The 55753-nt window shown below is 36.8% G+C and overlaps 1 long non-coding RNA gene across 2 annotated transcripts; it reads right to left on the bottom strand.

The window, feature by feature from the left end:
• Nucleotides 1-25839: 25839 nt before the first annotated feature.
• On the bottom strand, nt 25840-40972 carry LOC106017514 (uncharacterized). 2 transcript variants are annotated; one of them, XR_011806614.1, is made up of 4 exons: nt 40891-40972; nt 39148-39209; nt 28151-28233; nt 25840-27966 (listed from the first exon to the last, which is right to left on the bottom strand). It is a non-coding gene; the product is annotated as an uncharacterized lncRNA (long non-coding RNA). The 2 variants fall into 2 exon arrangements; XR_003497608.3 differs by having other exon boundaries at nt 40921-40959.
• Nucleotides 40973-55753: the final 14781 nt, after the last annotated feature.

A 55753-nucleotide genomic window follows, 5' to 3' on the forward strand; every position in this document is an offset into this window, starting at 1 on the left:
CAATGAGTTAAGCAGAGAGTGTAACCTTGAGGAAGAGAAGAAATTTTCAGGCTCCTCTAGGGAAGCCAGGTAGATGGCTCTCTGACACTGTCAGGTCACAGAGTGATTGTAGTGCAACAGGAAAGGTTTCACAGAAGGAATAAAGCATCTTTCAGTGCTGGGTACAAGAACTGAGGTGTTCAGGCTTGAATTGGACAAAGGTTAGATTTGGGAGATTGAAGAAAATTTCAGGGAAGGAATATCTGTTTTATTGGTACATCTGATGGTTCAAAGATAGCACAGGTAACTCATAACTGAGGGCCAAGAGTAATCGTGGTGGAATGATTGCTAGTTGGAAGACAAGAAGGGCAGATGGAATATATATATTAAAAAAAAAAAAAAAAAGTATGTTCATAAGGAACTTAGAATACAATTAATTAGGAACCTTTTTACCAAACATGAAAAAAAAAAAAAAATAAATAAATAAATAAATAAATAAAACAGGAAGTAACTGGAATACTATTTTAAAATCTTTCCAACCAGCAATAAGAAAGAATGACAGCAACAAGACTTGAGAAAAGAAAGATATGATGTTGTCAAAGCAAAATAGAGGTCACAATTTAAATGTGGAACTCCTAGGTTATGGACCAAAAAGCAGAAAAGATAGTTCACCAAACTAATCTCATTTCATGAGTCACACTAGAGCACTTTGAGCACTAGAGCACCCACTTCTCTTACCCAAACTGAAAAACAGAAAGCATTAGCTTACAGCCACAGGTATGATCTACATATTAAATAGGATGCAAAATATATGCTCATTTATCTATATATGGAATATATGCAAGACCACTCTATGCAATTAAATGTGGATTTGATTTTTCAGATGTGCATTTTCAGAGCCCTGTAATTGACTCACTGTGTGAAAATTCACTGCATTTTGCTAACAGAAAGTTAATTAAGTCACTATGAAAATATAATGAATTTTGCCCATCTAAAGAAGCATTTACAAACAGCTTTGATCTAGCGCTTTTTTGTCCCATCTTCCATTTCCACCCTTTTCTCTTCCCATTTACATTAGCAAAAGAGCTCTGGTTTTGTAATGTTTTTCATAAATATCAACTCTCCTATAATTCTATCAATATTGTCATAGCGAAGGTCAGTGTCAGAAATTTTATTTTATCTATGCCCCAGTGCATTCTAAAAGGTCTGTCATGATGTGTGCATTTCTGTTCCTTTACAGTCTACTAAAATACACAAGACTATCTTAATCTTCTTGTCATTCTTGTTAAGAGACATGCATCAGAACAAAGCAGACAAACCATCTCACCACAGGCTGGCACTTAATAAATGTGTATGCTTAGAGGGTTCCAAAAGAGAATCTGGAAGAAACTGATACACAAGCATGTTGACTTCATGAAAATAACCATATTTTCACACCAGGACAAGCAAAGGATGTAGTACTCCACTTCTTCAGGCAGAATGGCAGATACCAGAGGGAATAGGAGAGCAAGAAGGTAGCCAATGAGACTGTTGGGTCAGACACAATATTCCTAGGGCGTGTAGCATCAAAAGGGTTGCACAGAGCTTAGCAGCATAGGGGAGGATCTAATGGTCTGCCAAAAAAAAAAAAAAAAAAAAAAGGGTAATGAGAACTTTTTCTGACCTGATGGGAGGATCTTCCAGCATGGGGGGAAAAGATGTATGGGAAGGAGTGAAGAGACAAACAGTGAGCATGCTCTTCCAATCACAGGCACTGCTCAAGGCTGTAATGTGGCAGCATGGAGGCTGCAAGCCTGCTCTGTTCAAAGATGTTTCCCTCTTCCCCTGACTGGCAGGACAGACCTGTCAGAAGAAGCCTTCTCTGAAGCAGGCAACATCTGTGCACAAACATGTACGCCTGGCACTTAAATGGAGTGCTCCTTTGTCTTGTTAAATAGTCTTTTCTCAATCTCCCCATCTTGTTCTGGAAAATTATAGTTCTTTTCTCTGATTATACCTTTCTTGCATCTTTCACTGTGCTCAAAGGTGTCTTGATGGTAGTAGCTCAGCTACATGTGTCATTCTTTTCTGCAGGCAAAATAACCTTTCTTTCTTGTCAGATACATTTCCTGCCTATGCTGTGCATGGTTTCCATCATTGAATTTTAAAGCTCTAGCTATTTTTCAGCTAGGTTTTAAACTATGTTTTGCAAGAACACAAATGCTTATCACACACTGATCACAGAATCTGGTAACACCCTACACTGTTCCAGTGAAAGAAACACCAGAGTGGTAGGGAGAATATATTTGAGAGATTTGACTGGTAATCATGCAATTTCATTACTGTCAATTGCCTTTTTTTTTTTTTTTTGGCAAATTTTCAACATTTATTTGACACTTGCATAATCATAAATTGAGCATTGTTGAATCAGAATACTTTGTAGCTCTTAACTGATATTAAAAAGTGCTCCCAGTCTGTGTTATTAAGTACACTGCATTTTTAATTGTATGTAATAAGACTTTTTGTATTCCAGAGCACTAAACAGGAAATAGACATTTCTTTCTCCTAAACATGTAAACTTCAGGCACGGGCAAGCTATTTGACAAATTCTGTCTTCTGCCTTTTCCTTTTCACACTTTCATACTCCATTGCTTTTGAACACAATAACCTATTTTGAAAGATTATTCACAGTACAAGAATTCATTATATTAGTAGAGAAGTGGTCTCTTTAGTAGGAGCTCCTTAGCATCAAGAATGAAGCAAGCAGTATAGACATTCAATTGATACAAAGAGTGGCATCTGCACAGCCTAAATTCCTTCACAGGTCTTCAGCCCAGAGAAAACTAGATGCTTGTGGAGATTCTTGAGTAAACTAGTGCTTAGGCTGAGTAATAAACTGCCCAGAGATGGCCAATAAGGAACAGCAGACTACAGTAGATATGGCTCTCTGTGAATGACACAGAGCATCAGCTTCAATGTGAGGATCTCACACAATATCCTGATTTGGAAGTTCAGCTGTTACATTACCAGTCTTCTGGGGCTTTCCTAATGTTTGCATATTCCATATTCATTTCTTGACAAAGAATTATTGTCTACACACTACCAAGCAACTGCAGCAGTTGAAAGGATTTTGCCTGTTCAATTTAGAAAAAATAAAACTACCAAAGGAATAGTTTATTTGAAAGAATTTGGAACATTCTGGTTCTTACCAGACTAAGGGCATAAAGATCACTGAATCTGTTAGAAATGCTGTAAGTGGTTTGGCAGTCTGTGGAGCAGCTCTACCACTTTGCAGATTTGGGGTTCCCCAGATCTCCCTGTAACTGAGACCATGTGCTGGGCATGTGCTCATGCAAAGCACTCCTCTTTCCCTGTCAAACAGGATGGATTTTAACAAGTCAAAGTCCAGGGATCATGAGCAACATATCACTGTGAGAGACAACTATTGGAAGAGAAAGTGCTTTTTGTTAGCATAACAGCCAAGAAATTATGATTCAAGTATGGACTGAACTGAAGCAAACACTAGCCTTGCTGAACCAAAACTGCAATCTATTAGCAGAGTAATTTCTTCACTGGGTAGTCATTTCAGAGGGTTCTCAAGTCTTGTGAAGTACTTCATAACCAGAAGGCAACAGCAGGGATTTACCACTCCTGACAAAGGGAAAAAAAAAAAAAAAATGTAAAGCCAATGGACTGAACACTGATTTAAGAGGCATAGTAGTATGTTTTCCAGCCATAACTGGAAGCTGACTCTACATGCTTTGGAGCAAATCATTTAAATTCTCTGCATTTTATTTTCCCTCTTGCAAAAGAAATAATGTTTACTAAATATTAAGGTTCTGTTTCTCTCCAGTTCAAACACTACTTCATTTATGGGTAGATGATATTTCAGATCATTTAGCATAAATTAGAGCACAGGACTCTGTCGTTTTTTCTTTGTAAAGTGTTTGAAAATACAGCACTTAAAAGTGGAAATTTTATTGTAGTTATTAAGACAGAGTATGGAGTACTTCAGTTGCAAGGAAGTGTACTCAGATCATTACAAAAGTTTCTGTGATGATCTTTGAAGCAAAGACATTAATACATTTTGAATGAAATGAGACATTGCATTTTTACAGATTTTATAAAGTTGCAAAAAAGGTTTTAGAATTCAAAGTAAACACATACTTCCACATAGACTGAACGAAGAACTGTAAGATAATATTTCACAGTTCAGAGCACTGTATCCAATAAATGCTTCCAAATATATGCTTAGATGAAAATATAAAAACAAGAGAATTGAAAGAGGAAAATATCAATAAACAAAGACACAAATTGATCATGATAGGTGTGAATTTTGATGGTGGTGATCAGAATGAAAGAAGCCACTGAAGGAAAACACAGTGTAAGGAGATACTGTTCTGCTGCACTTCCTGAAATTCAAAAGCTATTAAACATTTTATTGCAGTTTTTACCCTCAAACATAGCCTTATCCAAAATTTGGTGTACACTAAATTACAGTAAATAACTTCGGGCTCTTGTTAATGAGAACGCATTTCAGAAGCTTTTAAATTACATTCCCTTGCTGTCAGAATCATTAATGTTAGGAATGTCTTTTGTATTTTAATTCTGTATTTCATAGTTAGGAATACTGTGTGTAGGAAAAAGAGTCTGCTTGCTTTGGGGTTTTTCCTCTGGTAAGTCTCATGCTTCAGATTTCAATTCAAAAATATAGCTGTCCAAGACTGAAGGAAGTCTGTAGCTGTGTTTATAGCTACACTAATAGTTTTATACATGTAAAATTACATTTGGATTTTTACATAAGGCCATCAGCATTTAAAACTAATGCCTTGATTTTGGACTGTGGCTTATAAGGTCACTAATTCAAATCAAAATTACCATACTGCCACAGTATGATTTTTCTTGATAAATCTGCTTCATGGTATGAATATACCATTGCAGCAGCATTTTGTGCTGTTGATAATCTAGATTTCTCTGAAATATTACAACTGAATCTTTGCCAGAAATCCAGTTTATACAGCATGGTATGCATTTCTGAGATCCTAGAAACCTATTTTCTATTTAACTATTGCCATTAGCAATGTTTAATATATTACAAAATTCAGGAAGGTAAGGGTAGAAGATACTTACTGATCATCCTGATTCAAATGTTATAGCAGTCACATTCCAAAAATGAAAATATCTGAGTGTGAAAACTTGTCTAAAATGTTCATAATGGAGCTGAGTTATGTTTGCCTTGAGAACAAAAATATACTTCAATTACTGCTTGACTAAACTAGAGTTTAAAGTTAAAAGCTGAACCCTGAAAGACTTGGTTGCTTACAATTCAGGTGCAAAAGTGCCTGATTTTTAGGTACTGGGACCTCTGCACAGATTCCAGAACCCAGAGTTCTGTGTCCATATTACAATGTATGCTCAGTGTATTGAGAAAGGTAGGAATGGCTATTTGAAGCAGCTACAGGCTATTTAAATGGCTAATTGAAGTAGCTAGTGCAAGAAGCATGAAAGCACTTAGAGCAAGCTGGGAAGAAACAATGAGCACACATGCACACAAAACACTGTTACACTGCAGATGCTAGGTCAGAGCTTCACAAAAGCATCTTTTTTCCCCAATACACTCCACCCACAATGCTCTTCTGGAAGGGATGTTCCACTTTCTTTTTTTCAAAAGGATGTAACAAAGATCATTCTTTTCATTTTATAGACAGCTGGAGAGGGAATTGCTACATATCTTTCTACAATAGCTTGATTGTTAGTAAATTTGTGCATACATTGGAGTGTTAAGTTCAGTTTTCTTCTCAACCTAAGGGCATTCAAACTAACATGCTATTTCCCCAAAGAATTACCAAAAGAACTGAAGGCTGTAATAATCTTGTTAGTGAGTAATATATAGAGTGGCTCAAAATCTTACAGAATAAAGCTTATGAAATCTTATGAAATCTTATGAAGCAGAAGTAACATTGTGTAACATTGATCTGAATATACTTAGTTTCAACATCAAGACAGAAACAACAAAGAGCTAAAAATGTGCTACCATTGTGTTCTACTTCTGAGAAGAAAGCTATATAAAAAAGATGAAGCTTCTTAAAATGACACCAAAAGAGATAGCTAAGACAATTAAACCCTTCCTAGCAGCATGCAGATTTCTGAAAGATATCATAGCAAACACAACAACAGTACATGTCACCTGCTGAACAAGATTTGAAAAAGGAAAATATATTAAGCCAGCATGGCTACTCAGCCTAGAAAAAAAAAAAAAATAGAAAACAGAAAGTAATTATCAAAATATTGTACAAAAATAGATAAAAGCCTCATAAATTTTGATGGCTTAGATATAAAAGTACAACTATGCAGGCCAAGAAAGGGTTTGAAGAGAAAATAGTGAAATGAATGAAAACTTTGTTAAAGCCTTCATCTAATGTGACAGCAGCAAAAATCCCTCCAGTGAGTCGCAGAATCCATCAGAAGGGTTGTGTGAAGGCTTGGAAAGGGTTGGCAGCTCCCTGGGGCCAGGCATACAGAGATGCAAGGGATATGTCAGGCTAGGAGCTTCACCAGGGGTGTCCATCCTACTGTCCCCAGGCAGGGAGCAGGATCAGGTCAGGTTGGAGGGTGTCCAAGAGGGTGACGGGTCAGTTATGGCACTGTGATAATCAAAACCATCATGTACATGCTGCAAATCTCTAAACCACAGATCAACCAAGAAAATTCATGGACTAGTAGATGTGGATTTAAAACTGGCTGAACATCTGGGCCCAGAGGGTGATGATCAGTGATACAGTCTAGTCGGAGGACAATAACTCGTGTTGTTCACTAGAGGTCAATATTGGGTCCAGTTCTATTTAGCTGCAGCAAGGAGGGACCCATGGGCTTCAGGGGAACAGCCTGCTCCACCAGGGGCCTCTTCACAGGCTGCAGGGGAGCTTCTGCTGTGTGCCTGGAGCACCTCCTGCCCTCTTCCACCTTGGTGTCAGCTGGGCTGGTTCTCACTCCTCACTTTCTTAGGTGCTGTGACACAGCAGGTTTTTTCCCCTTCTTAAATTTGCCCTCCTAGAGGCCCAACCAGCATTTCTCACTGGCTTGGCTCTGGGCAGCAGTTGATCCCTTTGGAACTAGTTGGAACTGGCTCTTATATGGAATGGGGCAGCTTCTGGGCACTTCTCATACCTGCAGGTCACCCCTGCAGCTACCTGCTATCAAGTGCTAAACTCCACCATTAAACAGTGTCACTAAGCTCTACATCTACATGTTTCTTGAAGCCCTTGGGGGATGTTGACTCAACAGCTTCCCTGGGCAGCCTATTCCAACGCTGCACAATTCTTTCAGTAAAGAAATTTCTCTTAACATCCAACCTAAACCTCCCCTGGTGTAACTTGAGGCCATTTCCCCTCATCTTGTCACTTCCTGGTTGGGAGAAAAGACCAATCCCCACCTCACTATAGACTCCTTTAAGGTAATTGGAGAGCACAATAAGGTCTTCTCTGGGCCTTCTTTTCTCTAGGCTAAACAGCCCCAGTTCCCTCAGCTGCTCCTCCTAAGACTTGTTTTCTAGCCCCTCCACCAACTTCATTGCCCTTCTTCAAACCTGAAGATTTGCTGAATTCTTCTGAGCAACCACAGTTTCATTGCTGTCACCTGCTTCCTCAGATAAATCAGGGTTGATTAACCAAGGTTGAAGGATGGAAAAAACATGTAATGAAAACATTAATACAGCATAGTATTGAAGAATTGGCCATAGAACACTGAAATGATGGATAGATAAGTGACGAAAAGAGGGATGTTATTTTAGAACAGGAAAAGATTCAGAGACAGGCAGAAAGGCTTTCCAGAGACATGGCACAACTTCCATATGACCACACCATTCCATATGAAAAATGGCTTAGTCTGTGACCCTTCAACCTAAGCAAGAGGAGGCTTACAGAGCTGTAATAGAGGTCTACAAAACAGGAGTACCATAAAGAAGGTGGATAGGGATCAAGAATTCATTGCCTCTTACAGCAAAAGAATTATGAGCCATCATGTGAAGCTAACAGGAATCAAATTCAAAACAAAAAAGTGTTCTCTGAATGGGTATCAGACCAGTGGAGCAGTGTGCCAAAATCCCTGAGTACAAAAAATGTACATACATTCAAGGAGAGACTGAAAAAGAACTTGAAAGATAGATCAGCTGAGAAGTTAGCAAACAGAAATCACATCAGGCTCACAAATTACTCTGACATGAACATAGTCAGATACTGGAAGGCATCTTTCAGGGAAAGAGCATATGTGCTTATCCCATTATTTTTCCTTGGCCGTTCTCTCTGATGGTCATCACTACCTAGATGATCTTGGTTTGAATAACTGTAGCCTCTTCCTGTATTAGTCTGGAGTTTTGTCGTAAGTATAGTGATCTGTCTTCTCAAAGCATTCATAGATTATACAGAGGGAAACAGAAGCATTGTTGGTGTAGAGAGAGAAAGGGTGAAAACAGTTGTGAAAGTGGAAGGGATAAACATACTGTAGTTCAAGCTAATATTGTCCACTGAGAAATGTATGTTCAAGGTCACCTGATACAAGACCTCTGCCACTGATCATAGTACCACTGCTAGGAATTAATTACTTGGTTTTACAGGTAATCTGAAAACAATGGAACTACAGAAGAGTGTTGAGTAGGAATTCAGTCTTTCTACTTAAGGTCTTAAAGAAAAGTGCCACCTGGTAAGTAATTTGATTTCTGTTTTATTTTTTATTTTAAAGTCTTTTTTGAAAATCTATTTGAACCATATAATATATATATATGTGTGTATATATATATATATATACATATACATACAGGCCATCATTCATGACAGGGAAAAAGCTGCCTAGAGAGAAGAAAAGATAGATAAGTAAATAACATATAAGTAACCAAAATGCTAATGCTTTGTAAAATATAATTTTGTTATTAGAGTTACAAATATTTTAATTCAAAACAATGGTTAAAGCCAGAGTCATCTGAATATAGATGGTAGCAAACATGAAGAGATTTTAGGAACTGGAGGTAATTTCACAAAGTATCATGTTTCATGTATCATGTTTCAATGGGCCACAGACTGCAGACTGTAGAGGCAGAAGGTAAATATTTCAGGCTTATAAAATCTGATGAAGGGAACAAAAAGGAAGAGGGGGAAAGCAAATAAAATAAAAATTCCAGACTATAAACACTGTATTATATCACATTATGTATTTTTGCTTGTCTCCTCTGAAACGTTTTATACCTACTAACATGTACTTTCTAGTATTTAGTTATAGTATTTAGCTCTTTCAGGAGGAAGTGGCATCATTCAGCCATATGTGTGTTTGCTTTACAAAGAAATGCAAATACACTGCTAGCTAGAACTATTAAAAAAAAAAAAATCTGTTCCCCATTGCCCAGTCATTTAAATTCAGATTATGTTTTTCTGCAGTATGTCCTCTCAGACTGAATCTTTCTAAACTGCTGTGCTCAGTAAGACACTCTTGATTTAGTCAGTGACACCTTGTATGCAATGGCTTTTGGAAACTTCTTACCAACAGCAAAATGTATCAGATCACTAATAATCACTTTAAGCAATCTGAAACAGCCTGCAGTTACTTGTGAAAGACATGCAATCTTTTTTTTTTTTTTTTTTTTTTTTATGTACAACATCTCCACAAACTATCACAGATGAACTCTACTGGTGAATAAACAAATTAAAGTATATTACATTTTTCATTACACACACTGGACACATTATCTGAAAGATATCTGAAGTTACTTTAGTTACTTTAGTAACTGTAAGTTACTTTATTTAATAGCATAATCTAATGGCCTCACTACAGTTTAGAGGAATTATAACAGAAAAACAGCCACTAAAGTCAACTGTTAACAGAAAGTACTAATTGTTTGTCTAACTTCAAGACAGTGGACATATAAACCCAGTACCCAATTACATTACTATACCTTCCTTCAAAGCTTCTAGTATTATCAACAAACAATACACAGAGAGAGGCATCACATCATTCAGATTTTCTTGATGATCTATACAGAGACACAGCAATTCACTGCACCCTAAAATGTGGAGAATAGCTTACTGCATTCCTAATTTCCAATTAGATGTGTACTTTGAGGAGAGATCAGCTGGGCCCACTAGTTTCTCAGAAGACAGAAGACAAGCCCAAGGGGCCACATCTCTGAGCACAGAGCCCCCTCCCCAGGAGTTGGATGGAAGGGTTGTGAAAAGGGCATTGAAATAAATGTGAATTCTATAGTTATTTGTTGTTTCAAGCTGTGCAGGAATAACAGTGCCACCAAAGGTACCTGCCTATAGAAACTACCACAGAGTTTTAATTACATGGTCACTTTATGGTCTGAAGGAAGAATTTCTCCTTTACTAGGTTTCATTTCAGTATCAGAAAAACAGGTGCCCATCTTTTCCTGACATCCTTGTATTTCTGACAACAGCAAACTTATTCCTCACTAAATTTAACTATTTTTCTACCAAACTTCGAAGTGCAACTATACTCATACATTATTTATTACTAGACTGTTAACATATTAAAGACACCTCCTAATTTCAAAATGCCAAGCAGAAGTCCAAACATTAAAATCCATGTTAATATTTCTAGAAGTATTAGAAATGAACTTTAAATTTTTAGAAGTGTTGTCAGGGATAGTATACGTCTGATGAGAAATTTCCTGACTGAAGGTAAATTGCTCAAGTTTATTAGTTGCTCTGTAAAAATTTAATGAAATAACTATCAATAGGTCAAGTGTTGTGAGAACAAAGTATGACTTGGATGCAAAATAATGAATACATACCAGCTGTAAAATATAAAATTACATTTTAACTTGTATTTATGCATGCATTTAGCATTTAGGGAGCTCAATAACCTCTTCAACAAATTTCAGTGATGGTAAATTTCAGTATGAAACCCTCAATTACTGTTTTGCAAAATCTTATTATAATATCATTCCTAAGGAAATATTTTTTGTGTAACCAATGTAGAGGTAAACTCAGAAATAACATAATGATAATATAAATGTTATCTGTTTCAGCATGAACAGCACATCCCCACTCTCTGGGTAAATTTACATACTTTCCATATGGAAGGTGACAGACAACATTTTAATGATGAATAATCAAGTTAATCAAGTTAAATCTAAAGGTCATTTGTTACATTTATTCATTATGAAAGGGAAAATATCACATTAACCAAACTGAGAAACAGTGAAAAGGTTACATTTTTTGAATTACGGTAAAAATATCTCAGATCCTTCAAACCTTTTACCGTTCAGTTTCCAGAAATGGTTACACTCACAAACTCAGGTCATGCTCCCATGAAGTGGCACCCTCCACATACACACACACACTTCTCTCTTCTTCTATTATTTTTGAAGAAATTTAAATTTTAGCAATATTTGGATACAGAAAAATATCTCTCTGGACTCTAGATCAGATGTTACAATAGATGAATCTCCCCAGGAGATTTTTAAATTTTAAATTTTAATTCTGAAAAGGAAATAGTAGAAAGGAGGCAGGGGAGAAAAAAAAAGAGAGAGAGAAAGAGAGAAAGAGAGAGAGAGAGAGAGAAAGAGAGAGAGAGAGAGAGAGAGAGAGAGAAAGAGAAAGAGAGAGAGAAAGAGAGAAAGAGAGAAAGAGAAAGAGAGAGAGAGAGAGAGAGAGAGAGAGAGAGAACGAAAGAAAGAACGAAAGAAAGAAAGAACGAAAGAAAGAACGAAAGAACGAAAGAACGAAAGAACGAAAGAACGAAAGAACGAAAGAACAAGCTATTCCAATAGGCCTCCTGCTATAACTGCCTATTTGCAAAGCCTTTCAGGGCATCACATATATAGCACTGGGAGTAATGTAGCAATGAAAATAGCTTCTCACATCCTCAGGAGTGAAAATGTCAGACTTACTGTAAGTGTGCCATGAGGGCTGGCATCTCTCTGAGGTCAGGGTGCTCCTGAGCAGCAGGACCTCACTCTGGGGGCATCCAGAAAGGATCTGGAAGCCAGGGCCTTGCCCCTGGCCCCAGTCAGAAGCAGGGAAGCCAAGGGCAGCCCCAGCCCCATCCATCGGGCATGTCTCCGAGGACAGGACAGGATGTTGTTCCATGGGTGGGCCTAGCTTGGTGGCACACTGTTGGTGCATACAGGAGCTCAGACTGAGAGCTGGTCCAGGGTTTGGCCCTGGCCATGGCTGCCCCACAGCATTTGAGAGCCTGTCCCCCTGGCCAACACAGGAAAGAGGCCACCCTCAAATCTGCTGGCTCTGAGCTGGCCCCAAGCCACATCAGCCAAACCTTTGGGAGCAGGGACGCTCTCAGGTACCTTACACTTATTACTGAGTAAAATTCCCTGATTTTTCAAAAGCTAAAAATACATCTTATGAATAATAATAATAATAATAATAATGTATATTTCAGTATGCTCTGTAATTTTAATAGCCACATGTACAAAGTGGGAACAGATTTAGCTGAGTGCTAGTGATTTTCAGTACCACCTGCCTTTGTGAGTCAAGAAAAGAGTTGGAGTAAAACTGCTAAGAAATGAAACATTGGTCTAGATTCTCTGAGGCATCAAAAAGTGTCTTCCCAGGTGCTCAAAGCACTTTCTCTTGGATTGACTGCTCCCTCTTGTCTGGTCAGATCCTTTCCTTACTGTGTTTCAGTTGCATTGTGCTCCCCTAGGGCTCAACATCAACTTCTTCCCAGATGAAATACCTGACAATGTCTATCTTCACTGAAAAGCCTTGCAGCTGCAATTCAGGGTAAAATAAAGCCAAATGTATTCGAAAACAAAGAAAAAATATCACAATGTAGGCAACATCTAAACAAGCAGTATATTAATATTGCTGCCAGATTTGCTAGACAGGTTTCTGAGTCTGATGCACCATGGTAGCACCGTGACACAATAACCATTGTTCCTGCTCTTGCTTGGAATGAACTTGGGATCAGAGGCCTGCCAAAGCAAATGAAACAGTGCCAGAGTATGGGCATGGTCCTATAATTATCTTAACTGTTTAGGCAGTATCTGCATTGCTGAAGCCAACTAGCACTCTCCAAGTGTTACTGGCACAAAAGCATTTCCAGCAGGCGATTTAGATTTAACCACCCATCTGGAAAAGTCAGCCATAAAATAAGCATAGCCCTTGTGGTTAGGTTCAGTGCCAAAATTCAGGTTTTGGCCATTTTATTTCTCATTGGAGATACTGCTTGGTACTCTGACTTATGAAAGGATTTGACATATAACACCACCATTCATGCTGTCCTACTGGATGGTTATCTTAAACTTTGAGCAGCTTAAACATGCTGAAAAAATTATTTTATTGAATAGCTATTTAATAACTTCAGTGTTCACATGTGACCACGTCATTGACCAAAGCATGAAATTCACCACGAGATCTATGTTTCATGTTCTTCTGCCATGGTGCTCTTGTCTCAAACACTTCCATGGTAGAGCTGCAGCCACCTTATTGATCTGGATTCCATAATCTGGTGTTACAAGGAAGAGAGAAGCTTCTGCACTGCATCCAAGATGTTCTCTATCTCTTTAAAGCAATGCAGAGGTGTACCAGCGAGAAAACTGTGTCAATGAGCCATCCGCTAAAATATATCTGGACTCTTGTGCTCCTTCTTTTTTCTTTTTTCTTTTTTCTTTCTTCTTTTTTCTTTTTTCTTTTTTCTTTTTTTCTTTTTTCCTTTCTTCCTTTCCTTTCCTTTCCTTTCCTTTCCTTTCCTTTCCTTTCCTTTCCTTTCCTTTCCTTTCCTTTCCTTTCCTTTCCTTTCCTTTCCTTTCCTTTCCTTTCCTTTCCTTTCCTTTCCTTTCCTTTCCTTTCCTTTCCTTTCCTTTCCTTTCCTTTCCTTTCCTTTCCTTTCCTTTCCTTTCCTTTCCTTTCCTTTCCTTTCCTTTCCTTTCCTCTTAGATGGCATTTTTTCCCATTCTGTCATGGTTTTTCACCTGTTTTCTGCTGTCTCTTCACTTGGTCCCTTTATTATTTATATATCTTTAATCTTTCATAGCTATACCTTCTCTTCCTTTTCTTTTCTCTTCTCATTCTTTTCCCATTCTACTTTCCTACTTGTGACATCACTCCCAGAACAACCCTTAATTCCTCAGACACTGCACTTTCATTTATTCCTGTAAGTCTGTCATTGAATAATACTCTGTCTTTCCAAATATGTACGCAAAACCATTCCTACCAAAAAGCTTAGCAGACCTCAGACACGCTCCTCACTCCATCCTAAGACATCTCCTATCAAATTACTGCAAATATCTCTTCCCAGCTTGTACTTATATGGTACTGCAAAAGCCTTTGCTGTTTGACTTAAACAATCTTTCAACTGCAAAATAATAATAATAATAAACAGTAAACCTCTAAGACCAATTATTCTGAGTAGCTAAGGTCTCACCCTTCTCCCAGTGAGATCAGCTGGAATTCAGTGATAGCAAGACTGACCTCAGTAAAAAAAATAGTCTAGTATAATATGAAAGAATAATGCAGCAGTTTGTTGTTTTTTTTTTTTCTTTGCTACTGTTATCTTTTTCATTATCACTTCTGATGTTAGCACATCTTTTTGGTGTTCATTTAATTTCATTCAGCATACCTGACAAATGAACTTATCATCTGACTAATCAGAGAATATAAAATAAACGTGCTTGGTATCTACAACTGTTTCAAATCAGTAGAAGAAGATAAAATAGACATTAAAGTACTCTGCAGATAGTGTATTTCTTCACGCTTATTTGCTTTGACATTAACTGTACAAATAATGTCTTCTAAGCAAACAAGCCTCTGTAAACAGCCCAACAGATAATGCTGGAAAAGTCTAAGGAACATCTGAGAGGACCTACTTTGCTGTCCATGTTGCTATATTATTTTTTAACATGTTTGGCAAAGAAAATTAATATACATGTATTTCAATCCAAAAATATGTCAATGAATTTGCTAATGGACTTGTTCATATAATTTATTTCAGACATTTTTCATAAGCGGATGAACACATTTCAAGTTTTCAGTCTGAGGAATTTTAAACTCCACTATGTTCCTCTCACTGCACCAAAAATCACACACTAGTAGCTAGAAATGTAAGTCACATCCTTCAGTGAAACAATGTTATAGAACCATTCTAAGGTATTTTCTATAGCAAGGGATGAACAAAGGCAAACAGCCACCTGTTTAAATCTCATGGCAGACAAGAGTCAATTTTTTGCTACCTTTTGAAGCATATAGGACTACCAACTTGCCTAAGGGGACCACATTTACCATGGAACAGGGAGGAGAATTAGCAGAACATATGACAGCTTCTCTTGATACTAAATGTTGATAAATATCTTTGTTATGAAATCAAGCAAGCACTAGATCTCTCTACTACTAATATGTAGAACCTGGGGAAAATACATTTTCAAGATATTTCATTTAAAAGTGAAAATTGGATTGTCTGTTTTTGTCCATCTTGAAAACTTTTCCTTATGCTGTTAACTGTAATTTTCTACTGATGAGTTTCCCAGGAGAAGGCCATATGGTCTTTAAAGTAACTCCAGCTAACTCCAACATAAAGCTAGTTAGCAATACAACTTCATTGCTGTTCTATGCTCTGAAGAAAAGAGCTAGCTATTAACTAGAAACAAATAAATAGAAATAAGAAATAAAATGTCCACTGTGGGCACTATGCTCTGTCACAACTGTGTCCTGGGTCTGGAAAAGTGGTTATTTAAAAATATTATCGCATAAGGTATTTAATCAATAACTTCATCTCTCAAAGTGGAACCCTCCCAGGCTCATAATTTTACAAAATGACCATGAGTAACCAGCTAAATTATAACATAATGTATTAACTGATAAATTACAGAAAGCTGCTTGAAAAAATAAATAAATAAATAAATAAAAAGCACACGTCAAGCTAAAACTGAAAAACATTTGTTTTCAGAAAATAATCTTTAATCTCAGAAAAGAGAAATTTCCACAGCCTAAAACTCGGGCTTTCTATTTCTTTTCACAACCCTTATAACTGTCCCATCCCAGGGTCATAGAAAGTTAAATTTAGACTCTGAAAATCCCATCATTTCATCAAACTAGTCAGCTATGACAACACTAATACCTGCAGCGGATTAAGTGCAACATGCAAGGACCTGTCTTTCAGTGTGTTCTTAGGATATAAACAAAAACAAAGAAACAAAAAAGATTCCTTGTCATGTACATACAAATGTTCCAAACTTCCCAACATAATTGTTATTACCAGAAGGGCATAACGGTTTTCAGATAAAGAAGCTGGTCTACCGTCAACTACTCAATGCTTTATACAACCAAAAGCATTATTAACCCCAAGCAAATGTTAAATGGTGAAAGTAAACTGGACCTGAAAATTTGACTTTTTTATGTATAAATTATGTATCTGTATACATAATTTGTATACATATATGTGTACACATGTGTGTGTATTTATATATTTAAATTATATATATATATATATATCTTGTAACAAGATAAAATGTAGAATGATTGGTACTCTTACCTGAGTTAGAGGAGTTATATTTAAACTCTCTCTTTTCTTTTTAAGTATCTGGAATAAATTGTCTAAGTGTTAGAGGAGAACTAAAACACAGCTCTCTAATACATGTTAATATGAATTAATATTCTAGCACACAGCTAAAATACACACTCCAGAATCATATCTACCTGGCAAATAACTTATCAGATGTTTGTATTATACCAGTTATTTTGGATCTATGGCTAATTCTGGCCATATGTATTAACAATTCCACCTCTGACTGGCAGATTTTCAGAAATTAACTTTATTTATGTACATGGCTATGTTTTAAATAATGGAAAGAACTTAAGAAAGACACTTGGGTATCATTGCTGACTGCTCCGACAATGCCCCTTGTCCATGTAAACTAGTGGTTAGTAGGTTATGAGATATACATCCAATATCCACTCACAAAAAGGAGCAGGTGAGGGAACCCAAATAATGTAGTGCTTGCTTACTTAAGTGTAGTACTTACTATGGATTGGAGGGATGAACATTTTGGGATTGCACAAGGCATGTTATGGGCTGTTGAGGGAAGTAACCACAAGTGGGGAAAGAGAGGGATCTATGTGGTTGAAGGATGAACAAACACAGGAAAATAGAGGGTTAAAGAGATAAAAGGGGTCAGTTACATGTACTGGTCAGTGTGTTCATCTAGTCATGCCCTGTACCTGCCCTGCACCTGATGGTCTGCCCTGTCTTCTCATTAAATTCCATTTCTAACTGTTTCTGTTTGATTGTTTGTTTGTTTTGCTTTGTTTTGTTTTCTGGTTGAAGGGGCTCTTTATGAATGTGCTTGTGTGAATGGAGGTCTAGGAGATGTAGTGAGACCATGCATCACAGGGCTTGTGTGTCTGTGGTGCCAGCAAGTGGAGAAAGTTAATGATGTGTGCACCAGTGTGTGATCACTAGCAAATATCAAGCTAAACTAGCCAGTAAATAGGTAAAGTGACCTAGAATCCAGGGGTGTGTTTGTCTCAGTTGGAGTGAGACAGCAGGAATTCAGTACTGGTGGGACCAGGTAGTCCAGGGCAACTGCTGGGGACATTGGGGTTTGAGAAATTGGCTAGAACACCTATTTGTGCATGTGTGTTTTTCTCTGGGTGTGAGGCAACTGTGGAGAGCAAGGATCCAGGGACCAGCTACTAGGTAGACTGAATGTCTAAAGCCAGTCATTGTACATATTGTACATTATACACATAAATTTTTACATTTCCCACCAACATAACCTAAAGTTAACCATCCAGAGAGGGGACCAGGATGAAACTCTTGTTGTCATTTATTATTTGTATGAATGCCGAGTGGTTTCTGTCTAGACAGATCTGCATGGCCATCCATGTATGTATGTATACATGTAGTATATAGTGTGTGTGCCTGTTTAGAAATGTGCTTGGCCTTGATACTGGTTGGACCTAAGAGAAGGGAGCTCCTTGCCTTTTTCAGGCCTACAGGATTCATCAGTCCATGTCAGGGACTAAAACAAAATGTTTTGAAATACAGAACTGAGATGTCACCTCAACGTTTTAATTTTCAAAGCATAAACTAAATCAGAGAATATTCACCTCTAGGGTATTCTGGTTTAATGTTAGGATTTCAGGAAATAAAAGAAAAAAAAAGTGAGAGATATGGAAAAGGTAGGACATAAATAGTGAAAATAGCCACCTGATGGAAAGGCTTAAATAGGAGAAATGTTAAAATCCAAGACAAACTGAAAAATCTACTTCACTCAGGCATGGGTGCAAATGAACTAGAAGGAGCTTCTTAAAGGTATGAAGGAAGGTTGGTGTTGTCCTTTCCTAATTAAGAAAAATGGATATTTAATTAAACTAAAATCATATATAAAAGCAATAAATTAAAATGTTTTGTTATAGTGTACATTATCCAGCAATGATACTCATTGTCAAAAATTAATAGTCAACACAAGACAGATGGCTAAAGAGGTATTTTAGCTTCAATTATGATATGAAGATTGAGAAATATTGACAACTGTGAATATTAAGTAGGATACAATAATAAGAATTCAAGCCTTCATACCTCAGGGCATAAACTGATGACTAATTAAATATGGTAGGAAGAGAATATCATTCTAAACATTCTTCTGTAATTGTCCAGTTATAGAATTTTTTGCATCCAGTAGTCTGTGCTGATGAAGGCTGAATACTATGAATACTATAACTGAGTAATCCAGAAAGTTTATTCAATATGACATTCTTAGGATCTATTTTAGTTTATCTAAATTTTATTTAAATTACCTTAGCAGTGGACAGTTGCCACAGCTTTCTCACATATAAAGAAAACAGGTCACCAAAGGCTTTGAAAAGTTTATCATCATTCTAATATTTATTGTCAGTCTTGTTAATGCTGGTGCTTCAAGCAGTGGGATGCTTTTAAGGTAAATATTTTTTTCTACAAATATATATGTTTTATCATTGAAGAAAACATTACAAAAGCAGATAGCTGTTACCAATTATGCAGCATCTTTGCCTAATTATATTTTTCGTCAGCAGAATAAAACAGCTAAATAATGAACATGAGTTCTTTAAAATGTATGATGAATTGCATATCAAAGGCAGATCCTTGGTAATGTTGTTTGTCTCTTAAAGATAGTACTAATCTTAACATAAAAGGCCATATTTTCTCTACACTGAGAGGATTTGTTTTTTCTTAGCTGGAAGCCTTTGTACTGAATGCTTTATCATGATGAAATGTACAGGAATAAATACAGCATTTTAACATTGTTATTACACAGTAGATTACCCATTGTCTTCAAGTTGCTGAAAGTCTAGGAATAATATTGTTATTGTTGAAAGCATTTAAAATGGCATCTGCATGCTTTCTAATAAGCTATGTTGTCTTTTAATTTGTTGTACATTTATTACTATGATATGAATGTACAGTGGTGTTTTTTGTTTTTTTGACTTAGTAAATTGTCAGAGGTGAAAGCCACATCTTTCAGAGGTTTCCTCATCTATTGTTTTAGACAGTTGAATAAAAGCTCTTATCTCACTGATATGTTGTGTTCATTCTAACAACTTTTATATTAATTTAAGCTGTAATACGGAGTGAGAAGTCCTAGGATATTTACAAGGGAAAGATTAACATTTCAGCTCCAGGCTGTTAATTCTAGTTTGATACTTTTTGATAGAGACCAACCATTGGCCTGTATGGTTATAAATAAGCTTTGGTTATAAATGCAAATGCTTTGGTTATTGGCAAATGGTTTCTAACTACCATGCTGCATATCCTCCCAAATGCCAATTATGTCTGACAAAAGTGAAAGGTATACAGAACCTGAAGTTTTTTCACAGCATTTTAGCACAGAGGTCTCCCCACTAGGGTCAGGAAATTAGACCAAAATCCCAAGGTTTGTCTTTTTCTCTTTGTAGCTTTTTGTTCTGTATGCCATCTTTGTGTGCACAGATTTAGTGCCTGTGAAAGTCGCTATAATTATATCTCTGGAGACTGAAGTCCTTTTATGCAGTCACAAAGAAAACAAAGTGCAAGCAGCAGTCAAATGCATTTTCCCTCTGGCATGCTTCAACCTTGACCTGATGATACACAACTGTGGAGGTGATAACATGCCATTCCCTATTCTCCTCTGAGGTGATGCTGCTTGAATGCAATTTTTAGTGAGGATGCAAATCAGGTCACCTTAGCAAAAGACACATCTCTGTAAGCTTACAAAATAACCAGAAACAGTGAGTGGTTCTGAAAAAGAATAGACTTTCTCAGTTTATGTCTAGAAAGAAATTGCAGAGAGGTCAGTACACAAAAGTCATAACAAATTCCCTTTATGCAAATATATGGTCTAAATAGTCTTTGATCTAACCTTCTATGAGGTGTTTATACAGCTCACAACATATTGGACCTTTCTACCTTTGGAATATTTAGAAAGTCTCACAGCAGAAATAAAGAACAGATTTTTCCTTAGCACTCACTTGGCCTCAGCATGAAAATATCTAATACCCTCAAAATCCCTACTAGATTCAGCTACAGAAGCATAACTGCAAGTAGAAAACTGTGGTTATCATCATGTTATAGCCAGAGACTTCAGAAAAGGGTCCAAGCAACAGAAATGACCCTAGGCATCATAACATGGTAATGTGCTTACAAAACTTGTTATTCCTGGGGTAGCTCATTTGAATAAAATAAGGTATTTTCAAAGAGCTCTAGTGTGTTTTGTATAAACATTCACTATTTTTGGATGTGCATGAGAATGTAGGAAAACCTATAGCTGAGAGTCTTCAGCCTTTCATTTTTCTCGTTAAAACAATTTTAAGAAGAATGAAGAACCATCTAGAATCATGAGAATTAACCGTGGGTTGGGCCTGAGCAAGAAGGTACTTTTCAGAACATTAATGAGATGAGGATTAATGTGAGATGTATGTAAACACAACTTAGTGGACTTCTTCCTTTTGCAAGTAATTTTACACAGAGCATGAGTCATCAGAGAAAGAGTGATCTGGCCTGAATATAATAGGGAGAAAAAAGCAATTTAAATCTCTTTTTATCTCCATCTTACCCTGCCTTTCCACCACATTGACATCATTTGTATTTCCAAAGCAGCTTTGTAGCTCTTTTCTGACTCCCTGACTCCCTGCAACAAATCTGGAACAAAAAGGACCAGAATACTTCCGAATACCAGAATACTTAAGGAATGTAAATTGTGTTAGCTCTAGAGTAGAATATCAAGGCTAGAGGTCTGAATCAATCCTTTCACAACATCCATACCTAGATAACATAAAGAAGCAGTTGAGTATGAGAGATAAAGAAGAAACCTGTTTTCCCTTCCTTTACAAAAATTCATTCATTCCTATTTATAGTGTTGTAAGAAATCATGCATTCAGTAATATCACTTTTTGGAGATAGAAACATTTTGAACTCAAATCTCAGAAGGCTGTAGTCAGAAAATAAATAAATAAAATAAATAAATAAATAAATAAATAAAATATTACCTGATTATGAGTATTTTTTTCATTTCCAACTAAATTCTTTCTATCCATCATCACCTCTCCTACTTGGGAACATCTCATTTATATTGGGGAGCTAAGTAGGAGTTCTTATTTTGAATCCATTGTCAAAATGGTATTATAAGAAAAAAATGCAGATCTTTATCTTTCTTTTGCAGTTTCTGAGGATCTTTCATGATTTTTCAGAGTTCGCAGAAGGCAGGAGTTTATACAGAAGAATTGAGTGTATGGTTGATGCACATGTTTAAGAATATACAATTATTTATCCTGACATATTTATTTTAATATGTTCATATATAGTTATATTGCTTTGGAATAGTTTCTCATTTATATGCCTGAAACTATATAACAAAAGATAGCTGAGCAATTAATTTTAGAGTTATGCAATGTTTCCGTCACTGGATTTTCTGAGGATATCATTTGGATTTTATATCTATGTAGAGAAGTAAAATGATCAACCAAAATTTTTAGCCTCTAAGATTGTTGTTTTCATGTTACTTTTCTCCATTGACAGTTCTTTGTAAAGAGCAAGGACAGAACAAATGTCAAAATTATTCTTCACTCAGAGGGCAGTAAGGTACTAGAAAAAGTTGAATCCAGTGAAGCTGTGGATGCCCCATCCCTGGAGGTGTTCAACAGGATGGATGGTGCTTTAGGCAACCTGATCTTGTGTGGGGTATCCCAGCCAATGGTATGGATGGTAGAACTTGAAGATTTTTAAGGTCTCTTCCAACCCAAACTATTCCATGATTCTATGATTTATGGAAATACTCTGCATGTACAGGCCAGTGGTAATATGCTACTTTGCTCCTAAGGCACAGTGGACATTGTATTTAAGGTATAAAGCACTTTGAACACCAGGCTTTTTTCAAAAGTCAGCTCACACTTCAGTTTTTGCCTCTATAAAGTTGGTGATGCAATACAAACTGGATGAACAATATGAACTAATCTATCATGGCTCTGATCTGCAGTAAGGAAAATAAATCTACAGCTTTTGGGAAAAGTATTGTATTAGCTTACAGTATACGTGAAGATATTGAACTGGACAGGACCTCTCAGGTCAGCAAATACTGTTCCCTGTCATGTTGCAAAAGACTGTGCAGAATGTAACAAATTTCTTCTTAAAACCAATGGTTTCTAATCCTTTCTATTTCTTTTCATAGTGCTAATTAAAATATAATTATTCTACCATATGTATGTTCTTGATTCATATGTGCTCAGTATGTGATTGTTTTCATACAAACATGTCTCTTATTTCTCCCTCCTACTCATACCCCAGATATATGGCCCTTATAATTGTTATGGAAAAAAAAGTGATCACATTTTATTTCACCCTTCACTGAATTCCAGCAGACCAAGCCCTTTCAGTGTGTTCTAGCAAGAGAGATGCTTCCCACTGTATCAGCCAAGCCAGATTGATTCTATCTTTAAATTAATCTTTCTTCAACTTTGCTGATCAGATTTGAGCACAATGATTTGGTAAGGTAGATCCTTGCTATTAATTCTTTCCTACGTAGAATAGAAATACTTGGGTATTCCTTGGAATATTTGGAATATCACAAAGATTGGATTTGAACTTTTTTGATAACTGCATCAAATTGCCACACATACTTTCATATTCTGATTGTCTAATACAATACTATATTCAAAACGTGACATACAAAAATAATTATTAGCATAACTGGCATAACATCCTAATCTCGTTTGTAATCATAAACAAGGCAATCCACTATGCCTATGCCAGGTCAGCCAATTTTTCCTGCCTCTCTCTCCTATTTGTCCTCTTCACTGTTGCTAATCATTCCCTCATGAAAAAATTTCTATTTCACTGAATTCCAAATAGATGAAATTTGACATATTATCCTTACCTAATCAGTTATTTTACCCCATAAAGCAATCCAATTAGTTTTTAAAGCTGGCTTACATTTCTCTTTTATGTCTGTGCCACTAACTAGTCATTTTTTCAGAGTATTTGTCGAAGCCTCCATAATAACTTTCATGTGAGGTTTTCTTTACTGTGCAGAAAAGGATATTAATGGTAGCAATATATAAGGTGGGATCCTGACACGTTGGAATATGTGTCAGTACCTCAGTGTTGCTCTTTGTTTTGTTTGTTTGTTTGTTCTACATATATATATATAATTTGGGAACAATTTTGTAGTTTATCTTGCACATAAAGTGATACTAAAGTGAATCTCAGGGTGTGCACGCACACACAAACACACACACACAAAAGCCAGAAAGTAAGTCTGTAGGTTTAAAGTAGTAGAAAGATTAGCTGCATGAAAATGTGACTAGATGATCAAATACAAGACAGCCTATGGAGATGTCAGTAGCAAAAGGATGTGGTAAATATAAAAAGCAAAAGAAAGAATTAAAAAAAAAAAAAAAATGAAGGGAGCAGGAAAAAAGATACCATGGAAATCCATAACTGAGAAACTGGAAAGAATGGAAAAGACAAGAACGCGGACACAAGACTTCCTTTTTTGATGAATAGAGACATGGAAAAAGGAAGAAATTAAAAAAAAAATAGGGATAGGATAGGATAGGATAGGATAGGATAGGATAGGATAGGATAGGATAGGATAGGATAGGATAGGATAGGATAGTTGTAAGAGACCTACGAAGATCAAGTCTGACTGCCTGACCACCTTGGAGTTAACCAGAAGTTAAAATGCCTCCTGAACACTGACAGGCATGGAACATCAATCACCTCACTAGGAAGTTTGTTCCTGTTTTTGACCACCCTCACATTTTATTTTATTTTTTATTACTACAGAGAAGAGACAGGCACCTTTCCCCCTCAGGAGTTCACCTCTTGACCTCCTTTTCTCCAAACTAGATAAGCCAAGTGTCCTCAGCCTCTCCCCACAGGACATGCCTTCCAGCCCTCTTACCAGCATTATTGACCTCTTCTGGATGCATTCAAGTACCTTAACATCCTTTCTATATTGTGGAGCCTAGAACTGTACGTAATATTCAGGGTAAGGTTGCAACAACTCTGAATATAGTGGGATAATCACAGAATGGTTGGAATTAGAAGGGATGTCTGGAAGTCGTCTGGTCCAAACCCTCTTCTCAAGCAGGGACACCCACAGGTTGCCTGGCACTTGGCACCACTGAAAAGAGTCTATCTCCATTTTCTTTGCACACTCCTGTCAGGTATTTACATACATTGATAAGATTCCGTCTAAGCTTTACCTTTCCCAGGCTGAACAGTCCCAACTCTCTCAGCCTCTCCCCATAGGAGTGGCTTTAATTACCTCTTTTTACCAGCTGCATATGCTGTGTTTAATGCACCCAAAAATGACCTCTTGGCTGCCAGGATGCACTGTGTAAAATGACAAGGAAAGATATCAGGAAAAGAAGAAGGAAATAAAGAGAGAAGTACATAGGAAAGAAAAAGACCTCAGAAGAAGACTTTGCTCATTGAAATGTAGAGCCCAAGCAAGATAAATGAACACAGGTTGGATAACATACAAATGAGAAAATCTGAGAAACCCACAGAATTCAGTCACTCTCCTTGCTCTACAAGTGTGTGTTAAATAAAATTAACAGGGTGTCCAAGTGGTTTTGGTAAATTAAGGAGAGTTGCTGGCTATTCAAAAAGGTATTTCCCGAGTGATTCATGACTGTAAGTGCAGTGAGGGACTTGTTCAATACTCCTAAGAGGTAATTAATTTGGCAGCAACTGAGGACAGTCAGCAGCTCACTGGACTAGGCTTCATACAGAAAGGAGCCTCCAGTACAGGACATTTTTAGAACACTTTCTTAATCATCAGTGGAGACTAAAGATCCCCTGAAATAACTGCAATATTCATCAATTGCTTGTTTTGAAAAGAACAGTTTCTGGCAGCCAAAACTGTAACATATGTATTCCACCATGACTAAGTTGGAGAAATAAGGCCTTATATTGGCCTTCAGTAGTGAAATGTTCACTTTCTCATATAGGTAATTGGCCTTTCTAGAGAACAGCAAGGACACAAAGGAGACTAGAGTAAATTTAATCAGACACATACTACTGTTCTTTACTTTGTTTAAGGCTTCATTTTGACACAGCCACATGCTGTAATTCAGAGAAAAGTTAGAATGACCTGCAAAGACTATCATTGTCCAGTTTAGGACTTGAATGTGCGCAGCACTTCAGAATTACACATTTTGAAACAGCAAATTCATTAGAATTTGTTGGGGGTGGGGAGGAAGGGATGCAATAATTTAAGACTAATTCAGTGGTAAGCTCTATGTGTCTACAATATACAAACAACTCCAAAATGCAGGTGTTAAAACTTCAAAAGAAAGATAGCCTCAGCTGTTGCATATAGCTTTGATATTTTCCAATATAATCATGTATAATAAGAAAAAAAATGCTATCCAGGAATAAATATATATATACATCCTGTAAAATAACAGTTACAGAAATGCCTTTATTGGCAAGGAACAAGAAATTCCTATGTTTATATAATGTAGTTGAGATAACAGCATTGCTGGAAACTTACTTATTTCACATTTTAAACTATACTAGGTATAGTCTTAATACAGTATAAAAGCAATCTCAGAATACAGGCTTTTGTTTTAAGACAAAGAGGGGGAAAAATCATCCATGTTTAATACAGACAACAGGTCAGTTAAATTTCAATTTTGTTTCAATTCATTACATAGCAAGTCAGAGGAAACCTTTTGATTATTACAGTTAATAGAAAGTATTTTATGTGAAAGTATTTGGTTTATTTTCAGCTTGCTGTAATTCATACATCATGAAATATTGCACTCTGTGGGATACAGGTCACATTCAAAGCTAACTATGGTCAAAAGGAATTTGTGTGTGTATATATGTCTATATCAGCATTTCCATGGGCATCAGAAACTGTGGTTTAGTCTCCAAATTGATTTTTGGGGTGAGGGTGGGGAGGTGGGGTTGTTATGTTAGTTTTAATTTGTTTTGTGTGTGTGTGTGTGTTTCTTTTTTGTTAGTTATTTAGTTAGTTAGAAGCTGATGGCTGATGAAGCAGTCTCACCGCTTTGAAAATTAGCATCTCATATTTTTGAATTGGTAAACTTATCCTCTGATGTGGGGCAGAAAATAGACAGCCTGGTTTACCAGGTGTCAGGTGCCTGAGCATGCCAACAGACCATAACTCCCTTGACCACATTCACCTGGGATGCTCTATCAGACACCCCTGGTCACAGACCCCAGCCCTTGTCCAAGCTGCATGCCAAGGTGCAGCAGCACCAGCAGGGCTGTGCTGCAAGGAGGATGATCTCAGTACTGCAGGCACTGCATTAGAGGGATGGTAGCTCTCTGCCTTCAGGGAGAAGGCCAGTATGTCAGTGCCAGCAACAGAGTGTATGTAGAGACTGAACAGGGTTTTCTATAAACTTTTTGTCTCTAAGATGAATATATGGGCTATTTGCTCCTTCTTTTGTTTATACTTTTTTTTATTTTCCACAGCAGAGCATGAATACACTATAACCTTTTTCCTGTTCTTGAATTTTTAGTCAGCGTGAATTCTTGCTTTTACTTATAGCAGAAGCATATTCCCTTCAAATATATGATGGGAATACTTCCACTTCTGTTGGAGATGTTATACATAGCTTAGAAGGAGTTGATATTGTAGGACATTTGCTGTTTTCTCAGTACCATAGGTGGACACAGCTTATAAACGCAGTACAATGCTGACATAATGGATTTAAAGAGATTGCACTTTTAACTCTGCTCTTACTGTATCTTTTTCTAATGTAAGCTTTTACATTTACATTAACAGAATAAGGCTCAAGGTTTAAATATTTGATGATGGTTGTAAAACAAGTGGGATATTATTCTCTCTCTAAAATGTTATGATTTCTGGTAATAGAGTCACATTTTGTAACGAATAAAACTTTTAATAATTTCTAATTTTTTGGCTAATAAAATGTATTTCATTAAATTGCATAATTTCAATTCTTTCTGTGTCTCATTTTTATTTTTATATCCATGACTGTAGCTTTAGTCTGCAATTTAGTAATAAGTTGTGTTTTTAAATATCTCCCACCTTCATCTTATTTTGTTATAAAGTCCCAATTTTTACTTTTACTTTTGCACACATATACACATCTGAGCTGCATTTAATTTTACTGAAGCAAACAGTGATTATAACCTTTCAGGTTCTTCCTATAGTGTTTTTTGTGTGTGTGTGTGTGTGTGTTTTTCTGTTTTGTTTTGTTTTAATATATATCAGGAAATGGACATCTTGGTTCAGAAGTATTACAGAGATGCTTGCTGGAACACTATCTTTTATTCTACCCTCATACTTGATGTTTTTCTTTCATTTATTCTAATTGTTCATGAGACTTTTTTTGTTTGGTTGTTTGTTGTGCTTTTGTTTTTGTTTTTTGTAATTTTTGAAGGGTTCAAATTCTGATTCTAGTCTGAGCAAGGACAACTCTCCTGAAATTCCGGAGTTGCCTCTATTTCTGCTAGAGTCAACATGTGGTATTTTATGATGGACTTCACGGCTTCTAATGACAGCACATATCATTCTAATGTGACCTGGAGAGAAATAAAATAAAAATAAAATAAAAATAAAAATAAAATAAAAACAAAATAAAAAATAAAAATATAAAAATAAAAATAAAATAAATAAAAATAAAATTGTACTGTGGCAGAGTGGGAAAGAGGGACATACATACTCAAATGCATGTATTATTTCAGTAGAGGTCAAAGTTTTACTTACCCTAACTCAGAAGCTGTACAAATAGCCACTCTTTTTTCCAGGAGTCAGCTCAAACACAAGTCAGTGGACATATTTGTGGATACCTAGAAGGTCAGTAACAGGTTAGTGAGTATTATGCAGAAACAGTGAGAGCATTTTCAAGAATAAGTTTTCTCCAGAAATACAGTTGAGACTCTTCTTTGTTCACTCTGCACATGATACAGCTCCTGCTGATGAACTAATTCACCCTATACAAAACAACATGTTTTGTGGACACTGTCTGAGCATGTCTAGAGTTTTCAGAAGGGATGCTACTTCCTGGAGGTTCACATATCACTCACATAAAGCTGATAATGATTGTATCATACAAGAAGTACTATTTCACTCCATTACCTTTGTGTCTGTGAGCATTGAGAATTGCCCCTAATCACTTTGAAAAACATGTTTCTTTCAGATCCCACAAACTTTCCATTATTTCTCATGATTTTCAATCCTTTTCATTAAGCATATGTGGATACTAAAATACTCTAAATTGACCTGTGCCAATACATTGTCATACAAGATAACTGGATAAATAATAATCTAATCTAGTAGTCTTAATCTAATTACAAAATTCAACTCCATGCATTGGAAAGCTGTCTTACTGTAAGGCAGTCCATCTCCTATGTGAAACATGCCATGATGTGTATTATGAACTCCTTTTAGAGGGGAAAAAAAAAGGAAAAAAAAAAAAAAGGAAAAGAGACGGAATTGGTGTGAGTGTGATTCTGGTTTGACCAGAGGGTGTTCACTTGGGAGACACAGATTAGGTCCCATGGTCACTTTTGGTGGGTTAACCTTGGCTAAGATCCAAGATTTAGGAATCACTTTTTACGCAGTCTTCCAGGTGTTACTGCAGGTTTTTGCATTTTTCAGTGCACTGTAAACATATGCAGTCAGAGACAAAGACTGGAGAAAAGACTTACACTGCCTGATTTAGAACATCACAGACAGAGGGGTTTCATTTCCACATGGAAAATGAAACAGAGGGGTTTCATTTCCACACAAGGAAATGAAACAAGTCCAGAGGAAGGAGCCTCTCCCTAAACAGTTCAACTGGAAGTGACCAAAGGAGCTGGAGGATTGCTTTTCCCATCATCATGTGAATACTCAATGCATTCACAAAAAGTAATAACCTCTACTCCAATTCTATATACCAGGAGGAAAAATAATAATAATAATAAAATAAAAAAATAAAAGTCATGTGAGATATATTAACAGAACAGCTTTCTTATGGGTAATACAAAATTTCCTGATAAGAAAGAACAGAAATTAAAAATTTTATTCAAGTTCTTTCTTTCTAGGCTGAAGGAGCTGGGCTTGTTCAGCCTAGAGAAGAGGAGGCTCAGGGGTGACCTTATCACTCTGTATAAGTATATTAAAGGAGGCTCTAGCGAGATGGGGGTTGGCCTGTTCTCCCATGTGCCTGGTGACAGGACGAGGGGGAATGGGCTAAAGTTGCACCAGGGGAGTTTTAGGTTAGATGTTAGGAAGAATTTCTTTACTGAAAGGGTTGTTAGACATTGGAACAGGCTGCCCAGGGAGGTGGTTGAGTCACCATCCCTGGAAGTCTTCAAAAGACGTTTAGATGTAGAACTTAGGGATATGGTTTAGTGGGGACTGTTAGTGTTAGGTCAGAGGTTGGACTCAATGATCTTGAGGTCTCTTCCAACCTAGAGATTCTGTGATTCTGTGATTCTGTGATTTCAATGCTTCCAAAAGCAAAAACATAGCTTTCTTCCCAGCTGGATATTTCATTTTGGTGTAAAACCTTTTTGGAAGACACTGGAGAAATGGAAGTTCCATGTTACTGTTATGCACAACACAGGGAGAAGGAGAATCCAGAACATTTAACTTTTCTAGCAGTCCACCAACAGTGAAAAGATCATTCCATAAGACTGTAAGAAGGGGGAAAGGAGAAGAAGTTATAATCAAGATGATAGGTATTTTACTCCCTCAGTCTGAAAGGCATGGAAATGCAGCAAAATCTGTGTCAGGTTATAGCGTAACATAAAAGCCATTCCTCAGCAGAAGGAAGCAATTCAACTCATAATTGTAAAGGACATAGTCAAGCTTACTGGATTTGGCATTCGGTAGCAGTGTAAAGGGATATTAAAATATGGGTCTCATTCAAATTCCTATGACAGGACAGAGACATAGAACATTACAAGGTTAGGTCATGGCAATTTTCATGGTAGACTTGAGTCCAGCAAGCCAATCAATCATCCAATACATTTAAGATTTTAACTAAACTAAGCTTGAAATAGAGGTCTACAGTTATATCAAAGATAAATGCATGAACAAGTGTGGAAACAGATTTGGAAAGAGAAAAGGAAAAAAAAGAAAAAAGAAAAAGAAAGAAGAGAGAAAAGAGGAGAGGAGAGGAGAGGAGAGGAGAGGAGAGGAGAGGAGAGGAGAGGAGAGGAGAGGAGAGGAGAGGAGAGGAGAGGAGAGGAGAGGAGAGGAGAGGAGAGGAGAGGAGAGGAGAGGAGAGGAGAGGAGAGGAGAGGAGAGGAGAGGAGAGGAGAGGAGAGGAGAGGAGAGGAGAGGAGAGGAGAGGAGAGGAGAGGAGAGGAGAGGAGAGGAGAGGAGAGGAGAGGAGAGGAGAGGAGAGGAGAGGAGAGGAGAGGAAAAAAAAAAAAAGTTTAACAATGCATCACAGTGTGAAAAAGAGAAGTCATGTTTATGTACATTTCCACAGCATAAATATCTAATAATAAAATCTTCCTACATTAATATTTTGTTTATATTTGTAGTGGGTTTATGTGGCAAGGTTTTGGTAGCAGGGGGCCATAGGGGTGGTTTCTGTGAGAAGGATCTAGAAGCTGCCCCATGTTTGGGAAGGGCCCCACTGTTGACCAGAGCCGAGCCAATAAGCGATGTTGTTTTGCACCTCTGTGAGAGCATATTTGACAGGTTAAAAAACGCTGCGCCACACAGCAGCTGGGACAGTGAGAGGAGTGAGGAACAGCCTTGCAGGTGCCAAGGTCAGTGCAGAAGGAGGGGGAGAGGTGCTCCAGGTACCAGAGCAGAAGTCCCCTGCGGCCTGTGGTGAGGACCATGGTGAAGCAGGATGTCCCCCTGCAGCCCATGGAGTACCACGGTGGAGCAGGGTTCCACGCTGCAGCCTGTGGAGGAGACCACGGTGGAGCAGGTGGCCTGGCAGGAGCTGCTGCCCGTGGGGGAGCCAGGTTGGAGCAGTTTTCCCCTGAGCGATGAACCCCGTGGTACGGACCCATATCTGGAGCAGCTCCGGAAGAGCTGCTGCCTGTGGGAAGCCCACGTCGGATCAGTTCATCAAGGACTGTGTCCCATGGGTGGGACCCCACAGCACAGGGGATGAGAGTGACTGAGAAGGAGCGGCAGAGAAGAAGTGCTGTAGACTGACCATAAGCCCCATAACCCCATTCCCCTGCGCCGCTCGGGGGGAGGAGGTAGAAGAGGAACCTCAGTTTGTGTCAGTTGTCCTGGCTATGTCCCCTCCCAGCTCCTTGCCCACCCCTAGCCTACTGGTCTGTTCTGGGGAACATGGGGAGATGACCTTGGTGCTGCACCAGCACTGCTCAGCAATATACAGAACAGTAGTGCATTATCAACGCTGTTCTAGCCACAAGTACAAAGTACAACACACTGTTAAAAGGAAAGTTAACTCAATCCCAACCAGACCCAGGAAAATTTCTGTTTTCCCCTCCCTGTTTCCCCTCCTTTTCCCTTTAAGTCGTTTAAAGAAAGAAAGGGGGGTTAAAAAATGTTTTGACTTCTATCTGCAAAAAACACATTACTCAAAAGCCAGACTCAGAAAGCAGGCTTACTGAAGTTTCAAAAGCTTATTACTTTTCCATTCCCACAGTATTTAATAATATTTTCACAAGATTAAAGGACTACAGAATCTGTGACTGATAATGAGATAAAGCTACATATACCACCAGTAAACACACTGGAAGAAAACATTTTAGAGGCATCCACACGTGGCTTCAGGTGTTTGCAGTGTTAGCTACTTAGCTCCCTTTCCTGTCAGCTGAAAGCAGTAGATATTTTTAATCACAGGTTCCAAGGACCTATTTTAATTTTTTAATTTTTTTTCAGGATGATACGAATTAAATCCTCTAACCTGTAGTGAATAGATCAAATGAAGTTGTCTACCACTGATCAGATAAAACCCATCCCCATTATCCCAGATACATGACTGATTCAAACATGATTAGTGTTTGGAAGGAATTGCTTCCCACTGGATACAGATCTTTTGAGATTAGATACCTCTCCTTAGAAAGACAAAGTAATGGAGAAAGTCATGTAGGTCTATGGATAACGTAATCCAATTCCTCCTTGCTTTTCTGATAGCATGCTTGCGGGTTCTGGGATATTTTTCTGTTCAAGCTGTAACAAACATGCACCAGGGTATTTTTGGAAGATGAACTTCCTGTCAAGCACAAGGATTCTTCTTCATCTCTTAGTAATAAAAGCTACATGCCAGAATATTGCTGTTGACAATGAATCATTATTCTCTCATTGTTTTGTAGCTAGATCATCATAAATGAGAAAGATACTCAAAGAGCTGTTTCTTTCCAAGACGAATGATATATTTTTTCTCTTGATTACTACTTGTTATAATAGCAGAGCTTCTGCTGCAGAATGCCTAATTAGGTAATTTGCAGAGTTTTTATTATATGTTGTTCTTTATCAAATGACAGCAGCTACAGAGATTAATAAAGCTGTCAGCTGTGGGTAAATTCATAAGTGATTATTTCAATTTTTATTCTCAAGTGATGCTTATTAGCATATTTTCTTTTTTTATTGAGGAAAATACAGTGGATAGATTGAGTGGAGTTATCTCTTTAACATGAGTTAGCTTCAGGTTTTGTTGAATAAAGTGTCTTCCCTAGAGATAGGTCCAGTAACAGTAGAATTTTAACTAACTGGTAGACACAGTGTTATTATTAGTATGGACTACATATTTAACTGGCAATACAGACAATCACAAAATGCTTAGAAAAGGGAAGGAAAATTCAGCTGCAATTTTCATGTACACTTAGACTAAATATTTGCTACAAACTGTATCCTGTTGTTTTTCTTTTTTTTTTTTTTTAAGTACTTAGAAAAGTGAAAGAATTCATTTAATTATTAATATACTTTAAAGCCCAAATTAGTAAGTATTATATTATCTCCCCTTTCTTAACTCAAGATTGTAAGTCTTTAGTTGCAAATGTTTATTAAATAGCAAAAGCCATTAATTTAATTTTGAAAAGAATGGTATGATCATACCAAGTGAAATACAGCACTGGAATTTTTATTGTTGGTTACAGTGGACCCCATAATTCATCTTATGTCCCTGCCTTCACCTAGGCATTCATGTCTAGTGATGACCTCACTCTGTCACTGGGTGATTCTTACTTTAGACATTGATGCTATAAATGGAATCAAGAGGAATAGAAATGGATTTGCCAACATGAATCTTGTCATAGAACAGAAACCTTAAATTTAAAGACAGACTAGTTTCATACTTTTATAGTAAAATATAATTAGCAATTATCGGTAAAACTGAATTCTCTCTCTGATCTTTAAAACATCACATGAAGCACAGCTGCAAAGTATAAATCTTGGTATTTCTTAGTTGATAAAAAACATAGGAAGATTTAAAAGGTCATAAAATTATTCTACTACTAAAATAGAAAACAGAGACAGAGAATCATATATTTTCAACTACACTACTTGCATATTGTCTGTTACCTGTTACCATAATAAATATTTGTATTGCATTTTCATTTTTCTGGCTAAGGAAAATCAGTAAAAACTGCAAAAGGTCTTTTTTTTTTTTCCTCTTGTGGGAAAAAAAAATCATCCAAAATAGAAAAAAAAAAAAAAGAATTCATCCAAAGCTTATATTCTTTTATTTGGAAGTACTGTCTTCAAAAAGCATTAATTGAAATGGTAAGCTTTATAAGCTTTACACCTTTTTGTACTTAAACTTCCAGGAAAATAAGGGTAGTTTGTGGGTTTCTCTCTTAAGGAATATTCAAGATTCTCCTGAGCAAAACCCCACTCTAGACTGCATTTCTGTCCCACTTTTTAAAAACAACTGCATTTGTGTGTATGTGTTTGTACAGCAACAGAGGCAGGCACTAACTTGCAAATGAACAAATACATAAGGTATTTTGGTTTGTCTGGCTTGCAATGTGTCTAACTCCTCCTTCTGCTTTCTTTGCTCTAAAGGACTTCCTTACTCATAAGCATATTACCTTGTATTAAAAAGAAAATCTGTAAACTATTTACATCTAGAATCTTTCCCTCAGCTCATTGATCAAATTATTAAATGATTTAAGCCATCCAGATTCCCATTCCAATAACAGGAACTGATCAAGTATGACTGATGAAAATATTAATAGAAAGCTCATTTTATTGCATTCACATTGCTTGAGGCTAAATAAGTTTGTGCAAATATTAAGCTACAGCACAGAAATATGATATATCCACAGACATTTTTCAAGCAAAAATAAGTTACTTTCAGTAAATGAACTGTTCTTTCTCCACAGGATGAAACTACACAGATTCAGTGCAAGGTGATGTAAATGGTGTGCAGAACTCCATTACCTCTGAAGAAATCCAAAAAGAAGATTTGTTTCAGGAATTACTCAAACTGATGAAATTTGTTTAATTCACTATGGCACTTTTCAATGATCACACTTTTTGCTTTACTGTGCTACAGTCCCACTTCCTAGCAGACTGTGGCCATGTCTTTATTGCATCTATTCCTTTAGCACACACTGACGGTCTTACTACTCTGTCATAAAGTGAAGTGTCAGGCTCAGGTTTTCCAAGTCTACCCACAGCTAGGACAAACGAGATCTGAAAGGGGAGCAAGGAATGGATACCTCAAGGATTCAGCTTTAATCAGCTTTCATACACAGATTGCCTTCAGTGTAAACAAGTGCAGCCTACCATGTATCCCATCTAATTTTATGACATCATCAGTCACAGATAAATGCAATGGTTTGGGAATACTTCCTTTCTTCCATTTAAAGGTTGCCAGTCCTGCCTGTTACACAGATATTGTGGATGTCCACAGTCAAGTCTTCAATTTACACTGGGCTTTGGCATTTACACCTGGCATTGGCAAAATCAAGTATGGTACAAAGTGTGTTTGCTTTAAGGGATTAGAAGTTCCCTCGTTATCCTGAGTCCAAGCTTTTCAACTACATCTGGGTTTTGCATGGGTTGAATAAAAAGGAAAATGTTTTTGCCGCATGTTCCCCAAATATCCCTGAGTTGATTGATAGCCAATATGGCTATTTGAATAGAACTGGATTTTCATACCATCCATTGGTTTCATTGATGATGACAAAACTGTATCAAGTTAATGCTCTCCATCTTGACCTACAATTGTTTCACCCTTTTCTAACACCATTTATACAGGAAAAATAAATAAAGCTAACCAGGTGTGCTGGTTATAGCTAAACATCTACCTGCTGATGTTTAGCCAATCTGAGCAATCCCTTCTACATTAACATTTAACAACACTAAGTCTTGTAGCACAGGAATTTGCAAAAAACTTGACAGAGATACATTCAAAAAAAAAAAAAAAGTAATAGTCACTTAATTTAATAGGAAATTAAGTGATCAACATTTACAAAAAATACTCTGACAAATAAACATCATTTTTAATGAAACTGCAATATATTTTAACAAAATCTGGATCCAAAGTAAGTTGTTTTTTTAACGCAAATTACTTAAACATATGCAATATTACAGATATAAAACCTTTTGATAGGTTGTTTAGAAAGTTGGCACACTTAAATAAGTTTAAAAATTACTTGTAGGTGTACAAAAGGTGTCTGTAAAGAATACTGTAGCATAAGCAGTGATGAAATGGTACTAATCATACAGTGGTCTGTGTACTTATAACTGATTTAAGAAATTGCAAGATAATTATAGATTTATTTGAAAGTGAATAAAATGCTTAAAATAAGCAATGACTAGTGAAGGGAACAATTTATTAAGATAGAGAAGCTTGAAATGCTTGATAAGCTTGTCATTTGCAAACAATGCATTTTACAGTATGAATAAAATTAAAGTTGAGAAAGAAAGAATGGGAGCCTTGATTTCAGAATGGTATATCTTTCCAGTCATTGATTAAGTTGCTTCAAAATTCAGTTAAACAGTTGAAATAAAGAATATGGCATGAAGAAAAACAATATATATATATATATAGGTGAATAAACAGAAAGATGCGAATTAGAGATGTCTGAAAAACAGAGCCCAGATCCAGATCTAACATTGACAATTCATGAAATACAAGATGGAAAGGCCAAACAAATTTCAGGGTAATAATAAAAGGTAGATTTTTATCCCTGAATGTAATTAAGCAGGGCAATAATCCAACGTGTTGTGGTGAATTTTCCATCAGTTGTACTTCAAAGAAACTTCACGTAAGTAAATTCTCTAGTCTGTACTATGCAGGAACTTCAATTAAAATCATCATGACAGTCTGTAAGCCAGCAGAGACTGTCCATTGCTAATGTCCATTAGCAAATGGCAGTAAGAATACAAGTGACACTTTTGTGGTATATAAGTGAACTCAAATGGAAAAATTTAATTGGAACAAAATAACCTACTGTTAAAAATATATCTATATTTGGAGTAAAACGTTACCTTTTATTTCTAAGTCATTTATTTAGGCTTTTTAAAATTGGATAAAGGAAAAGAGGGTAACAGCACTTAAAAGTATATTAGAGCAAAAATAAATTTTCAAGCCATTTTAGAAAGTTCTGCTTGCCATTTGGGAGAAAATAACAACTCAAAGCAGCTTCATAATAAGTAAAGTGCTTTTTCTATAACTCAGGTTTGTCCCATATAATTTTGTTTCTTCTTTACTTCTTCTTCCCACACAGGATTAAAGTAATATATATATATTTGTTTGTTTGAAACCTTTCATTGCCTCTTTTATCTTGAATTTAACAGTCAGAAGATAAACCTTTAAAAGGAGGCTTATATTGGAAACTATGTAAACATAACTGTAATATGAGCAGGGATGTTATCCTATCATCCTATTCTTTGCAATAGGCACTGAAAACATTTTAATGTTTGTTTTCATACCTGTGGGACTCATTGGCTTTCATTTAGAAATATAATTTATATAACTTTGAATACTATAGCAGTAATGTCAGGTGTAATTAGTTTTAGCGGGTAGCTGACCTATAAATTTTTGTGGGAAACCACCAACAAGGTAAAATACAGATTTTTTTTTCCTTTTTATAGCTAAGAAATCTATATAGCTAAAAATAATATTTTGTAGGTCTCAGGAATGAATAATCGCTAGCGCTCTGTTGCTGTGTTTTTATAGTCTTCTATGAAAAATGAGAATACAAGGCATTTTTAGCATAAATCATGATACACATGGGAATTGTGTCAACAGTGTTCTCTCTGAAAATATTTTATTTTATTTTATTTTATTTTATTTTATTTTATTTTATTTTATTTTATTTTATTTTATTTTATTTTATTTCAGTGAGCTGATTGGCTTCTGTGTGTATTTGGAATCCCATGTTATGGTCTTAGGAGCCTTGTATCATTGTTTCCCATTTTTGGGAATCCCCATGGATTTGGGCCATTTTTTGAATCAGTTTGATCAAGCCCTTAAAAACGAAGCTATCATACTCATCAGAATCAACAATGACTTGTATATATATATATGCTGTGGTGATAGAGACTTTTAAAATTATTTTAAAATATACGTAATAACTCAAAATTAATATAGAAGCACATTAAGCATTAGAGTGTCATAATGAGCAAAATATATATATATCAATATAAATAATTATTTTCAAACACTGAACTTAATAGTGATATGGTAGAAATTTAAACTCTGAAAACAGTGCTCAAACTTAAATTTTATTTACTTCTAATCTGGGTTGGACTTTCTTCTCAGCAACACAGCAAAATCCTAGACACTTTGTCACAAATACAGTAATTAGAAATTAAGAATAAACAATTAGTAATTATTTTTAAATTATATTTTTAAACTAAGAAGGAAATATTGCTATAATATATTTTAACCTTCTCTACAGCAGGCAAATCATGTGATAATTTCTGCATCAAGCTCATCATTTTGGTGTAAGACATAATGTATCTCCTTAAATGTCATCCCATGTTGATTTAAAAATTTCAAGTGATGGAGAAATTATTCCATCATACCCCAAAGTAATTTCTACCACCAGCTACTTGTCCCCATTATTAAAAGGTGTCTTAATAGTAATCTGCATTTGAATAGCAAAAGCTTCCAGACACTTCCAAACACTTTTGATAAAGTATGCTTTGAAGATGAAAAGTATTTTATGATTGTTAATTAGTACTAGCAGTGGATAATTAGTATAGACAATCTCATTAACATGTTCAAACAAGGGGATTAGTTTTTCAGCAAATATATCTTTTTTGTGTTTTTATTTTTTTTAGGTTAACAACATCACTATTTTTCCACATAATTTTATTTGGAAAAAAATAGAAAAGACAATTAAAATCTCAGATTTACTTCATAATTGTAAAGAGACTTTTTTTCTAGTCTCTCTGTATGTGGATAATTCAGATGCAAACAGACAGTGTATTAGATGTGCATAGCATGTGTCAAAAATTCAATCTATAAATGTGAATACCCATTGGTTTTAAATTCATAAATGTTATTTACACTTAAAGTAGTATTTGATTCCATGGTAACATTACTGTAAATGATCTGGGAGAAGAAAAAAAAAAAAAAAGGAAGGAAAGAAGGAAGGAAGTAAAAAAAGAAGATGAATCAAGATAGTTTTTTAAGGAATAATTTTAGGGAATAAAATAAGATTAAATATGGTAAAGAAAGGTAAAGACTTAGACAAGATAAGTGTTTCTGTTTGCAGACTTCCTTTAAGTTGCTCTTCCCCTTTTCCCTCTCCTTTTAGAGAGGTAACCAGAACTTAACTATGTAAGAACCTCACTAAAATTCATAAACTTACCCTTCTATACTCCTCCTTAGGCAGATTTTTCCTGAAGTGCATATGGAAATTAATGAAACATCCTAAAAGAAATGAAGTTGGTAACTTAAATGTACAGAGTTGATCATTATAAATATTTCTACACATCAAAAATCATCAAAATTGTAATAAAAATATAAAAAACGGTTAATGCTATCAGATAAGATGTTCCTTTACACTACTCCCACACCTGGAGAATACAAACCCAAGTAATCTCAGTGAGCTGATGTACGTGAGGAACCTGGGTGAGCACACACCAAGGAATGGATAAATTAGTACTCCCGTGGCAGGATTTGCTTTGTCACTGATACCATTAGAAAGCTAAAACATTTAAATTTAAAAGCCTAGCCCTAAAGTGCAAGAAATGCAATATTGACAGTCTCCTGAAGGAACAGCCTCTTGAGTTTAATGGAGTTCACTGTATAGCTTTCAAAAAGCTGGTGCTCAGAATATCAATAGAGACAAACTATTAATTCAGGCCCACAGCTCAGGTAAACAACTACTGTGTAAGAAATCTGTAAGAGAAACAAAACACTACGGAGTGGAATCCTAGATGTGACTTTACTGCTCCTCACTTTATCCAAAGCTCCAGCATATGTTAGCTCTGGCCAATGTTAGAAGTCCATCAGTCACTGGATGACAGACAAAAAGGGCAGAACAATTTTGACCCTGGAACCAACTTCTGGTATTTACCCTTTCACCTCATTCCAATAGCAGGTGTAAATAAGCTTGTACATATATTTCTGATTTTCAGACTTCATGTTTTAGCTGCTTACATTTCTAATTTCCTAGAGTACTGGGTGCTTAACAGTGTTGAAGACTATCAAGTTTAAGAGGGCAAAAATGTTTGAGAGATCTGAATTTGTAAATACTGGAGCTGAAGGAATACAGAATAATCACAAAGCACTTCATGCACTTTGTTTGCAGGACAATAATTTTGCAATTCATTATGTATGTGAAACACCCATGGGATGCAATTTTGTCTCTAAATTCCTTATGGAGTACAGTTAGATCTAGTAGGTAGTGCTTTTCTATTGGTGCGATCAATAGCATAAGTCCAAATATCAGTATTGTTAAAGTTGGTGTGTTTTTTTTTTTCAACTTTTTAAAACAAATGAATACATTATTATCTCAAAAACAAGGGGAAAGTAACCTCTAAGAAAGTTCGGATGTTCTAAAATACATCTTCTTTTGACTCAAAAGATTACTTGAAATTTTGAACTCTTAAGGTTGCTTCTATAGCAACCTTGACTATCCTTTTGATAAAAATCATTATTTACTAGTAACACAGAGAAGTCTATTTCCTCGAACACAGAAAGGCTCTTATAGGAGTAGATACTGACCTAAGTAGCATAGAGCTACTCAACTTCATAACGCAGGTGCTCTGCTTTAATTGTATCAGCAGGGTGTGAAACGAGGACAAACTCTTCATACAAATTCACACCTCTTGTGCTTTCTTGCTACCTTCTCTCAGCTTCTGTGATCTCACCTTCATTTCTTTTTGTCGTGGTTTAACCCGGCCGACAGCTAAACACCACGCAGCCGTTCGCTCACCCTCCCCCCTCCCTCTCTGGGACGGGGGAGAGAAATGGAAAGTGAAGCCCATGAGTTGAGATAAAGACAGTTTAATAAGACAGGAAAATAATAATAACAAAAAAAATAATAACAATAATAATAATAATAATAATACAATGGTGATAATAGGAAAGTAATAATAATATGTACAAACAAGTGATGCACAATGCAATTGCTCACCACCCGCTGACCGATGCCCAGCCTAACCCCGAGCAGTCCGGCCCCCTCCCCCCGGCTAGCCACCCCTATATATTGTTTAGCATGACGTCAGATGGTATGGAATACCCCTTTGGCTAGTTTGGGTCACCTGTCCTGAGTCTGTCCCCTCCCAGCTCTTACTGCACCCCCAGCCTGCCCGTTGGCAGGACAGAGCAAAAGGCTGAGATGTCCTTGGCTTAGTATAAGCACTGCTCTGCAACAATTAAAGCATCGGGGTGTTATCAGCACTCTTCTCATCCTAAGCCAAAACACAGCATTCCACCAGCTACTAGGAAGAAAATTAATTCTGTTCTAACTGAAACCAGGACACTTTTCCATAAATGGGCAAAGTTTATACAAACATAGACGATGTTGGATTAGTCCTCCTACTCTTACACATATTATCAGTCCTCAGGAAAGCCCACTGGAGGTCAGCCTCTGCTAAAACCTTGCTACATGGCAGTATTTTCAGCCATCTCTCTACTATATTGACCTGTGGTAGTGCTTCATAACTTCCTGTTAAGAAAGCTAAAGCTTCAAAATGAACAAAGAAAGCATACTTCACTACACAGTGCACAGTGTACCCATGGAACTCATAGTGATGAGATGCCATGGATGTCAAAAATACAAGTACTTATAAAGACAGCTATAAAGATATTGGAAGAAAAGTGTGCTGAGGAATGTTATACAGAAGATGCAACAATTTCCACCTCAGGAAATATCTACATTACAGCTTTTCCAAACTGAGGACATATGTCTAGGAAAGCATCATTCTATACATATCCTTTTTTCTAGAGATGGCTACTGTTAAAGATATGGTTCTGCACTGAAGGGGTATTTAGTCTTATCCAGACATAGTAATTCTTATTGCTGTGCCTAAACTACTGCCTATGTTTAGCGATCTAGTGATCTAGTGATATGGCCCCATATCAGAACAACTGCTGCTCAAAGGTAATTGCTTTGCCAGAGCTACTAAAGAAGCTACTGCATCCCAGAAACTCTAACTCTCCCCAGCAACTGAAAAAATGCAAGGTCAGTCCAGGATGCTTATCTTTTGTCATGTTTTGTAAACTACTACTAAATAAGCATCGCATGTGGCAGAGTTGTAAAACACAAAAACAAGATATTTTCTGACATACAGACAATAAAATTGACTGTGCTCTCTCTCAGGACTTTACAGTTTTCTAAGACGCACTACAGAGTGTATCTCTGTAAAGTTGTTCTCTTTACATAAAATATGGTTCAGGAAACTGTTTCCAATAGAAAAAGATACAGACTTGTAGAAAGCTCTTGTGATGTCAGTGAGTCTCTCTGTGAATGCAAGCAGAAGATCGTGATTCAGCTGCAGTGTCTGTCTCTGCATGCTGGCACAGAAAGGTACTTCCTATTGTGCAAGTAAGAAGAAAGAGTTACAGTTGCTAAGGAAAATCAGCTACAAAATTAAGACACAACATTTCTAAGGGACAAAACAGTCTTCCAATTCAGGTTTACCACAGTTAGATAATACTCATTTTCAATATGTGGTAGCATAAAGGATAAAATATATTTCTGCAGTTTCCAATTTGTTATGCTTTTTTTTCTAAATCTTCCTGATATGATTACTAGAAAATAAGATTATCTAGCACTGATCCCTGTTCAAAATACTAGTTACTTCATACTACATATCATTTTTATGTTATTAATTTTTCATGCTAATTCTCTGACATGTCAGTTCTCTTATACTTTATTAATATTTTCTATTAATATTTTCCACCTCCACGCTTTATTTGATAAATTTAACATATTCCCCTCATACACTGTCTTCTTTCAGGGCAATTTAGATTATAGGGACTTGTAGAGACTTGACAGAAAAATAAATAAATAAATAAATAAATTCAGCAAAGCTTGTAAGAAGGAAAATATATTTTCCATCAGGATAAAAGTAAACAGTATATTTTGGGTAAATGACTGTAAGTCAAATGCCAACGAAAACTGTTATTTCTCATGGGTCTGACAGAAACCTGGGTATAAATGTTTCTGCTTAGTATGAAATCAAAGCTACACAGCAGCCCTGCTTTTAATAACCTTATTCATTTTATGTTACACTCTCATCCCCCTGATTTTCACAGAGACCCAAGATACTTGGTCAGAATATTTACTTTGATATTACGTAGAATCTACCTAAAGTACCCTTAATAAAACACATTTAAAGTTATTAACATTATAAATAATTGCAATGAATCTTTATAACCAGGAAATTCAGTCTACTCAAAACACCGCTAATTATCCTTGCTTCATTAAAGTGCTATTTGTGGAAAATCTTACCTAATTTAAAACAGTGTTATTTCAAATATGGAACTGCTTCATTTCTTCACTACATCTTAACCTGGACTTTGGATTTTAATATGAAGTTTCTTATCAGCCCAAAAATGACATCACTATCTACATATTGTTTATATTTATTATTTACTGGTTGTTTAGTAGAAAACAAAATTATTTGACTTCTTTACTTCTGGCATAGTGATTCTATAACAGTTCATTTAAGAATAAACTCCATTTGGTGGGGTGCTGGCCTTTACCAGTGGTTATGTACCTTTAAAGCTATCTCTAAAACACAGTCCTCCCAGTAGCCAAAGGAACAGAATATAATTTGATTTTCTCTGTTCTAATCTTGAGTCTCTTTCTCATGCTGCATGATGGTAAATAAATGTCAACTCAAGCAGCAGCAGCAATTTATATTCTTGTACACTAGAAAGTCTGCTCCAAGCTCTTAGATTTATTTTGTTCTTACAACTCTCATATCATACCACCTTTTTGGTATTTTTAGGGTTGAAAAATAGTTCCCAGAGGTCTAAGTTTCTTTGTATCATATTAATAATGTTCAGTATCCACTCCTCAAATTTGTTCTTTTTTCTTTTGTAAAGATTCTATGTTTATTCTCAGTATTAGATATAGAAGTAAATTTCAGTTGTAAACTGTGAATTATTGACAATAAAGTGGTATTCATGCCTTGTTCAAAGTCATTTTTTCTCCATGTGGCACTAAAATCACTGCCATTAAAGTCAACTTAATTTTGAAAGTTAAAAATAGATCAATATTACACTTTTAAACCAACTTTAAATGAGTTTCCAGAGCTTCTGCTTGTACAGGAAAACAGTACATATTTGTTTCCACAGAAGTAATAGCTATTCTGCATCCAACGTGTACAAGCACGTCTCTTGTGTAGTACCATTGTAAAGAGGATCTTGCCAGCCTCACAAGTTCTCTGCATGAAGCTCAATTACCTTTGCTTTAAATAAGTAAAAAAAAAAAAAAAAAAAAAGATTCACTTTCATGTGACACAAGTTTGTATATGGTTACCATTGATTAAAATCAGAAACCAGTTTAGTCGTTTCTCAGAAATCTGCCTTTCATTTTGCAATACATTAACAGAGAGATTGTATGAAATGTTTTTTGAGATATTAAATATTATCTTTATATTTCATTAGAAATATAAACAAATAAAAACTGAGTTCTGCAGTACTGAATATCTTTATTGATGTCTGTCACACACCCTGGGAATCCTTATTTCTTTAGACTTCCACCTTCTCTTTTGAAGCAGTGACATTCAGAGTGTGATCTTTGTACCCCAGGTGAGCCACAGGGTCAGATGAAGAGGTCTCTAGCTGTCTCATGCATTGTATTAAATTGTGCTCCAATTAAAATTGTAAGGATAATGTATGTGTTGGTGCATGAAGGCTTTTGACTAAATTTGGACTTTTCTCAGAGTATTTGGATATCACTGTTGAGGACATCTAGAGGGTACTAATGAATGCCTTCTTTACATTGTCCCTGAAATTTGTCCAAGTCATTCCACACAAGTCAGTTTTTGAGTAAAAGAAAAAGTGTTTCAGTTGACTGAAAGCTTCAGTTTCTCCTCCAAAAGTCAGATGATGAAGATGGGATACCATCTTTATAATTAATAAGATAGGTATCTGCAGTAACCCATGACTACTGAACTGTAGTTTCATGGCCCTGCAGCCACTAACATGCTACTGTCCCTGCCCAGCCCACCGTGGGGCCTTCCCCTCACCCTGTCAAGGCCCAGGACCCAGTTTCATTTCCCTCAGGGCCATCAGTCCCTGCCCCAGCTACACCATAGGATACCAGTCTCCAGCTCCTCATACCACTGTCCTGTCCAGCCACAGTTCTGCTAAACTGGGCCCACCCACAGGCCCATGTCCCATCATGGCCTTGGCTGGTCCCCATCCCTAGGCAGGTGCACAGTGTCTGGACATCCCCCATAGTTCCATGTTCCCATCCCTAGGGAGCTTCCAGCTCTCAGGACACCCTCTCAGTACAACTGTTTTAACAGAAAAAAAAAAAAAAATAGGATCCTTCTTTATCCTCTTTTCACCTTTTCTTTCCAAACCTGCATGTTGTCCAGAATGCAACAAGCCATAACCGCTTGGCAGCACAGACCATCAAAAGTGCATCATTCTCATCTTTGCCCTCAGTGCTGACTCCCAGCTGACTGTGATTTGAAGCTCAGTGTTTAAGCCCTGATCTTGAAAGGCCAGCATGTGACTGGCCTTGGCAACCTAAAGGATGGCCTCAATCTCCCCATGTCCACCTCCCATGACAACTGCATTCCTCTGGGGAGCTGGAAATGTCAAATATCAAAGTAAGACCCATGAGTGTGGCAGACAGTTTTCTCAGCAGCTGGCTTGTGACTAAAAAGTTTACTGTGACAGAGATCAAAATGACCACAAACAAAATTTAAAGCTCAGATGTTTGACCTAGCTTTATCTACATCATGATAAATGGAAAAACATCCACTGACAAGAGGAGGCAGAGGAACATTAGAACAGATCCTCAGCTGTTGTAAAAGTGTATTGTTAGGATAAAACCAAAGGAGATGATGATTCTTAACTTATTGGTTCACACATACATATTACAGTTGTTAGAGAATGTTTTGCTGGAAAAGCTATCTTCCAACAAAATGAAAATGATGACTTGATGAACTGAAAGGCTTTTACCAGAGTATATTAATTACTCTTTAAAAGGTATCAGAAATAGCAGTTCTGCTAGTGTAACTATACTTTATTTTGACCTTATGAAATATTTTGAGTTCAATGAAGTCAAAACATGTCAACTTTTACATTAATTTTATGTAATGTAATGGTTAAACCATGTCAACTATTGCATTCTGTCAAGGCAAAGTCACATAATGAAATGGAATGTGACACCTCATGTCATAACATAATATTCCTTGGCATGTTTTGACATATGCTGTTATTGACATCACATTCCTAAAATACAATAAATTTGAAGTAATATTTTAATTGTTCTACCACAATAAATATTTCAATTTCTAATCCAATTACCAACATAACTATTTTATCTATTACCTGAACTGAGAATAAAATTTTCAGCATTTCCACCAGAATTGAATTTTTAAATTTCAAATTTTTCCCATACATCATTTCTCTAATGCTTAGATGGTCAGATACTTTAATGATAGAAATGTCACAATGGGAGAAAAATCAAAATATGTTCACAATCTCCTTGCATGCTTCATAAACAGGTCTAGCTATTTAGAATGACTTCCAAGCCTTTATAGATGTTCAGGTGCTAAAAAGGATTTATACTAACAACTAAACCGTACATATATACACCACAGTACAAAAAGGATGTAAAGCTGTTGGACAGTGACAAGAGAAGGGCTACAAAGATGGTGAAGGGCCTAGAGGGGGACACATATGAGGAGTGGCTGAGGTCACTTGGCCTGTTCAGCCTTCAGAGGAGGATGAGGGGAGACCTCATCATGGTCTACAGCTTCCTCACGAGGGGGGAGTGGAGGGAAAGGTGCTGATCTATTCTCTTTAGTCACCAGTGATAGGACCCGCAGAAATGGTGTCAAGCTGAGGCAGGGGAGGTTTAGGCTAGACATCAGGAAGAGGTTCTTCGCTGAGAGGGTTGTCACACACTGGAACAGGCTTCTCAGGAACGTAGTCACTCCACCAAGCCTGTTGGAGTTTAGTGCATTTGGACTGTGCACTTAGTCACATGGTCTGAATTTTTGGGTAGACATGTGGTGCCAGGAGTTGGACTCAATGATTCTTATGGGTCCCTTCCAACTCAGGATATTCTATGATTCTATAGTTCTGTGATTCTATTTCACTAACATAGGAATTTAAGTTTTTCTTCTGCAGCTTAAAGACATAGGTATTCCAGTTTTCTCCTTTGACAACACACAGATAATGAAAAATAGCCTTATCACCCTAAGTTATTTAAGATATTCATCATCAAATCTGTATTTATTATGCATCCATTGAGGAGGTTAATCCATCCTCTGTGGTAAAGGTATAGGGGTTGCAGTAACATCTGTGCAGTCATCCTTATACTCTCTTTACAATGTTACACAAGTCTGCATGGTAGAATTTTGTTAAGCACTGGGCATTTCAAACAAGGCCTGCAATAGTAGATAAGGGATGTATATAAAAAGTTTGTCTGATTCACTGTCATTTGCAGAAGTAACATTATTCTTAATGCTTACCGTGAATTAGGGAACACGAGAATGTCATTCTGGTCAACGAAAAAATTCTGTTGAAGCAAATAGCTCAAAGCACATGACAAGCTAGATTTGTCACTGAAGTCAGCGCAAGAAGTTCAGAGCCATCAAAGGAAGGAGCTTATATAGGATGGAGGAAGAGATTTCTCTCTTCTCTTAGTCCTATCATCAGTTTCAGTCACAGAAAGAACATGCAATTATGCACTGCATACTGCAACATTCCAAAGGTTATATATCAATGTGTATCTTACAAATGCTAATATCCACAGAGAAAGAAGAGCAGATTCACAGCTTTAGTGCATTCACAGCTTTAGTACTATGTGAGATTTTATAGACTTAACCAATATCTCAGAAAACTTGTTTTAGAAACAGCTTCTTGCAGACCCTGGGTTAAGACCAGATACCAAACTTCTATTCCAATAGAGTAATGTCCTGTTGAACCAGAGAGATATACTATAGGGAGAATCCTTCTGGCTCAGTGAATACCTGCTCCCATATCACTCAGTTCTTTTGCTAAATATACTCCTTAATAGAAAAGAAACAATAACAACCATAAACAGTTGCACAGCAAGAAAGAATGGGGACCTGAAGAGCATAATTTGAAAATTTATTAAGTTATTATAATATATTGTACTGTTAATATGTTGACATTGGTAAGAAAATTTAAAGCCTTGATGGCATCTTTTAAAAAAAATAATTAAAATTAAAAAAAAAAAAAACAACTTTAAAAATAAGATCTTGGTTGAATCATTATCCAGCAATTTGAAGGAAAAAATCTGTTTGGTGTTTCTCGAACTGCTAGAAATGACACACGAGCATTTTTCTTTATAGGTTATGCTGATGGTAACAAACAGTCAAAAGTTTAGTAATATTTGAAAATATTCTTTTCTTGTACAAGTTATTTCTTCAGGAGGAACAGACAGTGAGTGCATAAGATAATCATGTTAAAAACCTTGTTCACCTATCTATTCACATCTTGAATTCTCATGAGATTATTCAAAGAAATACTGTTCCCATAGATAGAGGAAAACTTTCTCATTGACTTTAGTGAAATTATGTCAGAAACATAAGTGATATCTCCAGGAGCTTTTTAGTGATAAAGTCTGTTCCTCTCCTATAGCTGCAGCACACATGATAAGAATAATCTCTAACTTCAGCTCAATGTTTTGGGCTGTTTGAGGTTTTTGGGTGAGGAAGAGACTTCACCCACTGGTGAAGAAGCAGCTGCTCTGTAACCTGAAAGAATAGTTTCATTTTTCCCAGAGCCCTGAAAATTAGAGAGCAACTTTTGGTGCTTCAGGCTACATAGGACTTCTTCAAGCACCATAACTTTTTCCCTTTGCTAAAAGTTATTTTTTTTAAATAACTAGTATCATAAAATGGTTTGGATTGGAAAGAACCTTAAACATCACCTAATTCCGGCCCCCTTGCCATGGGCTGGGACACCTCTCAGATCAGATTGCTCTAAGCCTCATCCAACCTGGGCTTGAACATTTCAGGGGACGGGACATCCACAGCTTCTTTAGGCAAACTGTTCCAGTGCCTCACCACCCTCTGAGTAAAGAATTTCCTCCTTATATCTAGTCTAAATCTACCTTCTTTAAGTTCAAAACTGTTACTACTTGTCCTATCACTTCACTCCCCAATAAAGAGTCCCCATCTTTCTTGTAGGCCCCCTTTAGGTACTGGAAAGCAGCTATCAGATCTCCCCAGAACTTTCTCTTCTCTGGGCTGAACAACCCCAATACCCTCTGCCTGTCTTCATAGGAGAGGTGCTTCAGCCCTTTGATCATCTTTGGGGCCCTTCTCTGGAGTCATTCTAATACTTCCATGTCCTTCTTATGTCCTTCAGAGTAGAGCAGACAGGGACATTCACCTCTCTTTTACCTGCTGGCCATGACTCTTTTGATGCAGCTTAGGATACAGTTGGCTTTCTGAATTGCAAGCGTACATTGCTGGCTCATGTCGAGCTTCTCATCAACCAGCCCCCAGGGCTATTCTCATCAGGGCTGCTCTTAATCCATTCTCCACCCTGCCTGTATTTGTACTTGAGTTGCCCTGGCCCAGATGCAGGACCTTGCACTTGGCCTTGCTGCACTTCATGAGCCCACCTCTCACGCCTCTCTAGGCCCCTCTGGATGGCATCCCTTGCCTCCAGCATGTCAACCATACCACACAACTTGGTGTCATTGGCAAATTTGATGAGGGTGCTCTCAATCCCATTGTCCATGTCACCAATAAAGATGTTAAACAGCGCTGGTCCCAGTGCTGTCCCCTGAGGAACACCACTCATCACTGATCTCCACCTGGACATTGAGCTGTTGACCACAACTCCTTGAGTGCAATGATCCAGCTAATTCCTTACCCACTGAGTGGTCCATCCACCAAAGACATGTATCTCAAATTTAGAGACAAGGATATCATGTGGGACAGTGTCAAACACTTTGCACAAATTCAGGTAGATGATGTCAGTTGCTTTTCCCCTATCCACCAATCCTGTAACCCCATCGTAGAAGGCCACCAGATTTGTCAGGCACAACCTGCCCTTAGTGAAGCCATGCTGGCTGTCACCAATCACCTCCTTATTTTCCATGTGTGTTAGCACAGTTTCCAGGAGGATCAGCTCCATTATCTTGCCAGGAGACATTGACTGGCCTGTAGTTCCCTGGTCTTCCTTTTTTTCCTTTTTTAAAAGACTTGGTTTATGTGGGTGGAGATTTTGCTGATCTGAGACTGAGGCAAAAAACTCATTGAGCACCTCAGCCTTCTCCTCTGTAGCCCAAGTAACAAGGTCTTCCATTTCCTTCCAGAGAGGGCCCACAACTTCTCCAGTTTTCCTTTTATTACTAATGGACCTGTAGAAGCTTTTCTCTGTAAGTTATTAATTTCAACTTTTATGTTGTAAGGCTATAGTTTCATGTGAAATTAAGATTTATAAACTCTGAAAATAAAAAGAAGTGTTATATTCTTATCTGGATAGGAACCTGCTTTCAATAACCACAACTTTCGATGCTATTTAATTTACTGTATTTACTTTGTTTCACAAAGTGAAATATGGGATATTCCATTATTTATTTATTTAGAGGAGAAAAAAAATCAGTGTAAGGTTAGTCAAACAGGTTGCTCAGAGAGGCTGTGTAATCTCCATCTCTGAAGGTACTGAAAACACCATAGGATGTGGCCCTGGGCAACTTGATGTGCATGGCCCTGCTTTAACATGGGGAATTGGACAAGATGGTTTCCAGAGGTCGCTGCCAACTTCAGCCACTCTGTGATCCTGTGATCTGAGGAACTACTTTTTGTTACAGCACAGTAAGAACCACGCCAGGGAGCTGTGAGCTGTGTGGGTCCCTGGGAGTGGCAGGGCAGGGCTTTGCAGACAGGACTCATCCCACCCTGCCAGGGCAGCTGCGGGCAGCCCCAGCTCCAGCCCTGGGCACTGGACATCTTCCTGGGGAAGACTAAAACGGTTGTCAGCCCACAGGTGGTCATGGCTCAGTGGAGCCCATAGTCAAGCACACGGCTGCAGGGTAGCGTGATCTGTATATCATGCAGGGTCTCAGCTGAAAGCAAGTCCCTGAGGCTGGGGGTCAGCCAAGGCTATGGCAGCCCCACAGTTTCTGGGAGCCTGTCCCCAGTGTCACCACATGGAAGGGGATGCCCACAGCTGTGCTGGCTCTGAGTTGTCCCCAAGTACAAATGACACCTCCATCTGTGAGATAATGGAAGTCTCCTAGTGTACCCTGAGTTACTATTGCAACAAATACATACTTTCATTTTCCCAACAGCTAAGAGCCATTAACTCTGCTATCATGCTCCTGAATGCCCATCTCTGCAGTGTCTGAAATACCACAGATCTCAGCCAAGACGAGTAGTGGGAATTCACAAGCAATACAACTGTGCTGTGGAAATGAGGAAAAAAAAAAAAAAAGATGGGCTGAAAGAGGGTGAGAGACAGTTCAAGGGTATTCTTATACTAGACCAGGCAGGCTGAGACAGAGGAGTCCCTTAAGTAAAGAAACAAAACCTAAAATGTTTCCTTGCAATGATAAAGGGTATTTGAATGAATTGCTTGGGGACATTGAGTGGGTCTGCCCATATACATTTTGGGAAAAGGTAACTGCTGTGAAATGAATTCAAATCACTAGGCTTTGAACTCAAAGGTCATAAAAGTCAGTGCCACAACTTGGAATGGGATTCCAGTTTCTGACCAGATAAATTATTTCAACATGGAGCATGCTCAGCTTCAAAGTGCACCTACATAATGTCAAATGTCAACTTGATATATATAATGCCAAATGGTAGCAGTGGACTAGACCTACTCATTCCAGGCCTACATTTTTTGCTTTTTGCTTTGAGTAAAGCTGGCTCCAAAAATAAGCAAACAGCAGCACCATCAGTTTTATGCACATTTGGAAGAGGTTGCATAGCAACAACTTTGTAGCTGTCTTTCTTCCACTTGGAAATTTATTAATGTCAGAGTGATGGCTGGGATTAATTACTTGGTTTGCTATCTTTTGTTGCTCATGTACTTCAGAATTCATATCTGGAAGGAATGGGATTTTTCCAAAAATATTTTGCCCTACTCTAAAAATAGAAATGGACTGATATCACACAAAATACAAAGTAAAATGTGTCTTAGATGCAGACACTACAGACATTAGTCTTCATTGATGATTGTAACAGTCTCCTGGAACACACAAGACTTAGCTCAAGTCCTTGTTTCAGGCCTTAGTGTGACTTTTCTAAATCACAACTACTGAATAAGGAAAAGGAGGTAAATGGAAAAATTTTCACTGAAAAATTGTTGTCATTTACTATTGAAGATTCATTCCCAGACTATTCATGGGTAAACAGAGTTTACATGTGCCTAGCATGGAAGATGAAGAATGTACTTCTTGTTTCTTGTATTGGAACACCAAACAAATGAATTCACTTTTCTGATGCACTCTGATCATTCTGTTGCAACAACTGTTGGAGAAAACTTATCACTGGAGTTTGGGGATTTCAGAAGTCTGTTCATAAGCTGTTCATGTTCAGCAACCAGCTGAAAATATCTTCTTTTCAGCAACATAACTGAGAGATATTGAGCATGATATTAACTAAGATATTGATACATGGACTACTGATTGGGCTACTAAATACAATGGACAGCTAAGACAATATTCTTAGGAATATTCTTTCTGAGGAAGACTCAACTTCATCATTCTCAGGCACTGAGACTTTTGAAAAAAAATGTTGTACAATGCCGAGGTTCCTGAGTTAGGCTAGGACTAAAATGATAAGCTTCTCTAGGAACTGTTCTTCATGCCATAGAAACCCTTGTACACTGTGGACAGCAATCAGTTCAGAGAGGATATGACCTTTGGTACTACACACAACTGGTTAATTCACTTTTTTTTTTTTTTTAATTTTTAAAGTACAACAGACACAGGAATAGATTTTAAATCTTCATTATCTTTGTGTTCAATTATTATTTTAAAAGATTGGATGAAATCCAATCATTATATGATACATTATATGATAAAATATTTATTTTTAAAGAACAGACTTACATGTAAAGAAAAGCAAAAAAAAAAAAAAAAAAAAAAAAAAAACAAAGACTTAAACCTTGTTTATTAAAACATAGCATTTCAGCTCTACCCAAGTAACTTTTTGTTAGAATATTATTTTTTGTGTTCTTGCTTTAAACAAGAGAACTCTATATGCACAGTTTGACATGGTCCCATGAAAGTAAAATATTTCTGATGTAAAGAAACAAGAGACACTTGTCTCTTGTTTACACTGATGTAAAGTACCAAGAGACACTGTTAGTCTCTTGGTACTGTATTTTATGTTTTCTTCTGTGTGGTATAGGCTGCTAATGTATGAAAGACAAGCCATTCTGTGTGATTTACCTGGAATAATTGTTCCTACTTTTGCAGGATCTACAACATTATCCATCCACATACTGGGTAGTCAGCCTCTTGATCTTTTGCCTAGTCAAAAGTATATAATCTGTCTGAATCTTCTTGCTTTCCACATTCTTCAACCCAAGCTTTAACACATAGGTTAGCCTTAACAAGCTTTTCAATGTCATTGAAAAGCTAAGTCAATGTCATTGAAAACCCAAGTGTTATCTTACTGCAGACTCCATTCGATACATCTTCCAGGATATTATTCTCATCATAAAAATTTCCTCCTGCAGTTGCTTCACAGTTACTTTTTAGATTATTTCAGCTAAATAGTACTCTGCTCTAAATACAGCTGTGCTCTATGTCCCTAAATGCACAGAAGGTAGATCCAAAACACAAATTCAGTAGATATTTTCCTAATATTTCCTAAAAAGAAAAAAAAGAGAGAGAGAGAGAGAGAAAGAAAGATGAAAAGTCTTAAGTAATTCAGAAAGAACAGAAAGAACTGAAAGATCACTGAAGTATCAGAAAGATACTACATGCGTCTGCAAAGAGGAGTCCATGTAAAATGAGCAAAGATGTAATAATTTTATAGTCAGTTGTAAAAGTTACCATAACAAACTGATAAGACCCAAATCTCTTTGAAATGGTGTTAAAAGAATGCTGACATCTTCAGAAACTAAAGTTAGATTTACAAATTCTAAATTGGTTTGCATAAAACACATTTTGTTACCCTTACATCTTATGTTTATTTGTCCTATTCTTGCAGGTCTGCAAGTTTATACAAGTTAAATAAATTGCATTCCTCTCCACAACAGCACAGGAGAACACAGATAGGCAATGCCAAATTTAAATGCAATAGCTTAAATTCATAAATTTCAGATGTGACCAATCTTTCTCAAACATTTAGCATGTCAATGCTCAGAGTCTGGTGTTTTTCCTCAAACTAAACTAAAGTTTCAGAATGGAATTAGCTCTGTCATCTGCACATTCTGATAAAAAAAAGCCAAACAAACACTCTGTACTGTCACAACAACCCAGAACAATGTTATTAAAACACAAACTAGCAACAACAAAATTCCCACTAAAAACGGTCAAGTACAATAGGAACAGTTAGTGGTCAAAGAGTAAAAGGGATGACTAACTCTGAGGCTTTCAAATCTTACAGGTTTAAGTATGGACAAACTCTTTGCAGGATTGAAGTCTAAAATAATTATTTTCAGATGAGACCTTGAACCACTCACTTCACATTGGTTTTTTTGGTTTTTTTTTGTTTGTTTGTTTTGTACTCAGAGTGACCCTGTGAGTTCAGGTCAATTCAGAGTTTCCTGAGAATGCAGGAAAACTTGTTAACCAAAAGACTAGTTAAGCAGTAAGATACTGTGAGACATTTTAAGAAATGGGGTTCATAAATTACTACCAGGTTTTTTTATCATCATTAGATCATTCAGTTTCTATTGTCTATTTTTAATGACAATTAAGCATGACTTTGATTAAAATAGTAGTGGTGAACTAAAATGGTAGATGTGACTTCAAGATCTTTTTAATGAGCATTGCTAATTTTCTCTGAATTTCAGTGGATTTTATTTTTCCTTTCCTGAAGTGTTTCTTTTAAACTCTTTTTTTACAGAAGTTTTTAACTATTTCTTGTTTGATTTACAATCTGTTTCATACATTATTATTATTTTTAATTGCTTTAGTATGAGCAGTGGTGTTGAGATAGATCATGTCTCCATCTTTCTACAACTACATGTATTTGGATGTATGATATTTAGGCTCAGCCTTTAGGTGGTCAACCAGTCTGAGCCTTATCTACACATGGTTGTGTAGACCACATCAGATTGACATATATTGTGAATCTTATTTCTTGAGCGTGACTGTGAATTCTATTCCAAGTTTCCTTGCAGAGCTTTCCAGCTATTAATCTACAAAATACTTCTCTGTCTCTCCCTCCTGCTGATAGGCAGAAGAAAGAAAAAGTGAGGCACAAAGGGATATTACTCAAAATAACAGACAAATCTGTGCTAACCAATTTTCTTTTGCTTAAAGAATATGTACCACATAATCTCCAGCCTCCTTGGAGAGGGAAGGCTAGGGAGTAAGCAGTGAGAAGCCAGGCTTATATGTGAGAGTTCAGCAAAGCCTGCAGGCTCTGAGAAAACTGTCACTGGAGATTATGGTCAAAGTTTTTAAAGTTATACTTGAAGACAAGCCTTGTACTAAACATGGTTTGTACATCCCGTTGGGGGTGCATCCACAGCACTGTTTGTATAGTATTTGTTAAGAATATAGATGTAGACAAGGGTGAATCAAATCCACTAAACTGCATAGGAGGAGATCAGCACAAAACTGGTCATGTTGAAGAGGAAGAATAATATCAAGTGGACCA

The sequence above is a fragment of the Anas platyrhynchos genome, chromosome 1 (genome assembly GCF_047663525.1).
Source record: "Anas platyrhynchos isolate ZD024472 breed Pekin duck chromosome 1, IASCAAS_PekinDuck_T2T, whole genome shotgun sequence".
NCBI lineage: Eukaryota > Metazoa > Chordata > Aves > Anseriformes > Anatidae > Anas > Anas platyrhynchos.